At 44.8% G+C, this 72089-nt stretch overlaps 2 non-coding genes across 2 annotated transcripts; both read right to left on the reverse strand.

Moving 5' to 3' along the window:
- Window positions 1-6227: 6227 nt before the first annotated feature.
- On the reverse strand, window positions 6228-6299 carry TRNAQ-UUG (transfer RNA glutamine (anticodon UUG)). Its single transcript has one exon. It is a non-coding gene; the product is annotated as a tRNA-Gln (tRNA).
- A 15312-nt stretch (window positions 6300-21611) lies between these two features.
- On the reverse strand, window positions 21612-21683 carry TRNAQ-UUG (transfer RNA glutamine (anticodon UUG)). Its single transcript has one exon. It is a non-coding gene; the product is annotated as a tRNA-Gln (tRNA).
- Window positions 21684-72089: the final 50406 nt, after the last annotated feature.

Raw genomic sequence — 72089 nt, forward strand, 5'->3', positions numbered from 1 at the left:
TGAATGACTATACAACATAATCAGAGTACTTAGCTGGAAACTGCCCTCAGTTAAATCGAATTGGGCAACCACCCTCACCAGGATTGTCAAGTTCAACAGAATTCTCATCCACGGGAGGCTGCTCCTCCAGCTTAGATGCAAAGGAGTTATCATGGGCATGAATAAACCCTCACGTAGACCCTCTCGTCAACCGGGGTCCTAATGGAGCAATCTCTGCTTAGCGCATAGGGCCTTAATAGATTTCAGTTGAGATGTTTCCTGTTGGCTTCAGGGCCCTCGGATACTATGTCAAACTGTTTCCCTACTCAGTATGGGGTGGACCCCAAACAGAGCTCCAAGCTCCAAGTTTGGGTTTTTCACTAACACCTAGTCCCCCCAGAAGAAGGCCTAGAGTGGCTTCATTGGTCAAATCTCAGTGACGTTCAAGAGGAACATGACCACAGCTGAACAGTGGCTATTGTGCAGGGAGGCCGAACTGTACCTGTCCACATAGTGGTTATACTAACTAGTGTTTATAAATTGGTCAAATCCTATAAGATGAGAGACCTGAAAACGGTACATCCAGGTTGATCCATCTTCACAAACATTAATCTTTCCATGGTAGATTGTTCAATACATTTTACTGTGATAGACATTAGTACCACTTATGCCACGTACACACGATCAGACTATCCGGCGGACTTAGTCTGGCGGACAACCCGCCGGACTTTGCAGCGGAAGTCCGCCAGACTTTCTGAACGAGTGGACTTGCCCACACACACCCACACACGACCGGACTTTTCTGGCGACTCGAAATGAACGGACTTGCCCACACACGGATTAAAGTGCGTTTATTTTGAACGTGGTTCCACGTAGACGGAACTAGCGAAGGAAGTCAATGTTGCCGAGAAATCAGCGACATTTACACCTCGTTAGCCCCGTCACCTGGTATGGATTTAAAGGGGAACCCCTACGTCGGAAAACGGCGTGGGGGTCCCCCCAAAGTCCATAGCTGATCCTTATCCGAGCACGCAGCCTGGCCGGTCGGGAAAGGGGGTGGGGACGAGCGAGCGCCCCCCCTCCTGAGCCGTACCAGGCCACGTGCCATTAACATGGAGGGTGCTTTGAGGACATTGATGAGGACAAGGGCCTCTTCCCAACAACCCTGGTCATTGGTTGTCAAGGTCTGTGGGCAGGGGGCTTATCAGAATCCGGGAGCCCCCTTTAATAAGGGGGCCCCCAGATTCCAGTCCCCTACCCTATGTGAATGAGTATGGGGTACGATGTACCCCTACCCATTCACCTGGGGAAAAAAGTGTGCATAAAAAAACACAACACAGGTTTTTAAAGTACTTTATTAGACAGCTCCGGGGGTCTTCTTCCGTCTTCATGGGGTCTTCTTCCGTCTTCATGGGGTCTTCTGACAGGGCTCCTCCACTGTCTTCTGCTCTTTTGCTAGCTCTTTTACTAGCGGAGGAGGCCGACTTTCTCCTTCGTTGCCGCCGCCATCTGGGGGTCTTCTTCTGACTTCAGGGGTCTTGTCCCGCTCTTTGGTTCTTCTTGCCGGTCCTCCTCTTTCTTCTTACAGCTCTTTAACTAGCATTGGCCCGGTCTTGACACTGTCACCGCCGCCTTCTTCTTCTTTTCTTCTTCTTCTTCTTCTTCTTCCTTCCGATGTTGACACGACGCTCTCTCCAGCCATAATGGCAAGGACACGTTGTGCGGCGACTTATATAGGGATAAGGGGCGGGGTCACCGGGGATGTCACATGGTGACCCTGCTCCTTATGTCACAGTCCCGGAGGATGCTGGAACTGTGGCATCATAAGGGGGCGGAGACACCATGTGGCATCACCCGGTGACCCTGCCCCTTATCCCTATATAAGTCGCCGCACAACACGTCCCTGCCATTAAGGCTGGAGAGAGCATTGTGTCAACATCGGAAAGAAGAAGAACAGAAGAAGAAGAAAAGAAGAAGAAGGCGGCTGCGACAGCGACAAGACAGGGCCAACGCTAGTTAAAGAGCTGGAAGAAGAAAGCGGAGGTCCGGCAAGGAGAACCGAAAAGGGGACAAGCCCCCTGAAGTCAGAAGAAGATCCCGGCGGCGGCGACGTACCCCATACTCATTCACATAGGGTAGGGGGCTGGAATCTGAGGGCCCCCTTATTAAAGGGGGCTCCCGAATTCTGAAAAGCCCCCTGCCCGCAGACCCCGACACCCAACGGCCAGGGTTGTCGGGAAGAGGCCCTTGTCCTCATCAACATGGGGAAAAGGTGCTTTGGGGTGGGAGACAGCAGGGCCCCCTTCCCCAAAGCACCCACCCATGTTGAGGGTACGGCTCAGGAGGGGGGGCTTGCTCATCCCCACCCCCTTTCCTGACCGGCCAGGCTGCGTGCTCGGATAAGGGTCTGCTATGGACTTTGGGGGGACCCCATGCCTTTTTTTTGGCGTAGGGGTTCCCCTTTAAATCCATACCAGGTGAAGGGACTAGCAAGGTGTCAATCTTGCCAATGGAGGCGGCGACATTGACTTCCTTCGCTAGTTCTGTCTACCTGGAGCCACATTCAAAATGAACGGACTTTACTCCGTGTGTGGGCAAGTCCATTCATTTCAAAAGTCCGGCAGACTAGCACACAGACGGGCAGATTGTCCGCCAGACTGCCGAGTTCGGTGGACAATTTTGAGTCAAGACTTCTTTCAAAGTCCGCCAGACTTGTGGGAAGAAAAAGTCCCCCGGAGCCTACACACAAGCGAATTGTCTGCCGGACTCCAGTCCACCAGACCAAGTCCACCGGATAGTCCGATCGTGTGTACGTGGCATTAGGCATCATTAAGATGTGCGGTTGGGGGGGAGCAAAAATGCAAGGTTGAGTGACGTTTCTGCTGCTTGCTAACCTCCACCCCTTAAGATGCAGAAGGCAATGGACAGGGTTTTTACAAAGTTTACCCAACATGTAGTGATCAGCAGGCAGCAAGCCCACAAAACACTACACAATGCAGTAAATGGGGAAGGACCACAAATGAATGTGGTTTTGGCTTGTCTTCCAGCAAAAAAGATGTTAAAACAGCCTGTCAGTAGCCTCTGAAGCCCAATCTGAAAGCAGATTGGGCTTCAGAGGAAAGGGAGATTTAGACACACATCTAAATCTACCCTTATAGTGTTAGTTGGTACACCCTTGCTTATTCTATTCACCTTCTATATGTTAGGAATTTTCATACATTTTCTCTTACTACTTAACTATAATGAGCTATTAAGAGCTGGTAGCACCAGTTTTGCATTACACTAGACGCAGTATAATTAGGAACTAGTGGTGAGTAAGATGAAGAAAAACATGTTCTCAGAGGAAGACTGCTAAGAAGATAAAGAAGAAGACTGCCTGGTAAACACTATTCGTTTTTTTGTTCAACCCAGTGGACTGAACGAAAAAAAAAGGCAGATCACTGCACTAACACAGCCAATTTTAGTACAGTGATCTCCCCCGCTGTACAAATGTGTTCTGACAGGGGGTTCAACCCCCCACCAGGACACACTGATCAGTGCTCACAGCTAATTTTGCGAGCACTGATTGGATGCCAGTCGGCTACTGGTTTTCCAGCATGCCATTTCAACAGAAGCTGGCCATTCTGCTTACTTTAATTAAAGTGGAACTTCACCCAAAAGGCAAAGTTCTGCTTGTTTGCATCCCCCTCCTCTTTAACAAATGGCACTTTTTTTGGAAGGGGGGGGGGGTAGCTGATTTTGACAGGTATATTAAACATAAATCCTGCGTTTATTCACCTTAATAAATCATGGCTAAAAAATGAATACGTGACCACTAAATCAAAATAATCAAAAAATAATAATGAAATAATATGTGATAATAAAAAAGTGAATATATAACCCAAAATACGAGGGCCGCTACCCAGTAAGTCTGAATATAGGACATAAATGGTTAACTAGAAAGTGGCTAGTTGTGCTTCTCATTCAATCATCAATTCCTTAATAATCACAAATGATAAAACAAAACATTGAAACTTATAGAAAAGCAATTTTCAAGTGAGTCCATCAAAGTGATACATATTTTCAGGATCCAGTAACGACAGTCCGTTTAGATGATAGATATTCCAGTGATTGTTGAATGTGCAAAAAAAAAAACAATAAACAAAAAGTGACAGGGTGCTCGTACAAGACCATCCCCACATCAACTCATGCCTCTTACCAGAGTCTTTGGATCTCAAATTATAGAGATCTAAATAGCTTTTGATCTCCACACATCCCTGTGATTATCAGTAGGGATAAGGTATCATCCGCATATAGGTTCGGCCTTGTTATCATCCAAGAATTATATCCAATGTGGCTCCACCCTCCATGTGGAGCCACATCTGTGACGTCTGCACGCACTAGCCAACTGGAAATGTCTGCGGCATTGTTTGTTTGCTTTGTATTCCGCTGTTTTTGATCATCTTGTGCAATATATACATTTAATAAAACGGGACGGTTTTAAATACTGTACTATGAAGTGCTTCCTTCTTCCTTTACTGTATATGCATGAAAATTACTGAGGATCATTTTATATATGATGGGCTGAGCATTGTATATAATCCGTGGATGGTAACAAGGCTGAACCTATAGTGCCTTGAAAAAGTATTCATACAACCATATTTTTCTGAAATTTTTGCCCATTCTTCCTTGCAAAATAGCTCAAGCTCTGTCAGATTGGATGGAGAGCATCTGTGAACAGCAATTTTCAAATCTTGCCACAGATTCTCAATTGGATTTAGGTCAGGACTTTGACTGGGCCATTCTAACACATGAATATGCTTTGATCTAAACCATTCCATTGCAGTTCTGGCTGTATGTATAGGGTTGTTGTCCTGCTGGAAGGTGAACCTCAGCCTCAGTCAAGTATTTTGCATACTCTAACAGGTTTTCTTCTGAAATTGCTCTGTATTTGGTTCCATCCATCTTCCCATCAACACTGACAATATTCCCTATCCCTGTTGAAGAAAAGCATCCCCACAACATCACAACATGATGCTTTAATGGTGGGGATGGTGTGTTCAGGGTGATGTGCAGTGTTAGTTTTTTCGCCACACATAGAATTTTGATTTTAGCCCAAAAAGTTAAATTTTGGTCTCTTCTGAGTAGAGCACCTTCTTTCACATGTTTCCTGTGTCCCCCATATTGCAAACCATACTTTATATGGCTTTCATTTAACAATGGCTTTCTTGTGGCCTTCCATAAAGGCCAGATTTGTGGAGTGCACGACTAATAGCTATCCTGTGGACAGATTCACCCACCTGAGCTGTGGATCTCTGCAGCTTCTCCAGAGTTACTATGGACCTCTGATTAATGCTCTCCTTGCCCAGTCTGTCAGTTTAGGTGGACGGCTATGTCTTTGTTGGTTTGCAGTTGTGCCATACTCTTTCCATTTTTGGATGATGCATTGAACAGTACTCTATGAGATGTTCAAAGCATTGGGAAAGCTAAGCCTAACTGTCTCTGCCTAAAAACCTGATCCATATGTAGCAACGGCCATGTTTTATTCAGCCACTTAACAAGTGAAAAGTGATAGAAAAGAATTGTGACTTTAAGCTCTGTCAAATAATTAGCAAATACCTGTAAATTACTCTATTGAAAAAATTGTTAAAAGTGACATCAGACAATGACATGTGCTACAATACACAGGTGATGTATTGAGGATGATGGCTGAAAATAAAGAAGTGCAGTATGACTAGTAGTAGTGTAGAAGGCACCAGGCACCAGGGAGCATTAAGATGGCAGACACTGACTCTCATATACATTTTTGGTAATTGTGTCTGAAACAGAATAGAAACTGCAAGAGCTGCAAAGCACACATGGTGAAGCCTTCCAGACAACGATTCCAACATATAACTTGCAAAAAACCTTTTGCTGTAAGCTGCCATGTGTTGGAGAAATCTTGCCTTCAACAAATTGGCACAATGCAGGCCATCTCTTGGCAAAATGTCAGCTATCTTTGGTCTTGGAGGTCCTCATTAGACTGGACAAAGCCAAAGACCTTGCTACATTTGTCGCCCAATGTAGGGCTAAGGCATTGTCCTTGCAGCAGTCGTCCATAGCAACCGCACATATGCACAAATGCGCACAAATACATACAAACAAATGCCTGAAATGATATCTGAAAAAGTAGACTAGAGTTTTATATCCTGCTGAAAATCACTTTTGTGTTAAACTCCTGCTTCTGAATAATTGCATACAAAGATTTCAGTAAATATAATGAAAATGCCAGGTCCCACCGAGATTTGAACTCAGATCGCTGGATTCAAAGTCCAGAGTGCTAACCATTACACCATGGAACCTCACTGACAGGTTTTTGTCGCTGTTGTTTCATAATAACAAAAACACATAATTAATGCTAGGCATGCCATGAGTCATTGTCAGTTCAAAGTAATTACTCTTGAGAGCTTCTATAGTTTACCAGGGATATGCAATTAATGGACCTCCAGCTGTTGCAAAACTACAAGTCCCATCATGCCCCTGCCTCTGGGTGTCATGCTTGTGGCTGTCAGAGTCTTGTTATGCCTCATGGGACTTGTAGTTCTGCAACAGCTGGAGGTCCGCTAATTGCATATCCTGGTTTATACACTATTAACGATATGATAAAGAAAATTTGTCTTTTCCTTTATTATGAGATTTTGATAAACTTTTACAGGATAAGTTCACCTTTTAAAAAAAATAATAATAATAAATGCAGATTTTTTTGCAGGTAAAAAAAAATAGCATTTACTATTTTTTTTTGTAGGAACCTGATAAGAATCGCACACCCCTGATTAGCAGGGCTGCAGACATTCAATGTAAGCTGTCTGATCGTACCTCATATGGGCAGGCTGTTACACAATGACAGGAAGAATCAGTGAAGTACCTCAACTGCATCCTGGTAGTTCATTGAGAACTACAAGCCGTCAGCTGCAAAGGCTGGCAGTACTTGCAGTTCATTCACTTACAGAACTGTGTGAATGAATGACGTAGCTGTGTGGGTGAAGCCCCGCACGGCTACACTCTTTTCAAATAGTGACCGCGGGTGCAGGAAGAAGATCCCCAGCTCGCTGTCATGAGGGGGGGGGGTCGGGCAGCGGCTGCAGTAGCGGGAATGTGTTACCCGTTCCACCCTAAAAACGGGTGGAACAGGTAACATGTTCCCAAAGGTGAACTTATCCTTTAAGGGCTATGACTTGTTGCTTGACTTTCCAAAATAGGCCTGCCCCAAACTTTGGAAATTCAGACTTAGCTTAATGAAAACAATTATTAGAGGTTACATTCAGTAAATACTACATGTCAAAACAATCAGCAGACCAAGAGATTTGACAGCTAAGGTAAGCAATCTTCATTGGCTGAGGTTGGCATGGTGACCTTTTGCCTCCTGTGCCTCATTATTGGTCAGTGAAGTTGCCCATGGCAATAAATGTTCCATAGAGATGGCCATGATATGATGACAAATCTATATGTCTGCAAGTGCATCCAAAAATATGTACTTTAAGTATTACAATATGTGTGGCATTGATTAGTCTTTTGCCTACAAACTTTTACACCAAAACATTTGCTTTTGCCGTTACCTCAAAAAACTGACAACTATAGCATACCCCAGCTCCTATTTTTGGCTACTCTTATTTAAATATTAATATGAAAAGGAGATCTATGATCACTGCATACTCTTTTATATTAAAACATCAGCATTGTAATAAAAATACACACAATATGTATTTAATTTTTGATAATTTGACAATCCAATATAAGCTTACTTGTAAAATATTTTATTTTGTGAGTTGTGCCCATCTGCTGGCGATCTCTTCCACAATTTCCTTGTTTCCCTGCATGCTTTGCAGTGTCCTTTGCTGTTTACTATATATCCCATGGTAACTTGCTGCCTGCAAGCAGTGATTCCTGTACTAACTACACCTCCTGACTAGTGATGGATGAACTTCCGACGGGACGTTTCACGAACGCGGACCGCGAACGCGGCCGATAGTTTGCGAACCGTAACGTTTGCGGCGGGCCCCATTGACTTCAATGGGAAGCGAACTTTGCAAACCTACAGGTCAAATTTGCAGCCACAAAATAATTACTAGCTGTGCAAACATAGTCCCACCACATGACCAATGACATAACACATGTATGAGGTGAATCTGGGATCGACAACTACAAGCATTCTTTTTTTATATGGGAAATTGTTGTGACAATTCAGGACTGTGGAGCGCATGAAGGCAATGGAGGAGAGGGAAGGTCAGGGTAGGCAAAGAAGAGGGTGCATGAGATGATCACCAGCAGCGTGACATACAGCAATGACACCTGCACCGTGATAGAGTCATCTGACACCAGCACCGTGATAGAAAGCACTGACATCAGCAGCGTGACATACAGCAATGACACCTGCACCGTGATAGAGTGATCTGACACCAGCACCGTGATAGAGAGCACTGACATCAGCAGCGTGACATACAGCAATGACACCTGCACCGTGATAGAGTGATCTGACAACAGCACCGTGATAGAGAGCACTGACATCAGCAGCGTGACATAAAGCACTAACACCAGCACCGTGATATACAGCACTGATAGCAGCACCGTGATAGAGAGTACTGACATCAGTACCGTGATATACAGTACTGACACCTGCACCGTAAGCAGCCCCAGGAGGAAGTCAGCATAGCACAGGGATGGTGGGAGCCCCTCATAATGAGCATAGCACAGGGATGGTGGGAGCCCCACATAATGAGCATAGCACAGGGATGGTGGGAGCCCCTCATAATATGCACAGCAGAGGTACAGCCCCAGGAGGAAGTCAGCACAGCACAGGGATGGTGGGAGTCCCTCATAATAAGCAGCCCCAGGAGGATGTCAGCATAGCACAGGGATGGTGGGAGCCCCTCATAATAAGCAGCCCCAGGAGGAAGTCAGCACAGCACAGGGATGGTGGGAGCCCCTCATAATAAGCATAGCACAAGGATGGTGGGAGCCCCTCATAATATGCACAGCAGAGGTACAGCCCCAGGAGGAAGTCAGCACAGCACAGGGATGGTGGGAGCCCCTCATAATAAGCAGCCCCAGGAGGAAGTCAGCACAGCACAGGGATGATGGGAGCCCCTCATAATAAGCAGCCCCAGTAGAAATATGACACCGCTCAACCTCTTCAAAGAGAAGGGTACGGGCATATAGTATGGTGTATCAAACAGATGGTACAGCGCTCTAACTAAAATAAAATGATTACTAACATATTAAAATTAATAAAAAGTCCAAAGATAGCTTTTGAGTCAAAAAGTCCACGTGAGGAATCTTCAGTGGTATACAGTCAGTTCATGCATAAAGTGACTTAGTGCCAAGGGGGGGACCACCACCAATGGTAAAATTGGCTGCTCACCTCATCATATGGACCCTTTAAATTACAGAGGGTCGTATGCACGTAAATATCAACTCGTCCAATCGCTGTACTCCTCTCCGACAATATCCGACCGATTCACAAATGAAAACACAGCTTTCTCCCATTCAGAGTCAAATGAACTGACACGTTCGTGGAAAACCCACACTGGATCAGTATATAGCAGTATTCACAATTCCTCAGACCATGTGGATAGAAAGACAGGCCATAGTGCTCTCCATAGAAAAACGTTTTAATGATGAATATACATAAAAAACACACTTACAATAACGAAGCTTCATACGTTCGTTAAAATGATCAATGACCGCGGGTGATGTCACGTGATCTCCGTCCGTACGTTACGTCCCTATGGGCGGGACTTCATCAGCGGACACAGTCAAAAGACAAGTTCCATGGCATCATGCAAAACAATGGTTCGAGAAGAACAGTGTCACAATGCAGAAACAATCACATGCAGGATGTATAAGCAAAATACCAATACCAAGGATGTAGTCCAAATCCTATATTCATGGATTGTGTCATTGTAAAATTAGACACTATTTAGTCACTTTGCCTATAGAGAATGCAGTGTATTGTAAAATATGAAAAAATACCTGGAACTGTCTAAATATTTTTTTTTCTTTTTAAAGCATAAATCTAGAAAAACAGAGAGGGAAAGAAGATTGAAAATTGAAAGAGGTAAAAGAAAAAGCGAGGAAGATGAAAGGGTTGGGGAAAGGGAAGGAAGGAACGGGGGAATAAGGAAAAGGATCAGGAGGGGGTTTAATCTGTGGTATCGTACTCAAGGAGTGCTTGTCCCTCTGCAGAGAGGACAAACATGTTCCACAATGTCCATGGTTTGGAATAGCGTTCATTTTGTTGATTGGATGAAAGGACAAGGTCTTCCATCTTATTTATTTCCTCAACCTTTTTAAGTCAAAGACCGATTGTCGGTGGCTGTGGACTTTTCCATTGTAGGGGGATTCACATTTTAATGGTGTCAAGGAGATAGCGAATAACAGATTTCTTATAATATTTTGCTGGAATGTTGGAGGCATGAAGCAGAAAAAAGGCTGGGTCCTCCGGAATCAGACGTTCTGGGACCTTTTGAGTAATTTTCCGAACCTCCTTCCAAAACTGCTCGAGCTTGGGGCATGACCAAAAAATATATAAGAGCATCCCCCTTAGCATCTCCAGCATAAGTCAGTAGTCATAAGGAAGAATCTATGTAACCGAGAGGGTGTATGATACCATTGTGTCATAATTTTAAAATTAGTTTCTTGTATCTTCGTACATATGGATGACCTATATACGAAATGAAGCGTACTGTTTTGTTGACTTACAGAGAAATACGGTTATGATCTTGCTCCTATTGAACTAGAAATTTAGGCAAATTACCGCAAACGATTTTAATTATGTTGCAACGCCCATGAGTGAAGCCCAGAACGCCATGTGTCTAGTAGAGCGCATATTTTCTTTAAAAGTGACGGGTAACTGAGGTAAAAAAAAATCGAGAATTTGGGGGGAATGAGTGTACCTAAATATTTCAATGCTGAGTCAGTCCGATTTAATTTAAAATTATAAATAGATAACCTACCATATGTCTTGAATTTGCAGAGAGGATTCAGGAGCGAAACTAGGGGGTTGGTAAGAGAAAACATCATGTCATCGGCATACGCAGAAACCTTCCATTGGGTACCACTGACATCAATACCTTTAATGTCGGGGTTAGAACATACCTTGCATAGGAAGGGTTCCAGCGATAAAGCAAAGAGGAGCGGTGACATTGGGCAACCCTGTCTCATTCCGTTGGTGATTGAAAAGCTCTCCGACAAGATCCCATTAGCTTTAACTTGTGCAGCAGGGTTAGAATATATCTTGGAAATCCATTTTAGCATAGTAGTGGCGTAATATCCTCCCACCCATTGGCTGAATATAAGTGTCATCAATCCCAGAAGTCAACAGGCATCCTCCGGGTTGAAATGTGATTGACAGATTGCCATAACACTGGGGGCAGGTACTTCCACCGCTGCCGCCATGGCTATGGCAACCTGTTCTGAACAAATTGAGCTGCTCAGTGTCGTTACTGCACAGGCGCAAAATCGGAAGGTGAATGTTGGGTGGCCAGCTGCACCGAATCCCAAAAATAGACATAAAAGCTAGCTTCAGATGCCCACATTCTAGATGGCCCCCTGCCTACTTCCAAGATCAGGTAAAGATTTAAAGATTTAAAAGTAACCTGCATAAATACAGTTGTAAAAGTAGTCTAATATAAATATAAAAAAATAACGATCACAGGGGATTAAATATGAAGTACTTCTGCGCTGCTATGGACCTCACAACCAACCAAAATGAATGTACACAATAAATACCAAAGAATAATAAATCACCCTAAAAATAGACATGAAAAAGCTGCAACCATTATCAAGTGACCTCAACACTCTAACACAAATAATAATAATAAAAATGAGAAGCTATACAGCAAAAATAGACAAATATGCATGAATTGCTCACAGGGGAGATTTTAGAAAAGATCTGTTATGGGGACTGCAACTCCGCTTTAAGCTAGAGGCCAGGATTTTGAAGCATTATAAACAAGAAACTATGGCTAATCCCATAATGCTGTCTCTTTTGCTCCAGTCCTGTTCCTGTTCCTTAGTAAAACTAAAAGCTAGGCTTAACTGACTGCCTAAAAACCTGATCCATATGTTGCAATGACCATGTCTCACTCAACCACTTAACAAGTGAAGAAGTGTGATAAAATGGAATTGTGACTGTTAGCAAAGCCAAATAAATAGCAAATACCTGTAAATAACTATTGAAAAAAGTGTGACATCAGACAGTGACATGTGCTACAATACACAGGTGATGTATTGAGGATGATGGCCTGAAAATGAAGAAGTGTGGTATGAATAGTAGTAGTGTAGACTTTGAACACCACTGTTATGCCGTGTAAACGCAAGCGTTATTTTCGTCTGAATAAACTCTGAAGGTTTCTCCGACAGAATTCCACTCAAGCTGTCTTGTATACACACGGTCACACCAAAGTCTGACCCTCAAGAACGCAGTGGCATCCAACACGTACGACGGGACTAGAAAAAGGAAGTTCAATACCGAGTAGCCAATAGCTTCCATCTCTTATTTGCTTCAGAGCATGTGTCGTTTTCGGTACGTCAGTCAGAACAGCATGCAGATGAGCGGTTTTCCCGATAGGAATTGGTTCCGTCTGAAAAATTTTGAAATTTCCCCTTTTTTTAGGTCCGTCAGAATTTTTGATGTAAAAAGTCAGATGGGGCATACACACGATCGGAATATACGATGAAAAGCTCCCGTCTGACTTTTCCTGTCGGAAATTCCGCTCGTGTGTACACATCAATAGTATACTGAGGTCCAAGGATGATGAAGAAAATGAAGACATGTTGCTACCACTGAAGGCACCAGGAAGCACTAAGATGGCAGACACACATATAAATTTTTGGTAGTTGTGTCTGATTTTGTAACCTTTGAATGGCTTGAACAAGGGGTGACAAAACAGAATAGAAACTGCAGGAGCTGCAAAGCACACACGATGAAGCCTTCCAGACAACAATTCCAACATAAAACTGGCACAGAACCTTTGCTGTAAGCTGCCAAATGTTGGAGAAATCTTGCTTTGAATAAATTGCAGGCCATCTCTTCAACATGGCAAAATAATTCAATTCAACAGGACAAGTTGATCTTTAGTGTTTTTTAATTATGTTTAGTAATTTCTAAGGGCGTCAGCAACTCCCTATACTGGTACTATTATGCCCTGTACACACAATAGGATTTTCCGACAACAAAATCCATGGGATTTTTTCAGACGGATGTTGGCTCAAACTTGTCTTGCATACACATGGTCACACAAAGTTGGTTGGAAATTCTGAACATCAAGAACGCGGTGATGTACAACATGTGCAATGAGCTGAGAAAAATGAAGTTCAATACCAAGTGCTGCTCTTCTGCTTGATTCCAAGCATGCGTGGCACTTTGGGAAACGTATTTTGTTGCCGGAAAATTTGAGAACTAGATCTCAAATTTTGTATGACGGAAATTCCTATGGAACGTGTGTGATGGAGCCTACACAAGGTCGGAATTTCCGACAACAAGGTCCTATCACGCATTTTCCATCGGAAAATCCTATCGTGTGTACAGGGCATTACAGTTTTGTTTTTCTCTGCCAGCCTAAGGGTTTATGTACTCTAGAGCTTGTCCAGAATGATGCCTCTAGACATCTACTAATAAGGCCTCTTACACACTGTAGCCTTTTTACTGAGCTAAAATACAGCACACTATTTTTAATATGCCTATATATACATTTAATAAAAACATTTTTGAAAAATCTACATTTTTGGTCAGTAATTTATGCCTCATTCACGCAAATGTGCATTAATGTGCACAAATACGTGAAAATTTGCATATTATACAGAATGTGATGCCACATACACACGACCGTACTTTCTGGCAGAATAGGTCAGACGGAATCATTCCGTCGGATAGTCCGATCGTGTGTGGGATAGTCCGTTCATTTTTCTTTAAAAATTTTTAGATGAACCTAGAAATAGAACATGTTTGAAATCTGTCCGACGGACTCAATTCCTATTGGGAAAATTGTTCATCTGTATGCTGGCCCGACGGACCAAATATGACACAAGGGCAGCTATTGACTACTGGCTATTGAACTTCCTTTTCTAGTCCAATCGTACGTCATCACTCTCAAAATGCACGGACTTTCGAACTGAATTTAGTCCGTTCGTGTGTGGGCAAGTCCGTTCGTTCAGAAGTCCATCGTAACTCAGTCGAAAGTCCCTCTGGAAGACCGTCGAACCTTTTCTGCCAGAAAGTCCGGTCGTGTGTACGCGGCATGAGAATAAGTTTGTGTGAAAAAGCACGAGTGCGTGCAAAAAATGCACGACTGCACATATGCACAAATGCGCATAAATACATACCAAAAAAATGCCTGAAATTATATCAGAAAAAGTAGAGTAGAGTAGAGTAGAGTTTTTTTTTTTTCAATTAACTTTTTTTTTTATTATTTCCAACAATGCATTACACATCATGCTGAAGTACATCACATCAGTTCCACAAGAAAGAAAATAAGCTAACATTGGGGATCTTCTGCCCATTGAATCAGGTAGAGCCCTCTGGGACAGGTATAGACCAGGTCAGAAAGACTCCTCCTCAATCAACCGGGCCAGTACTGGAAGTAAATATACAGCGCCAACCGTCACGTTGTCCAGCAAAGGAGCCCAATAGCTAGTTACTGATTTCCATTAGGTCTTCTAACTACTCACACCTGTCGCTGGTATCAAAGCATCTTTCTAAAGGAACCATAGGGCACTTGAAAACGAGATCAAAAGAGATTGGAGAATCAAGAAGAAAGAGAGAAGGAGAGAGGAGGTAAGCGAAAAAGAAAAGAGGGGAGAGCAAAAGCGAGAGTATAGGAGATAGAAGGAATGAGAGAAGAGAGAACTGTTAGGAAATAGAAGAGGGACGAGGGATAAGGGGGGGGGGGGCGGGGGAAGGAAAGGGGGGGTAAGCACCGTGTGTGGTCTCCACATCAAATCACAGCCGGTCCTCTCGAAGATTCCATGGGGTCCAAACCAAATCGTGGGCCTCCATCCGATCCTGTATCCTGGCGGTCATCTTCTCCATTAGTTCCACGTCATTGATTCTAGTATGGAGCGCACCAAGGGTGGGGGGCTGTACTTTTTTCCAATTTAGGGCAATTAAACACCTCGCCGATGTCAAGATATGTCTGGACAGTTTCTTTTGGGACTTCGTCAATTTAGGGAAGGGGATGCCCAACAGGAAATTTTTGGGGTCCAGTGCCACCTGCTGGTCCAGGACAGTAGTCAAGAGGCGCTGGACCTCTTCCCAAAAGGGGGTTACGAGGGGGCATTGCCAAAAGATGTGGAACAATGTACCCCTGTGGGTTAAGCATCTCCAGCATCTGTTGGAGGAGGTGGGGTAGATGGCGTGTAGAACGTCCGGGGTCATGTACCAAAAAAATTAAATTTTATACGCATTCTCCCGGTAGAGCGTGCACATAGAGCTTTTGGAGGCCTGGGACCATATCAGCTGCCACTGCTCCTCTGTAATCTCCCCGCCCAACGCTTCCTCCCACTTGAGCATGTAGGTATGCTTGCCTTTCATAGCTTTAGGGGGAGCGTTGATTATTTTATAAATGGCAGATATCAATCCTCTCTGGGCAATGCCCGCCAGGATTACAGTCTCAAAAGCGGAGGGCGGGGAAAAACGCAGGTCAGAGGATATGGTCTGGGCATAGTGGCGTATCTGTAAATAACTGTAAAAACTCTGTCGTGGGAGGTCAAATTTAGATTGAAGGTCAGCGTAGGAGTGCAGTCTCCGTGACCTAGGGTCCACCAGGGTTCCCAGATGGAAAAGATTCCGGGATGACCACGGATGCGACATCAGGTATGTCAGGCTATCTGGCACCTTAGGATGAAATAGAAAGGAGGTCAGGAGCGACTTATCCGAGGATAACTCTTGGATCTTGGAGAGCCTACGCCATAGGCCCTGCAGGTGTGCCATAGTTCCCAGAAGTTGGGCCCGAGGGATCAAAGCTGCTGCGCTCCAGAGCATACTATTAGGGTGAGCCGGGGCCAACCAAAGTTTCTCGATTTCCGTCCATCTATTGTATGACCTCTGGGTAAACCAGGAGGTCACTGCTCGGAGCTGGGCTGCCTGATAATACTTAATAAGGTCCGGAAACGCCAGACCCCCGTCTGAGCGGGAGGCCGTCATAACAGAGCGAGGAATTCTATGGCGTTTGTAATTCCACGCGAAATTGAGCAGATCTGCTTGCATTTTTTTCAGATGATGGTAAGGTATGGGGATAGGAAGGGTCTGGAACAGGTAAAGGAGTTTCGGAAGGATCGTCATTTTTACTGACGCTATCCTACCAAAGAGGGAAATTTGGTGCTTCCGCCACCGGGAAAGTAGCTGCCTGATGGTGCCATACAAGGGCGGGAAGTTTGCCTGATACAGGGAAGCAAATGTCGGGGTAATATGTATCCCCAGATATTTCAAGGAGGAGGTTTTCCAGTGATATGGGAAAGTGGATCGAAGATGATCCACCTCCAGGGGGGGAATGTTTACTGGGAGGGCTTCTGATTTTGAGGCGTTGATTTTATAACCTGAAAGGGCGCTGTATCGTTCGAGCTCCTTGTGTAAATTGGGCAGGGAGATCCTAGGCTGGGTCAGGGTAAGGATCACATCGTCCGCAAACAGCGAGATCTTGAACTCCCTCTCCCTGACCGGGATGCCCCTGATATCCCGGTTCCGCCTAATAGAGGCCGCCAGGGGTTCCACGCAAAGGGCAAACAACAAGGGCGATAGGGGGCATCCCTGGCGTGTGCCATTAGAAACAGAGAAGGCCAAAGAAGTAGCAAAGGGGGTCTTAACTTGTGAGGACGGATTGGAGTAGAGGTGCCGTATAGCCTGCAGGAACGGTCCCCTCATCCCCATGTAAGTCAACGTGGCGAACAGGAAGGGCCACCCCAGCCTATCAAAAGCCTTCTCCACATCCAGACTCAGGAGCAGAGATGGTATGCCCCCCCTATTCGCCACGTCGACCAAATCTATAACCTTACTGGTGTTATCACCAGCCTGGCGGAGGGGGACAAATCCCACCTGATCTTTATGTACGAGGGAAGGGGGGACCATGTTAAGCCGCAGGGATAGGAGTTTGGTAAAAAATTTCAGGTCCGCGTTTAGGAGTGCAATAGGCCTGTAGTTGGCACAGAGGATGGGATCCTTATCTGGTTTGGGTATCAGAGTGAGAAAGGAGCGTTGCATATCAGGGGGGACCGGGGTAGTCAGCAAGAATGCATTAAACAGTCTGCACATGTGTGGGAGCAGTAGGGGTAGGAACGATTTATAATATTCATAGGGCAGGCCATCCGGGCCCGGAGATTTATGAGCCGGTAATGACTTGATGGTTAATTCTATCTCCTCCTCCGTAATGGGCTTATTCAAGGAGGCTAGGTCCTGGGCTCGAATGGAGGGGATCCCGCTATCTGTCAGGTATTGTTGCATACGTTGGGAGAGCTCCGCCGGCAAGGGAGCACTAGGGATGTCGCGACTGTTGTACAGCTCCTCATAGAAGCTCGCAAACGTGTCCACGACCTCCTTAGGGTGGGAGACCACAGTATTGATCTTAGTTTTAATCTGGTGCGGAGTGGATAGGAGGTTTTTATCTCTAAACTTCCTCGCTAAAAGAGAGTGCGCTTTGTTGCCCCTATCGTAAAACGTCTGCCTAATCCGCAAGAGGGTCTTTTCCACCCGACGTAGCGCCAAATCCCTAAGTGCCATGCGGAGCTTCGTTATCTTTCGGAAGGTGCGCAAGGAGGGGGAGGCTTGCATGTCCCGTTCCATTTGCCCGAGCTCCCCTTCCGTTCGCAGTTTAGTGGCCTCGACGTCTTTCTTCAACGCTGAAGAAAGGGCCATGCACTTACCGCGGATGACCGCTTTATGGGCCTCCCACAACGTGGGGAGGGTGACATCCGGGGTTGCATTTTCGGCAAAGTAGTATTTCAAGGCCGAGACCAATTCTGCCTGGGAGGGGAGATGTTGCAAGAGGAAAGTGTTCAGCTTCCAATTATAGGGCCTAACCACCGGGGCACCGAGATCCAGCGTTAGAAGTATCGGAGCGTGATCCGACCATGAAATCGGTAGGACATGGGCACTCCGGACCGACCACAAAGTAACATTGTTGGTGAAAAAGTAATATATAGAGTGCAACTGATGGGGGGGCCGAGTAATAAGTATACTGCCTATCTACCGGGTGAAGAGCTCGCCAGGCGTCGAAGAGAGCATGTCGCCGGGTTAGTTGGCGGAAAAGTTTGGAGTCTCTAAGTGCTTTGGCCGAGGGCGGCCGGGGCAGCGCCGCCTGGCGATCCGCAGTAGCCGAATGGGCCAGATTGAAGTCACCCCCCACCACTAGGTAGCCGTGGGCCGATTTAAACAGTTGCAGCAGGAGTTTAGAGAGAAAACTGTGTTGACGAGTGTTCGGGGCGTATAAGGTACACAGGGTGATCGGGTGGGACCTCCATGTGCCTTTAAGTATCAGGAATCCACCCTTGGGATCACTGTAATGATCAAGGTAGGTAAATGGGGAACCATGACGAATCAGGATGGCCACGCCCGCTCTCTTATGGGACCCTGAGGATAGATAGGCGAGAGGGAAATATCTGGAGGCAAAAGCAAAAGAACCCCCTTTATCGAAATGTGTCTCCTGAACTAGGACAATGTCTGCACCTGACTGCCTGAATTCCCGCAGTGCCAGATGCCGTTTCTTGTTGGAATTTAAGCCGTGAACATTTAAGGATAAAATTTTAGCCATCGGTCATGTCAAGGGGGGGGGGGGGGAGTGGACGAATTCTTACCCGGTCACCGCCGCTCCGGACGACCGCCAGGAGCCAGGAGCTTGCTTGTTCCGGTGGAGAGAGCCGACGGGATAGGTCTCGACGTCTGCGGATCCCAGTGGTGGGGAGGTAGGGAAGGGAAGGGGGGGAGAGAAATAGAGAAAGAGAAAAGAGAAAAGAAGAGAAGGTTAGAACAGCAAACAAAAGAACACATATGAAACAGGCAGTCATTATGCAACAAAACATACAACCACATGAGACCATGAACAGGCAACTCGCTCAGGTCTAGTCGGATTCCCAGGGGGCCACCAGAACCCGAACCCGAGGGCCGGGCCTGGCGGCCACATGGGAGTCCTGCTCCCCCCGTTGAACTCTGCAAATGGAGTGGGCGGCTAGAAACGGGAGAGAGCAGAGGAGATGCAAACGCGATACCAATCGCCAGACATCTCCTAGGGTCCTGGACGCATAGCCAATGTGCCCGGGAGGGGAGGGGGTGACACAAAAACATAAGGAAACCCACTTTCTTGGGTCTCCCACGTGAACCAGCCTATATGTAGCATGGCAATAAGAGGGCACCTAGAGGGACAGGAAGGGGACTCGGGGGGCTGAACCTGCGGGCAGGTTTGTACTGTCCAGACAGCGGTCTGTAGGCCAACCAACAAACAAAACGGGCCTTGTTCCCTTTCGCCACTTGGGCAAACGGAATCAAAAAAGAGAAAAAGGTATGAAAAAAATAGTTACTGCGCTAAGCTTCAGCCATGTCCTTGACGGGCGGATTTTTTTGGCGCTTCCCGGTTTCGAGGGCGTTGTCGGGAGGGGACCTTCTGCCACAGTGACGGAGGAGTAGGCTGGGTAGCCACTAGATCCCAATCCGGCAGCTGGGGAGGACGAACACCCAATTCTTCACAGAAGGCGTGGAGGTCATCAGGAAACCGCAAGGACGCCGTCTTGCCTTGGTGCTTAGCTGTGAGGGCGAATGGAAATCCCCAACGATAAGGGATGGCAGCATCCTGCAAAGTGCGAAGAAGCGGCTGGAGAAGTCTACGTTTCTGTAGCGTAAGCCAGGAGAGATCCGGAAAGAGTTGGACTGGTGTATTCCGAAAGGTCACCACCCGAGCTAGGCGGGCCTGTCTCATTATGTCCTCTTTAATGTGGAACGAAGTAAGTCTGCATATGACATCCCGGGGGCTCGAGGTAGCGTTTTTGGGGCGCAAGGCCCAGTGCGCTCTGTCCATCTCAATGAACTTGGTGGGGGGTTCCCCAAGGAGATCATTAAATATTTCCTGCAGGATAAATTGTAGATCCTCTGGGCCGTCCGCCTCTGGTATCCCCCTCACCCTTATGTTATGCCTGCGCCCCCGGTTATCCAAGTCCTCCACATGGCGTTGCATGTCCCTCAGGAGCATACGATGGTCGGCCCCCTGCGTTTGGGTCTTGTGGATCGCTATTTTGGTCTCTTGGATCTCCTCTTCAGCCATCTCCACCCGGTCCGCCAAGTGCTTAAGGCCAGAGTGTAGCATTTGTATTTCCGCTCTGCAGGTAGATTTGACGTCTTCTATCAATTGCTTAAAGTCCTCTTTAGTAGGAAATGCTTGCAGGTAGGTTTGCCATTGCGGATGCATGGGCGGCAGGGATGGGCCTCCCGGGTCGCCCCTGGCTGGTTGCAAATGAGGTGGCGGGACTGGCCCGAGATTCTTGGACCTACTCGCCCGCATAGGTGGGGCAGGTTCGGCGTGAAGATCCCGCACCCCCTCACAGGCAGGTACAGGGGCAGGGGGGGCTGGACGGCTCCGTTCTTCCTCCCTTCGCCTCGCGGCATAGTCAGTGGGGATCGGGGAGCCACTGCGGTGACGATGTGGGCTGAGAGCCCATGGCGAGGCCAGCCTCTGGGCTTTGGGTGGAGGCGACCGGGTCCCCGGGCTTAATCGGGGCCCCCCCACTCCCCCATACCCCCGGCACGACTGGGACAGCGGTTCCCCCGGAGGGGGGAGGGCAGGGAAGTCAGAGTCATCCAGGGAAGGGGGGGACCCCACAGAACTGGCGGAGAGGAGGGGGTCTGACGCCGCTCTAAGCAGCCTGGGAAGGGTCATTGAGCACTGTGTTTCCGTCGGGGGGGAGGGGAGCCGCACTCCAGGTGCTCCTGGTGCCGTCCGGACTCCATGCAGCCCCCTGCCTCCCCCCATCCACCCCCTCTGCCAAGGTCCCAGTCCGCTGCGGAGCTTGGGGGGGGCTCCTGACCCCAGTGGTGTAGTCCCTGGCCCCTGGTGTCTGCTCTCAGCTCCGTTGCCTGCGGGGGATCGGGCACGTGGAAGCTAGGCCCGGGTGACGTCACGGCAGGCTTCAGGCCTAGTCCGGCGGCTCGAGGCGGGGCCGGGAACGGGCATTCACTCACCCCTCCAGAAGTCTGATCATCAGCGCCGGAACCGGGTCGCATCCCGGCCTCCCCGGGGTCCACGGAGCGGCCGTTCTGCTGGCTGGATGTCGGGGATGAGGCCCGGGACGTCCCTGCGGCTGGCGCCATCTTGGGAGGCCCGCCGGCCGGGGGATCCGTCGCGGAAAAAAAGGCCCGGAGGCCCGTCACAGGTCCCGGAGGGGCCGCGGAGGGTCCCCTGGAGGAGGCAGAGCGGGTAGCTCTCGATCTGCCCATCGGATGGCGGTGGATCGTCTCTCTAGGTGCCGATGGAGCTGAGCTGGTGGGAGAGCGAATGGCTTAAGCATCCATTTGCCTCGGCTTCCGGTCACGCCCCCCCCGTAGAGTAGAGTTTTATATCCTGCTTAAAATCAGTTTTGTGGTAAACTCCTGCTTCTGAATAATTGCATACAAAGATTTCAGTAAATATAATGAAAATGCCAGGTTCCACCGAGATTTGAACTCGGATCGCTGGATTCAAAGTCCAGAGTGCTAACCATTACACCATGGAACCTCACTGACAGGTTATGGTTGCTGTTGTTTTATAATAACAAAAACACATAATTAATGCTAGGCATGCCATGAGTCATTGTCAGTTCAAAGTAATTACACTTGAGAGCTTCTATATTTACACTATTAAAGATATGATAAAGAAAATTTGTCTTGTCCTTTATTATGAGATCTCAATAAAGTTTTACAGGATAAGATCACCTTTTTAAAAAATAAATAATAAATGCATATTTTTTTTGCAGGTAAAAATAATTTGTATTTATAATTTTTTTTTTTTTTTTTGTAGGAGCCTGTTGAGCATTGGACCCCTAATCTGCAGGGCTTCTGCAGACTTTAAATCAAAGTTGTCTGCTTGTACCGCATATGGGCAGGCAGTTACACAATGACAAGAAGAATCAGTGACGTACCTCAACTGCATCCTGGTAGTTCATTGAAAACTACAAGCCGTCAGCTGCAAAGGCTGTCGGTACTTGTATTTCATTCACTCACAGAACTGTGTGAATGAATGATGTGGCTGTGTGCCCCCACACGGATGCACTCTTTTCAAATAATGACCATGGGTCCGGGGAGAAGATCCCCAGCTCGCTGTCATGGGATGGGGGGTCGGGCAGCGGCTGCAGTAGTGGGAATGTGTTACCTGTTCCACCCTAAAAACAGATGTAACATGTTCTCAAAGGTGAACTTATCCTTCTACCTGCTTAAGGACCGCCTCCTGCACATATACGTCAGCAGAATGACACGGCTGGGCACAATCACGTACCTGTACGTGGCTCCTTAAGTGCCCAGCCGTGGGTCACAAGCGCGAGGTCCTGAGCTTCATGGCCGCGGGACCCGCGCACCCGAATGCCGCTGGTGTCCCGTGATCGGGTCACAGAGCTGAAGAACGAGGAGAGGTCTGCGTAAACAAACCTCTCCCGTGCTTCCTACTGTGGCTGTCACCAATCGTCTGTTCGCTGTTATAGGGAAAGACGATCAGTGACGTCACATGCCAGGCCACACCCGCCTACAATAAAAAAAAACACACAACGTCACACATAACTCCTCCTTGCCCCCTAGTGGTTAACTCCTTCACTGCCAGTGTCATTTACACAGGAATCAGTGCATTTAAATAGCACTGATTGCTGTATAAATGACAATGGTCCCAAAAATGTGTCAAAAATGTCCTATGTGTCTGCCATAATGTCGCAGTCACAATAAAAATCACTGCTCGCCGCCATTACTAGTAAAAAAAAAATATTAATAAAAATGCTATAAAACTATCCCCTATTTTGTAAACGCTATAACTTTTGCGCAAACCAATCAATAATTGCTAATTCTGATTTTTTTTTAACAAAAATATGTAGAAGAATACGTATTAGCCTAAACTGAGGAAAAAAAAATTTTTATATATTTTTTGGGGATATTTATTATATCAAAAAGTAAAAAATACTAAATTTTTTTCAAAATTGTCGCTCTATTTTTGTTTATAGTGCAAAAAATAAAAACTACAGAGGTGATCAAATACCACCAAAAGAAAGCTCTATTTGTGGGAAAAAAAAGTTGCCAATTTTGTTTGGGAGCCACGTCGCACAACCTCGCAATTGTCAGTTAAAGCGACACAGTGCCGAATCGTAAAAAGGGGCCTGGTCCTTTGGCTGCAAATTGGTCCGGGGCTTAAGTGATTAAGGGCTATGATTTGTCACTTGACTTTCTAAAATAAGCCTGTCCCAAACCTGGAAAATTCAGATTTAGCTTAATAAAAAACAATTATCAGAGGTTACATTCAGTAAATACTACATGTCAAAACAATCAGCAGACCAAGAGATATGTCAGCTAAGGTAAGCAATCTTGCATTGCTGAGGTTGGCATGATGTCCCTTTGCCTCCTGTACCTAATTATTAGTGAAGTTGCCCATGGCATTAAATGTCCCATAGAGATGCCCATGATATGATGAGAAATCTATTTTATTATTATTATTATTCAGGATTTATATAGCGCCAACAGTTTGCGCAGCGCTTTACAATATGAGGGCAGACAGTACACTATACAAATCAATACAGGAGGGATCAGAGGGCCCTGTTCGTTAGAGCTTACAATCTAGAAGGGAGGGTCAAGTTGAAACAAAAGGTAATAACTATATGTCTGCAAGTGCATCTAAAATATGTAAGTATTAAAATGTAGCATTGATAAGTCTTTTGCCTACAAACTTTCACATCAAAACATTTGCTTTTGCCTTTACCTCAAAAAACTGACAACTATAGGATACCTCAGCTCATATTTTTGGCTACTCTTATTTAAATATTAACATGAAAATGAGATCTATGATCACCGCACATACTCTTTCATACTATAACATCAGCATTGTAATAAAAATACACACAATATGTATTTTTGACAATCCAATATAAGCTTACTTGTAAAATATTTTATTTTGTGAGTTCTGCCCATCTGCTGACCATCTCTTTCCACAACTTCCTTGTTTCCCTGCAAGCTTTGCAGTGTCCTTCGCTGTTAACTCTCAATTTCTAAGGACTACATATCCCATGATACCTCGCTGCCTGCAAGCAGCGATTCCTGTACTGACTCCACCTCCTGAAACTCATTTCATCAACTAAGTAGTTCTAAAGGCAGGCATTGTGAAATGTGTGACACGGCAGTACCTATCAAGAGGACATAGTGAATATATATCACAGAAATCAAGGGAGTATATGTGTGGGGATCTTCACAAATTTTAACATGGTTCAGAATATTATGAGTGGGGTAGAAATAATTGCAATGCAATGTAGAAATTAAAATAAGATGTTATATTTTGACCATAGATACAATGTGTGCATTCTAAATAGTTTTTAACATAATAAAATTTGGTGAACTTTAAATTTTTTTTTTCAAATATTTTATTTATTCAAAAGACAAGTTCCATAGCATCATACAAAACAATGGTACAAGAAGAACAGTGTCACATTGCAGAAACAATCATATGCAGGATGTATAAGCAAAATACCAAGACCAAGGATGTAGTCCAAACCCTACATTCATGGATTGTGTCATTGTAAAATTAGACAATAATTGGCCACTTTGCCTATAGGCAATGCAGCGTCCTGTAAAATATGAAAAAATACCCGGAACTGTCTAAATCCAGTTTTCTTTTTAAAGCATAAATCTAGAAAAAGAGAGAGAAAAAGAAGATTGAAAATGGAAGGAGGTAAAAGAAAAAGAGAGGAAGATGAAAGAAGTGGGGATAGGGGAGGGAGGGCAGGGGGAATAAGGAAAAGGGGAGGGGGTTTAATCTGTGGTATCGTACTCAAGTGCTTGTCCCTCTGCAGAGAGGACAAACATGTTCCACAAGGTCCATGTTTTGGAATAGTGTTCATTTTGTTGCTTGGACAAAGGGACAAGGTCTTCCATCTTATCTATTTCTTACATTTTTTGAAGGTAAATACTGATGGTTGATGACTGTGGACCTTTACAATGGAGGGGGATACACGTGTAGCACTTACCCCCGAAGGAGCTGCTGGTTATTTTTGGGCTTGCCGTTACCTTCCGTTTTCCTTGTTGCACGTCTAGGGGATGTCCCGTGGCAAAAGGCCCAGTAACTTGAGACTGACAATAGATCCACTTGAATGTATTTTATTTGCAAAACTCAGATAATTGAACAGTCTTTCAACTTGGGATCAGATGGTTGGAAAGAAAAGTTCAGGTACTCTTGGTGTCAAAGTCAAATAAAACTTTAAAGAACTTGCTTACTTTGACTGCATCCTGAGAATAGCCATTCGCAACTGGATGATCACTCAGGTTGGACAGTCCCTCTCTCACAAGGCCTAGCATTACTCAGGAACAAGTCTCTGCCACAGACGTTGTTGTTAAAACGTACAAGATAATGTCTCTGCCACAGAAGTTGTTGTAGGACCATAAGAAACTAAGCTTGAGAACACTTGTGGGATACCTGGATCTCTTAGCCTGCTTGGCGATATCCACAAGACCGGATTCTCTCGGTTACTTCAGCCCTTCCAGGCTCTTGCTAAGAAAACCAACCCGTACATGGTGTTCTTCTGAAGAGTCCTCCCCTGGAATGCTTGAAGTACACTGGGTCTCTCTCGAACCGGAGACGGCACCCAACCACCTCAAAATCCTTCCTTTAGTTTCCTTGCCTCGGGCTAGCCAACCCCGAGACATTAAAGTCAGGTGGATCCGCACCCCAGACCATAGCCTTCCTGAAGGCTGGTCAGGAGGACCGGGACCATGAAGTCAGCACATCATTCTGGACCGGAACCCCAAACCACGTGACGTCCGCATCTTAAATACCCTCTCCCAGAAAGCACAGTGAGAGCACCACTCCCACTGGGCGGGCTCCGAGAGAGAGTAACTTAAGCACCTGGCTAGACCATAGTTCCATGCCTGCCTGTCAGCAAAGAGGTACTCACCAAGGCCAAGATGCAGAGAGCGGTGGCTGTTGCGACTCAGAGCACACCACCCCTGTAGATGATACAGGGAGTGGGTTGCACCAAGAGGCACAAGCCTCCAGCAGGATACCCGACTTGTGTGAAGGTCTGGAAGAGGGCTCATGCAGGATGCACCGGACCAGAAGGTAAGTAGCAAACAAGTCTGTAAAACAGGTAAGGAAAGTCCAGAAACAGGCCGAGGGTCAAACACAGGTAATCAGTCCAGGAGCCAGCAAGGCTAAGTGCAGCAGACAGAGGATAATCCAGAGGCAGGCCAAGGGTCAAACACAGGTATCAGTCCGGGAGCCAGCAAGGCTAAGAGCAGGAAGTCCGTTAACCAAGCCAGAGGTCAGGTCAGGATAGAATCAGCGTAGTCTTCAGGCAATCCGGGTCACAACAGGAAGTGGTATACAGGAACAGGAAGCAGAGGAACACAGGTGAGCTGAGACAAACCAGCAACTTGTCTGTCTGCTAAGGCTCCTTTTATAGGCTGGTCAGGGAATTTGTGCTATGCGTGTGCTTTTGCACGCGCGGGTGCGCCGCTCAGTAGTCCCGCGAATGTGCGTGCGCCGGAGCGCCGTTCCATGGCGAATTTGTGTGCGCAAAGGCGCCGTTCTGCTGCGCCTGTGTGCAGAGAGATGGTGAGCTTGATCTAAATTACTTCCCTGATAGTGCCCCCTCCCGAGGGGTGGCCTCTGGACGCCGAATCTGACCATCAACTCCGGATGTCCCAGATGAAAAGCTTTAATCAGTCTTGGAGCATGAAGTTTACCGGAAGGTTCCCAGGAGTTGTCTTCCGATGGGTACCCTTTCCATTTTACTAGGCACTGAAGTTGTCTGCCCATCTTCCTGCAGCTAAGTATGGCTTCCACTTCAAATTCGTCCTCCCCATCTATTACAACTGGAGGCTGGGGAGGCTCCTCTCTTCTGGGAAATGAACTAGGGAATACTGGTTTTAAGAGAGATACGTGAAAGACCGGATGTATTCTGTATGATCTGGGTAAGTCTAACTCGAAGGCCACAGGATTCACCATTCTCTTGATTGTGAATGGGCCTATGGACCTAGGACCTAACTTACGTGAAGGGCAGGGTAGTATGAGGTGAGTAGAGGCTAGCCAGACCTTCTCACCAATTCCAAAAGCTGGATTCTCCTTTCTCCCTTTGTCATAGTATTTCCTGTAGTCATCTTGAGCTCTTTGCATGGTTTCTTGAATCTTTTGAAAATTTGATTTGATAGAGACTATCCGATCCTGAACAGCAGGGACTGACGTTTCAGGGATGGAGTTGGGGAGGAAGGAGAGATGGAATCCAAAATTCGACCAAAACGGTGTTTGGTTAGTAGCCGTGTGTACAGAATTGTTGTATGCAAATTCTGCATAAGACAGGAGGGAAGACCAGTCATCCTAGGAGCCAGAACAGAAACAGCAGAGATATTGTTCTAGAGATTGATTTGTCCTTTCTGTCTGACCATTGCTGAGGGTGGTATGTGGATGAGAGACAGACCTTGATTTCCAGGGCCTTACAGAGTTGTTTCCAGAATTTAGAGGTAAACTGAGCGCCCCTATCTGAGACGATACTGTTAGGTACTCCATGGAGTCTGACTATTTCCTTAATATTGGCAGTGTCCAAGGCAGAGGGAGTACCAATCATGGGCAAGAAGTGGGCCATTTTTGAAAGACGGTCAACCACGACTAGGATGGTGGTGAACACTTCTGAGGGTGGCAGGTCCACAATAAAGTCCATAGAGACGTCTGCCCATGGCCGTTCAGGTATAGGTAGGGGTCTCAGTAATCCCCAAGGTTTGGCTTTAAATCCTTTGTTGCGTTGGCGCAGAATATATGAAGAGACAAATTTCTGACAGTCCCGCCTCCAACCAGGCCACCAGAAGGAACGGGAAATTAATTCTGACGTCTTCCGTATTCCGAAGTGGCTGGCCAACTTGTGGTCATTAAAAGTCTTTAAGATTGCTGGCCTTACTTCCTGAGGGACAAATATCTTATCCTGTGCCCAAAGTAGATCATTGTGTTTCTCCAAGGAAGACACTACAGGATTGGTACAGGGGCTTGAGGCTGTTTTAATGGCGGTTGCCAGGTCGATTTGTGTAAGAAGGAGCACATTGTGCGGTGACAGAATGGTGCTGGGCTCGGTTAACTGGGGGGATTCAGGGAACATCCGGGAGAGTGCATCCACTTTGAGATTTCTGGACCCGGGACGGTAGGAAATGTGGAAGTTGAACCTAGAAAAAAAAAAGTGCCCAACGGGCTTATCGTAGTCTTAAGCCCTTTGCTGACATATTCTAGGTTCTTGTGGTCCATGAAAATTGTAATAGGATGAGTTGCGCCCTCTAAGAGATACCTCCATTCTTCTAAGGGAAACTTAATGACCAATAGCTCTCGGTCACCGACTTTATAATTCTTTTCTGGAGGATTTAGCTTTGGGGAGGCAAAAGCTACTGGCTGCAAAAGGGCCTTGGGGCCCCGTCTTTGGGAAAGAATGGCTCCAGTGGCAGTTTCAGAAGCGTCAACTTCCAACACGAATGGCAAAAGCGGGTCTGGATGCTGTAGAATGGGTGCTGAAGTAAACAAAGATTTTAGTTTAATGAAGGCTTCCTGAGCTTCTTGGGACCACTGGAAGCGCCCATGTGTAATCGGAGCTGTGTAATCGGAGAAACAATGGATGAGAAGCCAGCAATGAATATTTGATAGAAGTTAGCAAAGCCTATGAATCTTTGCACAGCTTTTTTGTCCCCTGGAGCAGGCCAATCAAGAATCGCCTTGACCTTTTGGGGGTCCATGGCGATCCCCTCAGTGGAAATGATGAATCCGAGAAATTGGACCTCGGTCTTCTCGAATTTGCATTTTTCTGCCTTAAGGTATAGTTTATGTTTCCTAAGAATGGCAAGGACCTTTCTTACATGGTCTCGGTGTAGTTCAATGGTGGCAGAAAAAAATAAGAATGTTGTCTAAATATAAGACTACAAAGTCGTCAAGGTAGTCTCTGAAAATATCATTCACCAGGTGTTGAAAGGTGGCCGGGGCATTGCACAGACCGAAGGGCATCACTAAATACTCAAAGTGCCCAAACCTGGACCTGAAGGCAGTTTTCCAGTCATTATTGGTACAAATCCGGACAAGGTTATAAGCACCTCGTAGGTCAAGTTTGGAGAAGATCTTGGCAGTCCAGGAAGCGCTGAAATAGTTCTGGGATGAGCGGGAGCGGGTATCGGTTTTTGTTTTTATTTTATTGAGTTCTCTATAATCGATGTAGGGTCTGAGGGAACCATATTTTTTCTCAACAAAGAAAATACCCGGAGATGAAGAGGGATGAATTAAGCCTTTTTTCAGGCTCTCATCGATGTAGGCTTTGAGAGCATGTAGTTCAGTCTCGGATAGAGGGAATATGCGCCTGAAATGAATTTCGGATCCTGGTAACAATGCGATAGTCGTAAGACCGGTGAGGTGGTAAACAATCAGTCTTCTTCTTATCAAAAACATCCTTAAACTCAAGATATACTGGAGGGACATGCTGAAGACTGTCGGATGCAGGAACGACTGCCATACAAGGAGCTGGAACTAGAGGGGAATAGTGTTGAGGGTCATGGGCCTGCAACCAAGGGAGTCCTAAATTAATAGGGAACATGGGAGAAGAAATCAAATCAAAGCGTAGGAACTACTGGTAGCCCGAGTCTGTGATGGTGAGAATCGGCTGGGTCTCTTGTGTAACTAGTCTGGACCGAGGTAAAGACCCATCAGCCAAGTGGACAAGAAGATTTAGTTTTTTTTAATGGAGAGGGATGTGAAGTCTTTGAGCCACAGAGATGTCCAGGAAACAACTGCAGGCTCTGGAGTCAATTACGGATGGTAGTTGAATCCTCTCTTCTGCCAGCTGCAGAGAAACAGAAAGAGTAACATAAGACTGGGTGAGATTTGTGGCTTGATAGTTCATAACAAATTGCAGAGGTGGCTTACAGGGTCTCACTGGGCAGTTGCTAAGGTAATGGCCAACCCCTCCGCAGTACAAACATAGGTTGGCCTATCATCTTCGTTGCCTTTCATCAGGGGTGAGACGAGGGCGAACAAGTCCTAGCTGCATGGGTTCCCCTTCCGAGGCCAAGGGGTCGGCAGGGACCAGAATTGGAGGGTAATGAGTGGTCAACTTGAGGAGCATCCAGCTGGGCCGAGGGGTCTGAAGCCGCTCAGAGCGCCGCTCTCGCATGCGCCTGTACAGCTTGGTGGATTATTGAATCAGGTCCTCCAAAGAGGCGGTGGTCTCCACCCTAGCTAATTCATCCTTCAAAGTTTCGGGAAAGGCCTTGTCGGTATTGGTACCTGAGGGCAGACTCATTCGAGCCGGTGTCAGATGACCACTTGCGGAACTCGACGTTATAGTCCTCCACTGGTCTCTTTAATTGTGTTAAGGCGTGCAGAGTGCTTATTCCAAAAGTCTTGCAGACCAGGGTTGGCCTCGTCATAATCGGGCAATTTTTTTAAAAATTGGCTTATCAACTAAAAGCCTTTAAAAGAAAGTTCAAAACGTCAGTCTCGGTTCAAAGTGCCAGTCATCTCCTTCATCAGAGCTGGCGAATAACAGATTTCTCATAACATTTTGCTGGAATGTTTGATGGCATGAAGCAGAAAAAAGGCTGGGTCCTCCGGAATCAGTCTTTCTGTGAACTTTTGAGTAATTTTCCGAACCTCCTTCAAAAACTGCTCGAGCTTGGGGCATGACCAAAAAACATGTAAGAGCATCCCCTGTCCCTCCTGGCATCTCCAGCAGCGGTCAGTAGTCATAGGGAAGAATCTATGTAACCAAGAGGGTGTATGATACCATTGTGTCATCATTTTAAAATTTGTTTCTTGTATCTTTGTACATATGGATGACCTATATACAAAACAAAGGATATTGTTTCGTTGACTTACAGAGAAAGTACGATTAAGATCTGTTCCCATTTAACTAGGCATGGTAGTCGGAAGTCATCTGGGGGCCTGATTAGTAATTGATAGGAAAGTGAAAGCACGTGTGGTAGTACGCCGTCCCCAGTACAATATTCCTTGAGAGTAGTCTATGGTTGGGGGAAGGCAGCCAGGGGTGGTAGGGAATGTAAGAAATGATGGAGCTGGAGAGCTCTTTAAAAGTCCAACCTAAAAATGCCTGAGGGATTCATAAGTATAGTTACTGAAGGCCACCCTTTGGGTATTAAGAAATGAGAGGGTTGGTAAAGGTCAGACTCAGATAAATCCTGGAAAATTCTATCTTGATAGCCTGGTGTGAAGTGGGGATTCCCCATTATTGGAAACAGCAGGGATTGTGAAGAGGAAAGTGAGGCTTGCGTAGCAGTATGTTGCCACTAGTTACTAATAGGCTTGTGCAATTCGTTTCATAACGAATCGAAATTTGGGCGAATTTTGCATCTTAAAAATAAATAAATAAGTAAATTTAAAAAAATAACAAATTACAACGAATACGAAAGAAATTATAGCGGATATAACAAATGAATTTGTCATGATTCGGTAATTCTTTAAAAATCGAATGAAATAAAAGGTCAGCACAAAGTAAATCTTATAGTCCAATCAGTTGATTAATTTTGTACCGGAGGTTGGATTACTGGCAAAGTGCATTCCTGAGAACTGAGTTAGAAGGGTGTTGTATTGTATTTAAGCCGAGGAGAAGAGACGTTGTCATTGTGTGTGTTAAAAGATTCAATAAACAAACAACTTTCCAAACTACGAATCATTATCACGAATGTATATACATACATAAATATCGAATTTCAATGAATACAAACAAAATTATAGCGCATATAACTAATGAATTCGACATGATTCCAGATTCAGTGTAACGAATATCGACACTCTATGAATAATAACAAATTATCCGAAAATGTATTAACGTAACATAACGAATATATCAGAACGAAATTATGTATTTTACGAATGACAACGAACCGAAACTAAACCAAATTTTTTGTTGTGCACAAGTCTAGTTACTAACATCCACCATATCACCCTGCTGCTAGACCTCCATATATCACCTTTGAGACAATGAACAGTCTTTTGCTTTGATTTGTTTTTGTTTAATGGGGGGATAACTTGGTTGGGGAAAGGGGTATATGGGATGCCCATAGAACAAATTACTTTGCCATCATATTTGTAAATTAGGACGTTGGTTAAGCCTCGAAGAAATGATGCACATGTATAACATCTACAGTCTCTTCCCTGCATCACCATGCAGATTATTTCTCCTCCTCTGCGTAACTCCTGCAGGCTATTGCTCCCAGGAATCCTTCCCTCCTACACAAACTTATTCTGTAGCTCATTATGTTTCCTGTCACATCCTCTTCTATATACAAAAGATCCCACTCTGAATAGTCTCTAATGCTGACTCTGATTGATTGCTGCTACTAGGCCAGAGGCCTGCAGTACCTCTCCCCAGAGGCCTAGTAGTTTAATAGCATGTGCTGAATGGTGGATTACTGTTTCCAGCTAGCCCAGCTTGCAAATCCTGCTCCCTTGGGCCGCATTGATTTGACACTATTCCCCGCAGTTTCTCTTCTGCTCCAGAATGCCTCATCAATGACCATGTAATGATGAGGACTTGATCCATGACCGTGTAAGGATGAAGTTCTCTCACAGACATCCTGGCATGTCTCCACATCCAGCCCTCCATTGTGGTACACTCACCAACCTTTCTCTGCCCCGAGTCCATGGTGAGGAACTTAACCGGACCGTATGTTCCGACAGCTTCTCCTGCCCCTCTGCTCCAGGAATTCCTCATCAGTGACTGTGTAATAAGGACGTTTTTACCCATGACCGTGCAAGGATGAAGTTCCCTCACAGCTCTCCCGGGCCTTCGCCCGCGATCGGCGCACCCCCCTCCCAGATGGGGGTGCCCTCCTGCTGCTGTCTAGTACTCCATTCTTCACTTCTCCTGGCCGACAACTCCTCCCAGTGGCCTGTTTACTAAGCTTATATGGGAGGTCTGTCCACTGCCAATTCCAGTTGGGGATTGGTCAGGGCTCCTCATACGAGCTGCCTGCCACTCAGCCTCAGAACTAAAGTACAGGTGGTCACACCCACTGCTACACTAACCACTCCCTGCCCCCAGATCAAAACAAACAGGCCTAGCCTAAAGCATAGGCCTGCTTAAATGTACCTGTGTTGACAGTTTCCCTAACGAAAAACCCTATGCTAGCACCTACCTATGGTAGAGGGTGCTACACTTGTATAAAAAGTCTTGAGCATATTCATGTCATGGGGCCAATGAGGGGGTGATGTTTCAAGAGGCTTGGTAGGGAGTCGTAGCACCAAGGTGCCCTGCGGAGGGGTATTACACTTTGAGTTTGCTCCAATTGAGGCCATAGCTTGGCGTCACTATGTCGACACCAGTCAACTAGCCTACCTAAATGTGTTGTTTGGTAGTATCTACGTATGTCGGGGGCAGACAGACCCCAATGCTGCTTGGGCAATAAGAGTAGTCTACCGCGTATTCAAGGGTGTTTACAAGCCCAGATAAAATCAATGAGTAGGGCTTGTGTCTGTTTGAAGTAATGGAGCTGTATGGCTATCGGCAGGGCTTGAAACAGATACAGAAATTTTGGCAAAATACTCATTTTGATTATGTTGCAATGCCAAAACCATGAGTGAAGCCCAACATGCCATGTGTCTAGTAGTGCACGGATTTTCTGTAAAAGTGGAGGGAAATTTATATAAAAAAAATTGAGAGAATTTGGGGGGAATGAGTGTACCTAAATATTTCAATGCATTTTAGTTTAAAATTCGATTTCAATTGGCAAAGGAGAGATTGCGAGACACCCACTCCCATCGCCTCAGATTTGTCTTCAAGTTAGATAACCTACCATACGTCTCAAATTCGCCGAGAAGATTCGGGAGCGAAACCAGGGGGTTGGTAAGAGAAAACATCATGTCATTGACATATGAAGAAACCTTCCGTTGGGTCCCACCAACGTCAATACCTGTAATTTAGGGGTTAGAAAGTATCTTGCATAGGAAGGGTTCCAGCGACAAGGCAAAGAGGAGAGGGGACAGTGGGCAACTCTCTTTCATTCCGTTGGTGATTGAAAAGCTCTCTGACAAGATCCCATCAGCTTTAACTTTTCTGGTAGGGTTAGAATATATCTTGGAAATCCAGTTTAGCATAGTAGTGCCAAACCCCACATGGCACAGGGCGGAGAACATGAACTGCTAGCTCACTCTATCAAAGGCCTTTTCGGCGTTGGTTCCTATAAATATGCATGGGGTACAGCTTGTGTTAGCTACGTGTAACAAATTAAGATCTTTGACAGTATTGTCTCGAGCTTCACGAGATGGTACAAAGCCTACTTGGTCTAAGTGCATCAAGTCTGCAAGGTGTTGCTGAATCCTAGATGTTAATATTTTAGTGAATAATTTGAGATCAATATTCAAAAGGGATATCGATCTGTAACTGCCACAAGAGGGTACCCTCCTTAGGAATTACCGATATGTGTGCCTGTAAGGTTTCTTTTGGAAAGGACGCCCCAGACCCCAGTGCATTAAACATGCTGACCATATACTGTTCAATGGAGGGCAGCATTGTTTTATAGTATTGTATAGTAAGACCATCAAGTCTTGGAGTCCTTTCGGGTTTTGCTGCCCCCACCACTCTTTGAAGTTCTTCTATCGTGATGGGGTCCTCCAATGCCTCTACTATGGAAGTGGGTAATTGGGACATCTCAGGAAGTCACATACTCTTCAATATGCTCTAGGGGTGGAGTTGTGTATTGTAAGTAAGTTATATAGGGACGAATACAATGACTTAAATTCCTGTGCAATTGTTTTGGGCTTTGTGACCTTTTGTCTGGTAGTGGATATAATGTGGGGAATGAAAGTCGCTAGTTTTTGCTCCCTAAGGGATTTGGTCAGCATTTTACCGCATTTTTTGCTGTATTCATAGGAAATTTTCCTACAAACTTGTAGAACTGCTTTCGTTTTGAAGTGTAATAAATCGTTAATCTGTTTGCCCGCTATCATAAGTTCACTTTCCAAACGACGATGGAGCATGTTCGTTTAGAGACCCCAGGACCTGTAAGTCCCTCAAAATGGAAGTCAGCTGTAACGAGCATTGTTTTTTCATTCTTGCACAGTGTTTGATAAGCATCCTGTGGATTTCTGCCTTTTGAGCCTCCCAGACAATGCCGGGATCATTTTCAGGAGTAACATTAGTTTGTAAATAGAAATCAATTTCCTTAATGACTTCCGTCAAAACTTCCACGTCCTGGTTCTGGATGAGAAAGCATTAGTAAGCGTGTAAGACAAGATCACAAGGGAGTGATCCGACCAGGTTATGGACCCTATAGAGGAGTCCAAGACTGCATGTAGTTATCATGAAATTATCTATGCATGAGTACATTCTGTGGGACGAAGAATAAAACATATAGTCTTTTTCGTCAGTGTAGTAGGCTACAAACGTCCACTAGTTGGGCTTTATGAAAAGCTTGTCCGATACATTTGGGGGAGCCGGGGGGATGGAGGAGGCCCAAGAGAAGTGTCCTCGGAAGGCATCGAGGGGATATTAAAATCTCCACCGAGGATTAGTTTACCATCAGCGAACTCAAGAAGTTTTTCTAGGGTACGGGTAATGAAAACATCTTGTTGACTAATAGGAACATAGAAAGTAGCCAAGGTCACCTTGACTCTGCCAATTATGCCTTTGAGAAACAGGAATCGTCCGTGAGGATCAATGAGAGTATGCGAGCACGTCCATGGAACTTTCCCCGAAATGATAATGGATACCCCTTTTGATTTGGCAACCGGGTTGGTAGAGTGGTATGTCACAGGGAAGAACCCATTTTTAAGTATGGGGAGCTTGTCACCCCAAAAGTGGGTTTCTTGAAGAAATGCAATATCTGCATTCGAACATTTCAAATCATGTAATAGCATCCGTCGCTTTTCGGGGATGTTAAGTCCCTTAGCATTAAAGAATAGCACTCTGATAGTATCCCTCTGTGGGTATGGGGGAGTGGGGAGGGGGATTAGGATTAGGTAGAGCAATGAAGGGGGTCCAAGTTAGTGAGGGAGAAAAAGCTCAGACTCAGGGAGATAAAGTGAACAGAGCAAGTAAAGTAAAGGGAGAAGAGAGAAAAGGTGTAAAGCAGATAAAAGAAACAGACAAAAAAACTTAACAAATAACCATTAGGCCTATAATATTAACATTCAAGCTCAAGGGCTCAGCCCTTTAATGGTAATACATATCAACATTTGGAGGAATAAGCATGGCAAGAACAGTCCTAAGTAAGAATTATGGGTTAGACTGAGGGACAAGAACAAAAGCTAAAAAGGAGAAGAAGGGTGCCACATGACTGAGAAGGAAACTATGACTTGGATAGTACGAGGAAGGACATGAATCCCTGCCCATCACAACACCCCTAGGGATGAGTAATGCAGTCTCCCATCTCACTGGCATGTCCCATTTCCCCAATGGAAGGATTGGGCACAGCTGTGTCTGAATCTCCCCCTTAACTTATAAGAGGGCTACGAGAGGATCACCCATGTTTATCACCCAGCTATGGGGTCATTAGGCAAATGTGACAAATTAAGGTAGACCATGGGCATAGTAAAAGAAAGCTCCTCTAAAAGTCAGAAAATCTGTGACCTTGAGAGGGAAACTGAGGGACTTCAAAATGAGGGGGCCATGTTCAGTCAGAGGGGTATGCCCGCAGTGGGGTTAAGAAGGGCACACGATGCAGGGCACATAATGTGGGAGAAAAAAGGGTTAGACCTCCATCATGATTCTTGTGACTCCTCTGCAGATGGGGCTTGCGATCTTCTCCTGGTTCTCTGTGGGTGTGCTTGGAAGGTGCCCCGATTAGGGAACATGCCTGAACTGCCTTGTGAACGTGGAAGAATTGGGAGCCAGTTGGGAACTTGTACAGGACTTCCATTGAGCAAATAAAAAGAGAAAAAAGCCTTCCGGAACGTGATCGCTAATGGGTATCCCCAGCGATAGGTCCCATAGAATCCCAATAGCGGTGCCATCAAAATCCACCTCGCCATGTTTCCAAGCCCTGCAGATGATATCCTCTTTTTGTGTATATCGGTGGATATAACAGATAACATCTTGTGGCCTGACAGGATCAGATGGTTTGGGACCTAGGGCCCTATGGAACCTGTCCAGCTCCAGAGAAGACTGGGGGAATCCAATATCTTGTAGAAGATGGCGGTAACTGTGTCCGCTAGATTCTCCGTGCCAGTGGCCTCTGGAAGGCCCCTGAGCCGTAGGTTGTTCCTCCTGCTATGATGTTCGAGATACTCCAAGTGTAGTTGAAGGGCCACGGCCATCTGGGTTTCCTGGGAGCCTTCCAGAGCCCCCACACGATGCTCCAGTACTCAGCCTGTCAGTAAGGGCCTGTACATTGTTCTGACCACCTGAATGCCTTTGCGGTGAGCATCCTCCAGCCAGAGAATGAGGGCCTTGATCTCCGTTTTGGTAGGGAGGGCTTGTAAGAGCACTCCGATGTCAGTGTTCAGGCTTTTGACTCCCGACGGGCATGTAGGGTCAGGGATGTCCGAGAGAAAGTCCACCAACATCTCTGGCATATCGTCAGAGGCTATGGATGAGCCTGGAGAGCCAGGCCATGCTTGTGAGCTCTGGGCCTTTCGAGACACACTTCCTGTCACCGCCATCTTGCCGCCCGAGAGTTTCCTCTGTAAAGGGTGAGAAAAATCGCTGTATTTCCCCTTTAGAGTTTGTGGAACGGATCACCCAGGATGAGGAGTGTGTCTTATTTTGTTTAGCTGATAGCTCACCTATAGAAACGGGCTGTTTTAACCGGGTTAGGCAGGGGGAAATCCGGAGCTCAAGCAGTGCTTGTCTTCACACGGCCATGTCCAGACCGAGACCCCTGAACTTTTAATTTTAATCATAAACCAGACAGAAAGTCTATTAACTGCAATAGTCGGTTATGTGTAGTTTCCAATAGAAGGAAATGTGTTTACATAAATGCTACAGAGAAAAGCTGATTTATTGTGCAATGGAAAAAGTAAACCTATAAGAGGTTATGTAACCCAGTACAGATTGTTTGTATGGAAACATTAACATGATATGTAATTTGTGAACCTTCTCTGTTATGCATGTAACACTGCTTGACGCATTAGTGATTGAATTACATAATAAAGGTGCTTTTGATGGGCAAAAAGGGGGTTACATTAAAGATTTGATGGGCAGCAAAGAGATAGAACACAGAGATGTCTCTCATCCTATGTCTGGATAAAACACATTTCTATTCAATCCTACTGTGGAGGAAAGTACTATAAGGACTCTGCAAAGACAGGGTCCCTTGTCTCAAAGTAATAGCAGTGGTATGGGACCTGTTTTTGTTACCCCACAGCTTCACCATAATGAATTTGACCTGGTAAAAGCCTTTTGCAGTTCTTGTTTGAAGTGTGAGAAAAAGAAGCATGTGCTAACAAAGAGTATGCTGATATGAGGAGAAAGTGGAATCAAAGAGGGATGAGCTCATCTGTCCAGTGACAGACTGAGATTGGTACAGGTCTAACTGGGCTCAGTGGAAGTAGGTTGAATATGGTTGGCCATAATACAGAGGCTATCTTGTGGTATCCAACAAAGGCTATCTTGTGGTATCCAACAAATCAACAATTTTTTAAACCCTTATAATGTGAAAAGCAGCTGTGATTAAATAAATATATTATATCAATATACCCATCCTGTGCTAAAGTTCAAATATGTGCTACAAATAAAAAAATACTGTGTTGCTAAATCAGCAATCTCTCTGTGTAACTGTGTTTTAGTCATCACACAAAAAAATGTCCATGGAAAAGCATCTACCACCTTTATTTAGCCAAGTAAATTATCCACAACCCTGATCTAAACTTAACATCGAATGAGCTTAAACTGTGTTAGCCACCTTCATAAAGACTCATCGGATGGGATGGAACTGAACCCAGATAGAAAGCAATTAATCTGCAAGTTTGAAAATAGCTTGCTAAGCTATTGCTAGACTTGCCAGGCTTCACACATTTGCTGCGCAATTGCATCACTCCCGATCGACTTTCTTTACAAACATTGTGCAAGTCTGCTGCAAATTCTGGTTCAGTTGTGTTGTGCAATAGTCATTTCACCACAGGGGTCACTGTGGCTGAATTTTCATGCTGTAAACATGCAGAGCTCTTGTTGTAGACTCACCACTGTAACTTTGTCCTTGCTATGCAAATTTGCTACAAATTGGAAAAGTGTCAACTGGAACTTGTGTTTCAAGTGCTCTGCAAAGGTTTAACTTGCCAGGGAAAATGTGCAGCAAGTTAACAAGACTTACGATTTAAAACTGACACAAATTTGTGGCAAGTTTTCCTTGCTATCTGGAAAGTTATAGGTCAGGTGCACATTTTCACCATTATCCTCAGATCTCTCATAGGATAAAATAATAATAATAATATCCAATTATTTCATAAATTATCTCTTTTCCATTATTCCATTATTCATTTGATGAAACGCATGCAGTAAGATTAAGCAGGTGAAGTCATTGTTCTGGTTTCTACTATAAACAGCTTCTGTAAATCTCAGGAGTGATATGAACTCTTTTAGAAAACTCCTTTCAATGAAATGACAAAATTCCAACTTAAAGAGGGGTTCCCATTTTTTTTTTTACAAGTAACGTGGTGTTTTATTGAAAATAGTTCATATTGTAGAGAGTATACATTATCATGACAATAACATATTACACATGTCTGGTAGAGCCCTAGGCATACAACATTTTTGTTTACATACATATTTACATTCTACAGCACAATATGTCACACAATAATTAGGCTCAGCAAAGATTCCCCTCCACTTCCCAGATCAATCTACTAGTTGGGGGGGGGGGGGGGGATACAGCCTCAACTCTGGCCTTATTCAGGGAGCTCATTACATGTGGCAGCATTGCCTAGCCAGGTGTTCCAAATTTTGCCATATTTGGCCTGGCATCCCCTGTGAACGTATATTTCTTTTTTTTATATAGGAGCACTTTGTTGATTGTGGTTATAACTTCCTGGAGTGAGGGGGGTGGGGCCTGTAGCCACTTCCTTGCTATGAGTAATCTGGCCTTATAGAGAGATTCATGGAGAAATATTTTATGGAACTTCTCAGAGTCTGGATCTGGGAAAATTCCCAACAGACACTGTTTGGGGCACAGCGTCAAGGGCGATCCCATTTGGTCATGAATGAATTGTACAATGTGGTTCCAGTAATGCTGGATCTCTGGACATGACCATAAAATATGGAAGAGGGCACTGTTTTGGTTATTGCATCTAGGACAGAGGAGATTATAGTTTGGTTTGTATTTAGTTATTCGCCTTGGTGTCAGGTATGTTCTATGTAGGATGTATAATTGTGGGAGGCGGTCAGATAGCTTAGTTGAGACCTTCTTACAGGCATCAAGTGCCTCCTCCCATTCGTTATCCTCCAGCTCCACCACATCCCCGGCCAACCGCTCCTTCAGCTTATATGCCTGTATCACCGCCGGGGGCCTAAGGAGAGAACTGTAGAATATTGAAGTTAACTTGTGTGGATCCTGCCCCGTAATAGTATCTAGGCTCTCCACGCTAGGGGGGCCTCTTGAAATTGTGCCTGTAGGGCATGGCGGAGCTGGAGGTAGTGAAAGTGCATGGCATTCGGGGAGGTCAAATTAGTCTTTAAGTTGCTGGAATGATTTCAATGTAGTCCCCTGATAAACATCACAGATATCTCACTCCGTGGTTAAGCCATAGTATGTGATCTGGTAACCTCTGTAGTTCCTGCAAACCAGGGTTATCCCATAAGGGTGTGTGAGAGTGTATCGATGGAAGTTTCAATTTGTGCCTTACTACCTCCCAGACCTTGCAATGGTGGTAGAGCAATCCCCTCCGATTTTCCATTGACCCCGTCGCAGCATGATCTCTGAAGATAACCTGAAAGCGGTGGGTAAGTACGTGGCCATAGGGGGAACATATAAGCGCTAGGTACCGATCCTTGTCATGCTTGTCTAAGTGGTGAAAGTGGGAGATCTGCGCCGCTAAATAATACAGATTAAAATCAGGTAGTGCCCCTCCTCCCAACTTGACTGGGTTTTTCAACATTTGCCATGATAGTTTGTGGTGACTGGTACCCCAACGAAGGAGTTGAGTAGAGCTTTGATGGATTTAAACACTCCAAGCCCTTGCACACACGGTCGAACATTCCGACGGAAAATGTCCTATCGGACCGCGTTGTTGGATAATCCGACCGTGTGTGGGCTCCATCGGACTGTTTCCGTTCGTTATATCCGACCGACAACGTTTTAGAGGTGGGCTATAAAATTTTCCGACAACATGATCCGATCGGACTTTGTCCGATCGTTTGTAGAGAATTCCGATCGGACAAAGTGCCACGCATGCTCAGATCAAATTCCTAGACCAAAGCTATTGGCTACTAGCCTGAACGTAGTTCCGTCGTAACGAAATAACGTCATTACGAACGGTCGGATTTTCCGACAACTTTGTCCGACCGTGTGTATGCAACACCAGTTTCGGATAAAATCCAACGGATTTTGTTGTCGGAGTGTCTGACCGTGTGTACAAGGGCTAAGGAGCAGGTAAACGGGACATGCCAAAGAACGTATAAAAACCAGGGGAGAAGAATAATTTTATCAGGTTTATCCAGCCCATTATCCCCCAGTGGGAGTTTGGCCCATGTCTGGATCCTGGCTTTCATGTTTGTTATTAGGGGTTCTATATTTAATTTAATGTAATCTTCCGGGGATCAGGTAATTGTGACGCCTAGGTATTTCATGGAGCTGACCATAAGGAGCGGGGTGGAGGACTGGAGCTCCGATGGAGCACCCACGTCTATGGGGACTATCTGGGATTTATCCCAGTTAATTTTAAGCCCAGAGTAATTACTGAAGGTCTGGATTGTTTCAAGAGCTGTTTGCAGAGATCGACCTGTGTCTGCTAAGTACAGCAGCATATCCTCTGCATAAAGGTTAATTCTCTCCTCCAGATGTCCACGTCTCAGACCTCTAATACCTGGGTGAGTTCTAAGGGCCGAGGCAAGGGGTTCTACGGCAATGGCATACAGTAACGGTGACAGAGGGCACCCCTGATGCATACCCCTAGAAAGAGGGAAAGGGTCAGATATTCTCCCATTAACCAAGATCCTGGCACAAGGGCCGCAATAGAGGAGGCAGATTCACTTAATAAAGCAGGGTACAAAACCAAAACACGCCAGGCATTCCCAAAGATACCCCCACTCCACTGAATAGAACGCTTTAGCTGCGTTGAGAGACACCACCACTCTGGAGCCCATTTTATCGTGGGGTGCCTGTATATTCATGTGGAGCCTTCTTAAATTATATGCCATGTTTTTAGCAGGCATAAACAACGTCTGGTCAGGGTGAATATAACAGCATTAAAGGATACCAATCATCACTCCCACCCCCCAGCTCCCAGTAATATGCAAGTATAAAGCATGTCATTGTACTGCATAACGCTTTTATCCACCATTGATCATCTGTACATTTTCGCAATAAACACCAATGTTTCAAATCTATAACCCAAACATTAACTAAAAACAATACTAGAAATAACATACTGGACCGGCCGGCCCGTCCCCACTTCAAAGCAGCTACCAATGCGCTGTGCCAGAGGCGGGCGGCGCAGGGAAACCATCCTTGTGCCACAAAACTTGTACCATAGGTCCTAACAGACCTAACCAGGTCTCTATTGGTCCTTGCAACTAGTGGGACAATTAATCGCTGCAAAACGGACAGCGATACAAGGGGCACGACCCCCGGGCATATCCACTCAGAGTATGTTGTATAGTGGGTAAAGCAGGATACTGATGGTGTAGCACATGTCCCGGGTGTCATGACGGGCCAGAGCCTGCTGCAACATTTAGAAATGTGGGGCTTTTGTACCGACATTTACCAACTGGAGGCATACCATAGGAGTACCATTAGCAGAGGACGGGAAACGGGTCAGGATGCAGGAGAAGGGGGTCAACTAGGATATAGGGCTGGGGATACCGAGGGGACTATGAAATTAAAGGGAAGAAGGGGATCAAGTGCATTGCAGGAGACATAGTCCCTTTTAGGTCACAAATATTACCCAGGGCAGTTTTCTTGGGGAGCATAAAGTACAGTACCTGGAATGGGGTCAACTCAACCCCAAAAAAGGGGGAGTTCAGATGTGGCGTCTCCCCAGCATGGTCTCTTCACTGCAAAGCAATTATAGTTCCATTTCTGTTCACCGGGGCCCCAGGCTGCTTTGCGCGCGGGAGACGCTCCATTCTCCAGCCATGCAAAAACAGCCTCCGGAGTATCGAAGAAGTGCGCCCTGTCTTCTCCCGCCACCCGGAGCCTGGCCGTTAAAAGCATGGCGTATGAGTAATGGCGTATTCTCAATTGACGTTTGGCTTCATTGAAGAGTGCTCTCTTCTTCTGGACTTCTGCCAAAAAGTCAGTGAAGACCCTGATTTCCACGTTCTTGTATGGGATATTTCCCTTTAGTATTGTAAGGCGAAGGACTGCGTCTCGGTCACGGAAGTTCAACACCTTGGCACCTCGCAGTGCGCCTTGTGGAGAGTCTATGAGCCCTCTCCACTACGAAGGATGTGGAAAACTCTGCTCGGCCGAACGTAGTGACCAGCAATTGCTCCAAAAATGTAGAGGGGTCAGATCCCTCCTCTCCTTCAGGTAGGCCAACAAACAAAACATTGCACCTTCCAATGCCGTGTACACACGATCCGGACAGAAAAAGACAAATGAGAGCTTTTCATCGAAAAATGCAACCGTGTGTATGATCCATCGGAATTTAGCTGTCCGAATTCCCACCAGCCAAAAATTAATAGCATGTTCTCAATTTTCTCGAAGGAAAAACTTTCTATCGGTATTTCCGATCGTGTGTATGCAATTCCGACATGCCAAAAAAAATCACGCATGCTCAGAATCCAGTATGAGACGGAACCGCTCGGTCTGGTAAAACTAGCGTTTGTAATGGAGATAGCAGATTCTTCACACTGCAAATTTTTAAATTGTTCAATGCCGCGGATTCTCTTCTTTATATAATGCTGGAAGAATTAAGTTGTTTTGCTGCTCATATTCACACAGCGTTATCACAAACTTATTTTTTTATTATTTCTAGGTATCTCCTGAATAATCTTTATTTTAATTTAAGCCAGATCTACATAATATATATGTTTTTTTTGTAAGGTCCTTTTTTTTCATTAATATATTTTTTTGGATTATTGTATTATTTTCTCGTGCTCTCCTTTTTATTTTTTTATGTCACGTTTCCACAACACCATTATTATGTTGTATTTGTAAACATGTTTGGTGTTGGTGTCCCTTGTTAATTTTGACATTGTATTTTTCAAATGTACCTGCCTACTCACCCAAAAATTTTTATATTTGCTATTTGAAGAAAAACACATAATAAAGATGAACGCTGGAGAAAGTGCTTGAATTTGCGAAGCCTTTGGCCCCCAAGGCACACATGAACTTTGTGGCTCAAAAACTTGGTAGCTTGAGAAGTCCATATAGAAAGGAGGTCAATTTGGTCCAGGAATCCCAGAGAACAGGAACAGCAGCAGATGACATATGTACCCAGGCTGTGGTACTACAACAGGCTGTGTGTTCTGTCAGACCAGACTGAAGGCAGGCAATCACTTTCTTGTCTTCTGTACAGCCTTCCCTGCAGCCTTCCCTGGAGGTGGACTTGTGGCAAGAGGAGGAGGAGGAGGATGGGGGAGCGCACACAGGTGGTCATCGTCAGTAGTTCACCACTCAACCACTTGTGCATGGTTGTAAAAATTTTTTTTTCACATTTGCGCCGTTGGCCCTCCTCCATTTGCTGTAAATTGGAGGCTATGTATATGTATATGCCATAGGCCTCTACAGCATCAAGGGGGGATTTCAGAGCATTATTAGCCTCCTTGATGAGGGCCAGTGCTGCCTCCTCTGTTTTAGTCCCCTTCCTGGGCCTTTTGTATGGAAGGCAGAGGGGAGGAACCTGAGACTGGGTGTTACTGGGCCCTGCCACCTCCTGGCTGACACCTTCCCCCGCCTCCTCCTGTGTGCCATTTGCCAGAGCCTCGTCCTGGCTGAGGTCTTCCTGTGTATGAAAAAGGGACAAAGTTTTAGTTTTTTGTTCATCAAATACACACAATTTTCAGCTCATGACTGTTGCAAATTTAGACCCTTCAGGTCTGGTATGGATATTAAGGGGAAACCCGCGTCAAATTGAAAAAAAATTGACGTGGGGGTCCCCCTAAAAATCCATACCAGACCCTTTATCCGAGCACGTAACCTGGAAGGCCGCAGGAAAAGAGGGGGGGACGAGAGAGCGCCCCCCTCCTGAACTGTACCAGGCCACATGCCCTCAACATTGGGAGGATGCTTTGGGGTCCCCCCAAAGCACCATGTCCCCATGTTGATGGGGATAAAGGCCTCATCCCCACAACCCTGGCCGGTGGTTGTGGGGGTCTGCGGGCGGGGGGCTTATCAGAATCTGGAAGCCCCCTTTAACAAAGGGACCCCCGCTCCCGGCCCCCCCTATTTGAAATGGTACGGGGGTACTAAAGTACCCCTACCATTTCACAAAGAAAGTGTAAAAAAAATTGTTAAATAAGACAAACACACTTTTGAAAAAGTACTTTATTAAAAAAAAAAAAAAAAAAAAAAAGATTCCAGCGGTGGTAATCCACTCTTGCTATCCAGCGACGGATGATCATCTCTCCGGGGTCCAGCGATGGCTGATCTGATCCAGCGCAGCAAATCCATCCATCTTCTGTCTCCACAGAGGAGACACTGTGGGATCCCAGCGGCCTGACATTTCTTATATGAGGACCACCCGTCACCTGCCCCTGCCCCCTTTGACGCAAATGGGGAAGCTGGGCTTCCCCAATGACGTATGGGTGACCCCACCCCCTCTGATCTAACGCAGGTTTCTGCTGTGCTTCCCCATTTGCGTCAAAGGGGGTGGGGTCAGGTGGTGGGGGCCCCGCCCTCTGCATATAAGAAACGTCAGGCCGCCGGAGGGACGATGTGGACGTGCTTCCCATCAATTACCCCTCCGCAGTTATGAAAATCCCACCGCTGGGCAAACTGTGAGGCCACAGTCTGCCATTCCTGTAGGGTTGAAGGAAACTGTGGAGTCAAACAAAAAAATCAAATTAGTAATTTTGTACAGAAACATTACAAGCAGATTATACACAAACATTGTTGGCCAACATCAGTATAACATTTCTTGTAAAGACTATTTAAAGACTAAAATATAAGGTCCACTTATCAGATTCATCACCCCCTCTGATGGCCCCTTGAAAATATTTTAGGGGGAGGTATGTTTTGGACAGGAAACCACCCTCTTCACTATTAATGGAGTAATAACAAAATAATGTGTGTTACTTTGGCCAGCCCCTCTGTAGTTACACTATTGACAGCCCACCAGACAGGTAATAAGAAGTGGCATCAAAACAAATTAATAAATGGAAGCACATTTGTAGATTCTGCAATTACCTATCAAGATAATAATATGAGAAGAAAAATGTAAACAGTAGCATTTGAAAGTACTGAGGCAGGCCCTTGCACTACATGCTTTGAGAAATTCATCCACAAATCTGACCACAAAAGAGGTAGGTATAGTGTGTATTGGGTTTGGCAAATTCAGCAGATAGAGGATTGCTATCAGCTGACTTAGGGGTTGGGGGAGGGGCGTTCCAAATGATTTTGGGCCCCCCAAAAAAGCCTATGGCACTCTGCATGAGTTTAAGGACAACAATAACATTTGTACACATTTTAGGGAGTCTTTAAGGTAAAGCATTAAAATGGAGTGGACAAAATACATTGTTAAGTGACTAGACTAGGAGTATATGGGCCCCGGATAGCATGCTGGAGGGGTTAGTGAATGCAAATATGCATGAAGGACAAAAAAGAGCATACAAAAATCCAACATGCATGAGGACAAAGAGGAAATTCCCAGCTTATTACAATTATGTTAATTATAGAATGATGAAAGAAATACAATACATTAGCAAACATTAAATACATAGAATGTGATGTTAAAGGAGAAAACTTACCCTCATATATTCCTTCTGCAGGACCTGAATGATGGCAGAACAGGTCTCTGGAATAAGGATCCCCAGAGTCTGGGGGGAGATGCCTGTGGAGAACTTGAGGTCCTGAAGGCTTCTCCCCGTTGCCAAGTACTGCAACGTGGCGATGAGCCTCTGCTCCGGAGTGATGGCTTGCCGCATGCAGGTATCCTGCCTGATGATATAAGGGGTCAGCAAAGCCAACAGATGGTGAAAAACGGGGTCCGTCATCCGGAGATAATTCCTGAAATCATCAGGATTATTCTCACGGATCTCACGCAGCAAAGGCATATGAGAGAATTGGTCACGCTGGAGCAACCGATTCTTGGTCCATGAACTCCTCCCCACCCTGTTCATGGACCGGGCTTGTGTCAAAGTAAGAACCCCAAAACCAAATCCCCGCTAAGCACGAACTCTACGATGAGTACGTACACGCAACATGGCTTCAAAATGGTTGGCTGGTCAGAACAGACAACAGAAAGCACTGATAAACAGCAAGGCCTGAAAGAACGAAATGCAAATCAGCAACGAGCGGACAATAAACACTGAAAATCAAACCGTACTATACCAAGATATAGGCCGCAATGACAAACAAATGCGAACTGACTACACGCACTGATAGGCAGATATGCACCGACAAGTACAAACTGTAGAACAGGAATGATCTGAAGCACAAGTCTGAAAAGCGCGAATCGTCTCTAACCAAACTTCTACTAACACGCGATAAACACGAGATCAGCAGAAGGAGCCCAAAGGGTGCCGTACGTGGTGCTGAACTTCCCTTTTCTAGTCCCGTCGTACGTGGTGGACGTCACCGCGTTCTTGGCGGTCGGAATTTGGTGTGACCGTGTGTAGGCATGACAGCTTCAGCGGGAAAACCATCAGAGCTTCTTCCGACGAGAATTCCAATCGTGTGTACGCGGCATAAGACGGTTTTCCATATCGTCTTGCTTTGCCATGACCACAGCAAGCTGGTGTTGCAGACACTCCGTTGTGACTTGCAGTGGCGGTATCTCGTCCTCCCCGTGGCTAATGCGGGCCTCTGTTTCTGTGACCTACTCTCTAAACTTCTGCATGTCCTGACGGAGCAGGGAGACATCCACTTTAACCTCTTCAATCTTGCCCATCAGGGCACTTTTGCAGTTGGATATAGCTTCCAGCACTCTAGCATCCGGATCAGCCCTGGAGGTAGAAGCGGAGCCGGTGCCATCTTCCTCCGCAGTCTCCCTCTCCGTGTGGCAGTATTTAGCCAGTTTAGCGGAAGTGTCCGGCCGAAGACATGGCTTCCGCAGGTGCAGGATGTAGTATAGCCTGGATTAGAGCAGTTGGATGGCAGTGATAGCCCCAGGATATTCAGTATTGGATGTATGGCAAGCAGAGCTCCCGTTCTGTGCTCCTCACGCCATGCCGGTCCAGACCACTTTCCCCAAGGGGTTCCCATTTAAAAAAATAAAAAAATAAAAGTCAGCAGCTACAAGTACTGCAGCTGTTGACTTTTAAAAATTGGACACATACCTGTCCCGGGGTCCAGCGTTGTGGGGGATTGAAGACCCGCTCGTCTCCCCCTCTGTTCGGCTGCACTGGCATTGTAATTGTGGGCGTCTGGCTGTGGCTTTACAGCCGGGCACCCACTGAGCATGCGCGAGCGGAGCCGCATGCCATGATTGGCCGTGCATCATCTGGGACTTGTCACGAGTCCCAGATGATTGACAAGAGGGAGGGGCCAGAGCTGAGCCCTTCCCGCGCCGAGGGGAATTGACGTCAAGAGCCCAGGCACTGAAGGAGGCAGACTACGAGGGACCCCCTAGCAACAGCTATTTAAAGGTGAGTAAAAAAAAGTGTCCAAATGTTTGTTTTTATTTATTTTTTTGGCACAATATTGTTTTTCTTTTTTAGGGTGGAACACCACTTTAATTTGTCTTCACTTTTAATTGCAAAGCATTTTCCTGTATGGCAAAATTTTGGCAAAATATCCAGATTTTCTGACGTGAATGTTCAATTTCACTCATCCCTATTTATAAATAAATTTATACTACAAAATGTATACACAAAATTGCTTATAAAGAAATGATTTTATGCAAAATCGACTTATTACTAATTATAAATAAAGAGAGCATATACAAAAATATATTCCCTTAAAGTATTATTGACTAAAATTTTAGTACGCAAACCAAAACTGCAATCATCTAAGGGTGTTGTGCATCTTGCGTGTATGTATTTAACATGTATAAAGCAATATACTTGATATTATTAATATACATATACAATATACGTAGACTCATTTCTCTGTGTTTTGGGTATAAAACTCTCTGCAGCTTTTTTTTTTGCATGCAGAACAAGGACATTTGATATCTAACATACCCTAATCTTCTGGACTAATCGCCCTGTGACCCAGTTATTGCCTGTGTTGGTTTTTACAAGCTGATCATAAACACATGGCATTCACCGAGCTTGCACTGTCAGTCAGCACAGATACTGATGATGTCTCACCAGGACAGGAAGAATAATCAGCCTTTGCTCCAGCTTTCATCTTTGCTCCTGCTACACAACCTCCTTTCCTTCGAACATTCTAACAAGGCTGGTTTATAGATATAACTATACAGCATGTATATCATTTGTTTCTTAGCAGTCCTGTGGGGCAAATATAAAAGAGCTGGATGAAGTTGACTTTTTTTTACATTAAAGAATATCAAGTCTGGCCAGCATAAAGGAATGGCAGATACGTGACCAGATGAAGCTATACGTTGTATACAAACCTGTTAATGTATCATTCAGAGTCACCAATTTCCCCTTATTTCCATATGTGATCCCAGATTTTTTTGTCAAATTTGTATATGTGGAATGTGTTTTTTATTGTCAGCCAAATTCGAATTGAAGCGTTGATTTTTAAGAGGCCAACAAAAAAGAGCAGCAAAACTGAGTGTTAAAACCAGGATGAAAGCAGACATGCCCTTTAAACATATATAATGTAAAGGTAATGGCTACTCCTCAATTGGATTTCCAGTTTGTAGTATTTTTTGGAATGTGTTGGTATTTTTCACAACTAGAAGTGATGACAGCAAAAGCAGTGGCTCAGTCCCAATGCATTTTGCACGTAGTGCATCCTCAGGAAGCCTGGAGGCCTTGGAGCCTTCCTGAAGACCCACTACGTGAAAAATGCATTGTGGCTCCGCTGCTGCTTTTTGCTGCCATCACTTCTGGGTCTGAAAAACAAAAAATACTCCAGACTGGTGGAACCTTCTCTTATGTCCTACAGATGGGGGGCAGCTGCACTCAAGTCTCGAGGGGGGCTGGGGCATCACACTGGGGGACCAGAACATTTTTGGATTGTTCTTAAGTATATTTTGTGCTATACAGGTTCTGTAGTACATAAGAGAAGGATCTACCGGTTTGGAGTATTTTTTGGAATGTGTGGGTGTTTTTCATCTACCGAATCAGTGTTACTTGATTTATTAGGGACTCCATATAACCACTTAGATCTCAGTGTATCTTTTTCTATATGAGGCAACTTGGGTTACCCCCCCCTCCCCCATTTAGATACAGCGCTACAGTGCCTTGCAAAAGTATGCACCCCCTTGGCTTTTTACCTATTTTGTTACATTACAGCCTTTAGTTCAATGTTTTTTTAATCGGAATTATATGTGATGGATCAGAACACAACAGTCTAAGTTGGTGAAGTAAAATTAGAAAAATATATACATAAAACTATTTTTAGAAATAAAAAACTGATGTTTGGCATGTGCGTATGTTATGAAGTCCATAAAAAGCTCTGGTACAACCATAAGTCACATAATTAGTGAAATGATGTCCACCTGTGTGGAATCTAAGTGAATACTTTTGCAAGGCACTGTACATAAATAAAGTCATGGTCATGTTTTTGGCCTCCGGATGAAGCCAATAAATGATGAAATGCATTGAGACCTGCTGAAGTAATTGGTACAATAAATATTATTCAAGGGTGGTTACGGACTCCCTCTATTTATTGCATATATGTATTAACTTGTCTATTGCCATAGTTAGCTAGTCTATTAAAACTCTGATAATGATATAAGGTTAGCTATGAGAACAAATACACTGCTTAATAAAAAATGGCTCATTTATTTGCCAAGAAAATATGAATATGCTAGCATGGAAATACTATAGTGAATTATATAGAGTATGTGATAAGAGAACATCAAAGATACTTATCACAATGCTTTCCTCAATATATTGTTTCGTCGGCTGGGCTCAGGATGACAAAAGAGGGAGCCAAGTGGCTCAGAGAGCCACTGAGCTTGAACCAAGAGTGAAAAGGGTAGAGAGAGGAAGTTCTGACTCATTCAGTCCTTCTATACTTCAATCATACACCATCCAGGCCCAACCCCATTGCCATCCCATCTAGACTTTTGACAAATCACAGTACTTATGGGGCAGTCCTCCTCAATATATTATATTACTGTCCGCCCTGCTGTATTGGTCTCTAGGGGCAGCATTGTCCATGTATCATGTCTATGTATCGTCAATGCCTTTTAGTCCTTTGATCTTATGTAGCAGGACATTCATTAATCATCTTGTCAGCTATGGTCCCTTTCAAGATTGCTTGCAGTGTTATAACAACAGACGGTCTGGAGCCAAGCGTTGTTCAGCCTTGATGGAGGCCTGATCTCTTCTTTCACATATGCTACAAAGACATTCCAGATCGCGCACAAGAAAGCAAAGGCTTGGTTGTATCAACCAGAAAAGAAACTCCAGAAATATGATATTAAATCATGTTGCCTTCCAACACCTGCAATTACCTTCCTGCAGTTTGGTCTAACATATTTACTGTATTTCTATAACAACATAACATGTATATGTATGAATAAAGCTCTTAGGAGTTATGACCTAGCAGGATTAGTACTGTTTCAGGGAGTTTCATACAGTTAACCTGACACTGTATTGGACAGGTTGTTGTTGTTGCTTTTATTGATGTATATACTTGTATTAAATTATGTTGTGAGTAAAATTCATTTTTGAGTTTTAATGAGTTGAGTATTATTTTTTTCTGAAGTTTTTTGGCACCTCAAAGTCCTTTTCTTTTCTTTTTTGCTTCTCAAAGCTAAATCAATTGTATAGCTATGAAAGTAAAAATGTAATTAGTTAAAAAAAAATAAAAAAATAAGCGCCTTTGTCAATGAGCTTTGTGCTTTTATCAATGACATCAATTTGAGATCCTTCTGAAATCATTCATTATATTTTGACAGGTGCATCTGACCTGCAGTCAACCTTCTTCTGACTGCATTTAATCTGCTTCATGCAGGCTTTGCATTCCTATATGCTTGTATGGGAATGTAAAGCTTGTCTAATGTGAACAAAAGCCACTTACCAGTACACGAGTCTCAATTATGACTAGTGATATGTGAATCGTTTTAACCACTAGTCGACTAGCTCGCACAGATATAGGTTGGCTCTCCTGCTTGAACCGACGTACCTGTACGTCGGTCCATGCAAGGAGGATAGCGGGCACGCTGGGGGAGCATGCCCGTGGGTCTCTGGCGGCCCACAATCACAGTGAGGAGAGGCAGGTCGGGGAACTGTCCGTGTAAACAAGGCAATTCCCCATTCTGTCAGATAACATAACAGAGATCTATCGTTCCTAGTGATCAAGAACAGTGATCTCTGTTATGTTTTAGTAAGCCCATCTTTAGGGAACACACTTAACCCCTTGATCGCCCCCCTAGTGTTAGCCCCTTCCCTGCCAGGTACATTTTTACATTGACCAGTGCATTTTTTATAGCACTGATAAATGTAATAATGTCACTGGTCCCCAAAAAGTGTCATTTGGGGTTAGATTTGTCCACTGCAATGTCGCAGTCCAGCTAAAAATCACAGATCACCGCCAATACCAGTAAAAAGAATTACAAAAAATAAAAGTCCCTAAATCTATCTCATAGTTTGTAGACAAGATAACTTTTGCGCAACCCAATCAATATACGCCTATTGTGTTTTTGTTTTTTTTACCAAAAATATGTAGAAGAATATATATAGGTCAAAACTGATAAATAAATTATTTTTTTAATATTTTTTTTTTGGATATGTATTATAGCAGAAAGTAAAAAAATATATATATATATTTTTTTTTACATTGTTGGTCTTTTTTTTGTTTATAGCGCAAAAAATAAAAACCGCAGAGTTGATCAAATACCATCAAAAGAAATCTCTATTTGTGGGTAAAAAAGGACGTCAATATTGTTTGGGTACCAGTTCGCCAGACTGCGCAATTATCAGTTAAATTGACGCTGTGCCGTATCTCAAAAAATGGCCTGGTCATTAAGGGGGCTGAAGTGGTTAAAAAACAGGCAAATCAGGGAATCTGAAATATTTTTGAATGTCCTGAGTAAAAAATGCTGTTCATACAGTTCATAAATAGTGACTGCTTGGATTTCTTATTTACAACAGCTAATTGAAAGCTTCAATTCCCATTGTAGTTTCTATAACACAGTAAAAAGTGCAAAGAGCAACCTTGTCTTAGAAGGAAAGTTCAGAAGTTCAGCCTTATCAAGTTAATGTTCTCCTTATGCAGGTAGACAGGAAGATAAAGTAAGATTTTTTTTATTGTAAATGGCATGGGCTGCTAGAACATTCAGAGTGATTGACTGCAATCATTTGAGTAATTTTACCAAACATTAATTCAAATGACCCGAAAAACTCTTAGGCCTCATACACACGTTTTGATTTCTGTATCACCAAGCGTCTGATTTTTGTCAAAAGCGCGTGTGCAGGATTTTGGCTAGCATACTATCTGCAAATTGTCATTTGATAAACACGAATGTAGTGATGTATTATGAGAGTATAAAGAGGAAGTTAATTTCTCAAGCGCCACCCTTTGGCCCCCTTCTGCTAATTTCATGTTAGTAGAAGTTTGGTGAGCGTTGATTTGCAATTTTCAGATCGTACATAACAAATGCCTTTTAACCACTTAAGGACCGCCACGTGTAAATATACGTCGGCAGAATAGCACGGACGGGCACAATCACGTACCCATACGTGCCTGCCTTCCAGCAGGTGGGGGGTCCGTCCGGACCCCCCTCCCGCTGGCTGCGGCGGTCCGTTTCGCTTCAGGAGCGATCCAGGATGAGGGGGTGGCCGTTAGTTTCTGGCCATCCCCTCTCGATCGCTCCTGGCGAATGAGAAGCTTCCCCTGCCTGTGTAGTGTAAACACAGGCAGGGAGGAAGTGATGTCACTCTCCTCGGGGCGGTATTTTTGACCGGGCTGCGAGGAGAGAAGGCATAGTAAGTGTGCACCAACACTACACTGACATGTAGGTACATATAGGCACACTGTCACCCCCCAATCACCCTCCCGCCCCCCCCCCCTCCCTCCCAGTCACAGTGTCACTGATTGCAGTGATCATTTATTTACTGATCACTGCATTTAGTGTCAGTTGTAACAGTAAAAAGTGTCAGGGCAGTTAGTGTTAGGTCCAGGGTAGCCCCCTACCCCCCCAATAAAGGTTTAACCCCCTGATTGCCCCTAGAGATAACCCTTTCACCCCCTTTTGCCAGTGTCACTAAGCAATCGTTTTTCTGATCGCTGCATTAGTGTCACTGGTGCCGCTAGGTAGCTAGTTATTTTTTAGGTTCACCGCCCGGGTTTTTATAGCATTAGGTACCCCCATATACTACCCAATAAAGGTTTTAACCCCCTGATTGCCCCTAGAGTTAACCCTTTCACCAGTGATCACCGTATAAGTGTCACTGGTGACCCTGGATAGCCAGTTAGTTATTTAGTTTTTTAGGTTCCCCGTCAGGTTTTTATATACTGTCAGTGACCCCCATATACTACCTAATAAAGGTTTTAACCCCCTGATTGCCCCTAGTTAACCCTTTCACCAGTGATCACCGTATAAGTGATACGGGTGACTCTGGTTAGTTAGTTTGCTTTTTATAGCATCAGGGCACTCACCATTTATTACCCAATAAAGGTTTAACCCCCTGATCACCGGGCGGGTGATATCAATTAGGTTTTAAGGTCAGATAGGGTCTGCATCACCCCAGGTAGCGCTAGGTTAGTGCCAGTACCGCTAACACCCACGCGCAAAGCATACACCTCCCGTAGTGCTATAGTATCTGAACAGATCAATATCTGATCTGATCTGATCTATACTAGTGTCCCCAGCAGATTAGGGTTCCAAAAAAACGCATTGTTAGCGGGATCAGCCCAGATACCTGCTAGCACCTACGTTTTGCCCCTCCGCCCAGTCCACCCAAGTGCAGTATCGATCGATCACTGTCACTTACAAAACACTAAACACATAACTGCAGCGTTTGCAGAGTCAGGCCTGATCCCTGCGATCGCTTACAGTTTTTTTGGTAGCGTTTTATATTTAGATCGTGGAGGTGGTGCTTGGTTTTTGGGGTCCCGTACGCGGCTAGGCTCCCAAAAAGTCCCCCACATGTGGTATTCCCGTACTCAGGAGAAGCAGCAGAATTTATTTTGGGGTGTAATTTCACTTATGCCCATAGCATGTGAGAGCAATATATCATTTAGTGTCAACTTTGTGCAAAAAAAAAAAAGTTTGTAATATTCCCACAACTTGTGGCAAAATATAAAATATTTCATGGACTCAACATGCCTCTCAGTAAATAGCTTGGGTGTCTACTTTCCAAAATGGGGTCATGGGGGGGGGGGGGGGTTGTGCTATTTTGGCATTTTATGGCCTTCGAATCTGTGATAGGTAGTGAGGAGTGAAATCAAAAACCCTTAGAAATTCTGAAGGCAGTGATTGGTTTTTGGGGTGCCGTACGAGGCTAGACTCCCAAAAAGTCCCACACATGTCATATCCCCGTACTCAGGAGAAGCAGCAGAATATATTTTGGGGTGCAATTCCACATATAACTATGGCATGTGTGAGCAATATATAATTTAGTGACAACTTTTTGTAAACTTTTTTTTTGTCATTATTCAATCACTTGGGACAAAAAAAAATATTCAATGGGTTCAACATGCCCCTCAGCAATTTCCTTGGGGTGTCTACTTTCCAAAATGGGGTCATTTGGGGGGGTTTTGTACTGCCCTGCCATTTTAGCACCTCAAGAAATGAGATAGGCAGTCATAAATTAAAAGCTGTGTAAATTCCAGAAAATGTACTCTAGTTTGTAGATGCTATAACTTTTGCGCAAACCAATAAATATACGCTTATTGACATTTTTTTTTACTAAAGACATGTGGCTGAATACATTTTGGCCTAAATGTATGACTAAAATTGAGTTTATTGGATTTTTCTTATAACAAAAAGTAAAAAATATCTTATTTTTTTCAAAATTTTCAGTCTTTTTCCTTTTATATCGTAAAAAATAAAAATCACAGAGGCAATCAAATACCATCAAAAGAAAGCTCTACTTGTGGGAAGAAAAGGACGCAAATTTAGTTTGGGTACAACATTGCATGACCGCGCAATTACCAGTTAAAGCAGTGCAGTGCGAAATTGTAAAAAGATCTCTGGTCCTTAGGCTGACAATTGGTATGGGGCTCAAGTGGTTAAAATACATTTGACATAACTACATCTGTATCACCAGCGAAGCAGCTTCATAATTAACCCATTAGAGAAGATAAGAATGTGCGCTGCATTTTGACATTTCATCATTCGCCGCGTCACAAATGTTAATTATAGATCAAGACCAAACTCTTCCCAGTCGTTCCTTGATTCCGAGCATGCGTGTTTGTACTTTTGACTTTTGTGTGACGATTTCTGTACTGACCATCTGAAAATCAGGCGTTGAGTTCACATCCGACAAAAATTTTATAACCTGCACATCCAGCTTTTGTCTGACAAAAAGGTCAAATCTGCTGTCGAAAGCACCGTACTAACGATCCGAAAATCTAAAGACAGCATGTCTAATGAATTTTCCCTTCTGATTTTCTTATTGTGTGTACAAGGCCTTAGGCCTCGGGCCTCGTACATATGATACGAAAATCAGAAGGCAGTGCTTTCGACAGTCAATTTTACTTTTTCGTCAGACAAAAGCTGGATGTGCAGGCTATAACATTTTTGTCGGATGTGAACTCAACGTCTGATTTTCGGATGGTCAATACAGTCCCAAGAGTGACAGTTCCTCTAATCAAGGAGTGGTTGGGAACCATGTTCTCATCAGTGGCGGTTGGTGCTCTAAATTTTTGGGGGGACGCAAACGAACTGAAAAATTCTGAAAAATACCAAAACAAAAACATCAATTGCAGCCACTGTGCCATCAATTGCAGCCACCTTTCCCATCATATGCAGCCACTGTGCCCATCATATGCAGTTAACTGTGCCCAGCAAATGCAGCCACTCTGCCCATCATATGCAGCCACTGTGACAATTATAGGCAGCCTCTGTGCCCAGCAAATGCAGCCAATTGTGCCCCATCAATTGCAGCCCCTGTGCCCATAATATGCAGCTACTGTGCCCAGCAAATGCAGCTGACTGTGCCCCATTAATTGCAGCCTCTGTACCCATAATATGCAGCCACTGTGCCCAGCAAATGCAGTCAACTGTGCCCATCAATTGCAGCCTTGGTGCCCATAATATGCAGTCACTATGCCCAGCAAAAGCAGCTAACTGTTCCCCATCAATTGCAGCCTCTGTGCCCATATTATGCAGTCACTATGCCCAGCAAATGCAGCCAACTGTGACCCATCAATTGCAGCCTCAGTGCCCATAATATGCAGTCACTATGCCCAGTAAATGCAGCCAACTGTGCCCCATCAATTGCAGCCTCTGTACCAATAGATGCAGCCACTGTAAGAGGCCGGATGCATGAATAGGGGGTGGCTACTGCGTCCATGGATAGATTCATGCAATGCATGAATCTATCCATACTACAAAGAGGGGGTGGCTGGAGATGGGGGGGGTGCACCCTTAATAAACGCACCGCCACTGGTTCTCAGTATGCTTTTAGTGTTATGAACTGTACACATGTGACAACGCCACTGATCCATGTCAAGTAGGGCAGTGAGCATTGTCACTTTACAAAAGGAAAGTGACATTGACTGGCAAGATAACCTTCTTTTCCAGTGTATACCTATAAAACAAGACAAAAAGGAATTGTATACAGAGCCTGTTCTTATATTATAATTCTGGGATATACCTAACTAATCTTAAAAATGCTCCCTCCCCTTCCTAATGCCTATTCTGGGTAACCTGTGTAAGAAAGATTTGTATACTTACCTATTTTAAGGCCACTACAGTTCGATCATGTGATCTGGCTTTTCTGTGTCAGCCAGTAGTGGCTGCATGGGAGAGAAGGGAGTTCCAACAATGGATGGGCCATTTTAACTTATGGATAATGTCATCGCTCAGGCATTCCAGCCGTTGTCAAGGACTTTCTCCTCTCCCCGTAGCCAGTACATATTGACTGAAGGGAGATCACGTGACTAGAGTGGAGCGGCCTGAAAAAAGGTAAGTATACAAATCTTTCTTACACAGGTTACCCAGAATAGGTCTACCTGGGAATTATACTTCAACCAAAAACAAAAAAACAAGGAATAAGCGAATACTTACCTTTCCAACTGCCTGTGTCACAAGAACACTGTTCCATTTCTAAGAAATCCTCTGCTGAAGTCTAAGGGAAAAATACACTTTTGGGAGTATGGATTTCCCAGCTCCCATGCAACTAATAATAATTGCTACCACTAAGCTCCACCCATTACAGGACACAGCAATGATGCTGAGGTCGCTGAGGGGGGAACCATTGAGTTGTGTACAGGACAAAGAAGCCTGAACTAAGGAAATGATTCCAGGTGGCTGCACTTCCAAAAATCCTTTTATTGAAGCTTCATATGACAAGTGGTTGACAGATGGAGCAGGGGACAAAAAGGTAGATGCATTTCCAGAAATGTTAGCGCTTAGTCATTACCTATTGGAACTAGTCACCACAATCACCTATGGTATATGGCAGGGATCTGCAATTAGCGGACCTCCAGCTGTTGCAGAACTACAAGTCCCATCATGCCTCTGCCTCTGGGTGTCATGCTTGTGGCTGTCAGAGTCTTGCTATGCCTCATGGGACTTGTAGTTCTGCAACAGCTGGAGGTCCACTAATTGCATATCTGGTATATGGAAAATCCGGCTAGAATACTTGGTACTTACACTCAGGGCAGGACTTAAGGTGGTGGGGGCCCCTGGGCTTGAGTCACTTTCGGGCACCACCTTCTATACATCACTATAAATAGAACAAAATTATACATAAACGTAAAGTATTTTTCGCTCCATAAGACGCACCTGACCATAAGACGCACCTAGGTTTTAGAGGAGGAAAACAAGAAAAAAAATATTCTGACTCATACAGAAGCCTGGAAAATAAAATGTACATTAGCCAGTGGACAGTACGTTAGCCAGTGGTATATATTCCTATAATAAATAAAGATACACTAGTGTTTATGTGAGTATAATCTGATCGAGTAATTGGATCTTATAAGGCCATACAGTGTAGATCTCCAATGTGTCTCCCATGTTCCTATGGATATATAGCACAGTATGCACACACTACTGTCATAATAAAAGCAAAGATATTTAAATAGTAAGAAAAGGTGAGAAGTAGTATATTTAGCCGTGTCTCGTCCCATCTATCTAAGCACCTAGCATGATCTCCACATAAATACTCCCATAATAAACATACCGTATATTTCAGCATTATAAACACACACGCCACTTCTCCATCTCACTGCCCTTCCCACTCATTCTGCCAGTTGGCCCTGCCTCACTGTGCCCCCATTGGCTCGCAACAGCTCAAGAGGAAGATGTCCCCAGAAAAGTCATGGGGTAGATGGCCATGATTGGTAACACTAACAGCAGACTCTCGTGTCACCACGGCTAGCGGCGCTGCGATTGGGAGCGACGCGGCATTGCCTTGGGCGGGGCCAGCTTCTGGTTAGCTGGAATGAGCGAGGGCGGACCAAGTAGGTGGTGTGTCCCGTGTGTGTGTGCATGGAGTGAGCGGCGGCAACTCCTGCTCAATATTCACTCCATAAGACGCACAGGCACTTTCCCCCATTTTTGGAGGGGGGGGGGGGGAGTGCGTCTTATGGAGAGAAAATACGGTATTTAACCACCTCGATACCAGGCACTTAAACACCTTCCTGCCCAGACCAATTTTGAGCTTTCAGCGCTGTCGCACTTTGAATGACAATTGCGCAGTCATGTTACACTGTACCCAAATGAAATTTTCATCATTTTTTTCGCACAAATAGAGCTTTCTTTTGGTGGTATTTGATCACCTCTTTATTTTTTGCTAAACAAATAAAAAAAGACCGAAAATTTTGAAAAAAAATATGTTTTTTTTGTTTCAGTTTCAAAACTTTGTAAATAAGTACGTTTTCTCCTTCCCTGATGGGCACTGATGGGGCTGCACTGACGGGCACTGATAAGGCGGCACTGTTGGGCACTGATGAGCTGGCACCAATGAAGTGGCACTGATGAGGTGGCATTGATGGGCACTGATATGTGGCACTGATAGGCGGCACTGATGGGCACTGATGATAGGTGGCACTGATGGGCGACATGGATGGACACTGATAGGTGGCACAAATTGGCACTGATAGCTGGCACGGATTGGCATGGATAGGTGGCACAGATGGGCATGGATAGGCGGCACAGATGGGCAGGGATGGGCACCGATAGGAGGCATGAATGGGCACTGATAGGTGGCATGGATGGGCACTGACAGGCGGCATGGATGGGCACTGATAGGTGGCACGGGTGGACACTGATAGGCAGCATTGTATTGTATTGTTTTGTACTGATGGATGCAAATCAGTGCCAAACAATAATGCATGAAAATCAGTGCTACCCATTGTGGGCACTGATTGGCATCCATTGTGGGCACTGATTGGCTTCCATTGTGGGCACTGACTGGCATCCCTGGTGGTCTAGGGTGGCATACCTGGTGCTGGGCATCCCTGGTGGTCTGGTGGCACCCCTGGTGGTCCAGTGTGGGCATCCTGGGGGGGGGGAGCTGTGCTGATAATCGATCAGCACAGACCCCCCTGTCAGAGGAGCAGCCGATTGGCTCTCCTCTACTCGCGTCTGACAGACGCGAGTGAGGAAAAGCCGATCGACGGCTCTTCCCATTTACACTGTGATCAGCCGTGATTGGACACGGCTGATCACATGGTAAAGAGTCTCCGTTTGTAGGTCGTTTGTAGGTCGTTCGTAGGTCGTAGTTGCGGGGTGTCAGTCTGACACCCCGCAACAATGATCGCCGCGATGCATGGGCGCGCTGCGGTTCAAAATCCTGAGGACGTCATATGACGCCCAGTCAGGATTTTAAAACCACTTTGCAGCCATCATTTGCCTATAGGGCGGGCGGCAAGTGGTTAAAACGTAAACAAGCGGGGCCTGCGGAGCCCCCTATTGGGCGGTGCCCATGGGCTTGAGCCTAGTCAAGCCCAATGGTAAGTCCGGCCCTGCTTACACTCAAATCTGATGTAAAGAGATCGGACCAAATCCACTGACAGTGACAATCTGATACACCAATTGAATTCAGAGCAAACTTGACATACGTCAAAATCATTGTATAGTTACAACAACATAATCAAAATAATAGAAAACGTATATATGTATACACACAATGAAGTTGATGTTAAGTACAAATGATTTTAAAAGCAAAGTGTTAGAACATCATGAGGACTGATACTGGCATATTCCCAAAGTATGTGCATAGTCTCGAATGAACGTCAATGGCAAAGAATTTTTTTTTTTATGTAGGAGAGAAATAGGTGGTAATAGACTGCAGGAAACTAGCTTAAGGAGGGGGAAAAAATAATAATAAATATGTAGGAGAGAAATAGGTGCTAATAGACTGCCGGAAACTAGCTAAGAGAGAAAAAAAAAAAAGCCTGGCACTAGTAATGTGGATATTTTTGGATAGTTACTAGACATGTGCAGAGTAAAATATTTTGTTTCGGAATTTCGTTTTCGTCTGAAAACTTAATTTATTTAGTTACTCCCGAAATTCGTTTTTATTTATTTCGTTTTTCGTTCAAAAATTGCATTCGTCCGAAAATCCACATGAATTACGGTCGAATCTGTCTTGGAAGGCTTATGGTGTCTGTCGAATGTATAAAGAAGATTCGAGGGAGCTAACTATATAGCATACTTTAGAACCCTATTAAAGTCTATGGGACTCCAACGTTCAAAATCTAAAGTGCTAATTTTAAAGGCTAATTTGCAAGTTACTGTCCTAAAAAGTGTTTGGGGACCCGGGTCCTGCCCCAGGGGACATGTATCAATGCAAAAAAAAGTTTTAAAAACGGCCGTTTTTTCGGGAGCAGTGATTTTAATAATGATTAAAGTGAAACAATAAAAGTGTAATATTCCTTTAAATTTCGTAGGGGGGGGTTGTCTATAGTATGCCTGTGAAGGGGCGCATGTTTCCCGTGCTTAGAATTGTCCCTGCACAAAGTGTCATTTATGCAGGAAAAAAAGTCCTTTAAAATCACTCGCAGCTATAATGAATTGTCGGCTCCCGTAATACAGAGAACACTCATTGAAAGTCATTGATAAAAAAATAAATAAATAAATAAATAAAAAAAAAAGCGTGGGGGTCCCCCAAATTCAATTACCAGGCCCTTCAGGTCTGGTATGGATATTAAGGAGAACCCTGCCTCAAATTTAAGAAAAAATTTGACGTGGGGTTCCCCCTAAATATCCATAACCAGACCCTTCAGGTCTGGTATGGATATTAAGGGGAACCCCGCGTCAAATAAAAAAAAAATTGACGTGGGGTTCCCCCTAAAAATCCATACCAGACCCTTTATCCGAGCACGCAACCTGGCAGGCCGCAGGAAAAGAGGGGGGGATGAGAGAGCGGCCCCCCCTCCCTCCTGAACCGTACCAGGCCACATGCCCTCAACATTGGGAGGATGCTTTGGGGGTCCGTGACCCCTCAAAGCACCTTGTCCCCATGTTGATGAGGACAAGGGCCTCATCCCCACAACCCTGGCCGGTGGTTGTGGAGGTCTGCGGGCGGGGGGCTTATCAGAATCTGGAAGCCGCCTTTAACAAGGGGACCCCCAGATCCCGCCCCCCCCCTGTTTGAAATGGTAAGGGGGTACAAAAGTACCCCTACCATTTCACAAAGAAAGTGTAAAAAATGTTTAAATAAAACAAACACACTTTTTAAAAATTCCTTTATTAAAAATAAAAAAAAGATTCCAGCGGCGGTAATCCACTCTTGCTATCCAGCGACGGACGGTCAGCTCTCCATCGATGTCTAATGTCATCCAGCGCAGCGCAGCATACTTCTTCTGTCTCCTCCACTGAGACACTGGAGGCATTCCGGCGCTGACGTTTCTTATATACGGAGGGCGGGGCCACCCGTCACCTGACCCCGCCCCCCTCTGACGCAAGGGGAAACCCGGGGTTCCCCGTGACGTATGGGTGACCCCGCCCCCCTCTGATGTAACGGAAACCTGCCTGTGTTACATCAGAGGGGTGCGGGTCACCCCTACGTCACAGGGAACCCCGGGTTTCCCCTTGCGTCAGAGGGGGGCGGGGTCAGGTGACGGGTGGCCCCGCCCACCCTATATAAGAAACGTCAAGCCGCCGGAATGTCTGTAGTGTCTCCTCCACGGAGACAGAAGAAGGATGCTGCGCTGCGCTGGATGACATTAGACATCGATGGAGAGCTGACCGTCCGTCGCTGGATAGCAAGAGTGGATTACCGCCGCTGGAATCTTTTTTTTATTTTTAATAAAGGAATTTTTCAAAAGTGTGTTTGTTTTATTTAACCATTTTTTACACTTTCTTTGTGAAATGGTAGGGGTACTTTTGTACCCCCTTACCATTTCAAACAGGGGGGGGGGCGGGATCTGGGGGTCCCCTTGTTAAAGGGGGCTTCCAGATTCTGATAAGCCCCCCGCCCGCAGACCTCCACAACCACCGGCCAGGGTTGTGGGGATGAGGCCCTTGTCCTCATCAACATGGGGACAAGGTGCTTTGAGGGGTCACGGACCCCCAAAGCATCCTCCCAATGTTGAGGGCATGTGGCCTGGTACGGTTCAGGAGGGAGGGGGGGCCGCTCTCTCGTCCCCCCCTCTTTTCCTGCGGCCTGCCAGGTTGCGTGCTCGGATAAAGGGTCTGGTATGGATTTTTAGGGGGAACCCCATGTCAATTTTTTTTTAAATTTGATGCGGGGTTCCCCTTAATATCCATACCAGACCTGAAGGGTCTGGTTATGGATATTTAGGGGGAACCCCACGTCAAATTTTTTCTTAAATTTGAGGCAGGGTTCCCCTTAATATCCATACCAGACCTGAAGGGCCTGGAAATTGAATTTGGGGGACCCCCACGCTTTTTTTTTTATTTATTTATTTATTTATTTTTTTATCAATGACTTTCAATGAGTGTTCTCTGTATTACGGGAGCCGACAATTCATAATAGCTGCGAGTGATTTTAAAGGACTTTTTTTCCTGCATAAATGACACTTTGTGCAGGGACAGTTCTAAGCACGGGAAACATGAGCCCCTTCACAGGCATACTATAGACAACCCCCCCTACGAAATTTAAAGGAATATTACACTTTTATTGTTTCACTTTAATCATTATTAAAATCACTGCTCCCGAAAAAACGGCCGTTTTTAAAACTTTTTTTTGCATTGATACCTGTCCCCTGGGGCAGGACCCGGGTCCCCAAACACTTTTTAGGACAGTAACTTGCAGAATCTTTTCTCTCTGTCAAATCTTTTTTCTCTGTCGAATATTTTCTCTATATAATCTTGGACTAATAGAGGTAAGGTTAGGCACATTCGACCACAGGTTCTATAGACAGATTGTTATTGTCAGAGTCATGTCGAATCTCCTATTCTATATCGAACTGTTGTAACAATGAAAACGAAAATAAAGCATTTATTTATGTCGGATCTTTCGTTTTTCGGATTTTGTGCTTTCGTTATCGTTTGTCAAAACGAAAACGAAAATAGCTGAAATTCGGACGAAAATGCATTCGGACGAAAACGAATGCACATGTCTAATAGTTACATTGGTCCAGCTTGAACCAATGTAAGTATGCATATTACATACCTGGCTGATCTCTTTGGAAGCAGAAAACCGCTGCCTCTCTGATCCTGTGCCTCGCTTGGCATTGAGGGAATGCTTTGCACTTACTCAAAGATTGCAAGGCATTTTCTGATTGGACAAGGTGGAAAGGCATGGCAGTAATAAAATTATCTCCACCTCATCCAATCAAAGAATGCCTTGTAATTATTGAGAAAAATACAAGGCATTCTCTAAATGGTGCCCTGCTGAGTGAGGATACCCATATGGTTACTGTGCAGAAGGGCAGCTGCTAGGCATGAGATCTGTAAGACATTGAGGATCACTGTATTAGTGGTGGCTACTACATTAATTCTCTGCTTACAAGGATCGGACAGGTTTGGAATATATATATATATATATATATATATATATATATATATATATATATATATATATACTTACGTTGGTCCAAGCTGTAATTATGAAGGAAAATAGCTGAAAATGTAGCTTGAAATCACATCATATATGTACTGTGTTGCCCTTATATCAACAGTGTTAAAAAAATTGTGGTATTTAGTGGGCGGAGGAGCCTGTGCTGTTTCCTAAAGCTCTGTGGTCAATTGCATATAAAACAAACATTATTCTATTAAAAATGTAATTCTGAACAGCTATAGAGGAAATAAACATGATTGCAGAGAAAATGTATGTTCAATAAACAAGATTTCCATGCAGAAAAACATGTGTCAAAAGCACAATACGTGACTATGCATGGTTATAATATGTTGGTGACCTATTTCCACACAATGCAGAAACATCATTTAAAATAAATCCAAATAATTGCAGATTGTGATGATATCAAATCCAACCTCTGATCATAGGTACTAGATTCTTCTGGAATCTTCTTTTTCCATAAGGCCTAGTGTCAGCCCACGTACACACGGTCGGAGATTTTGCCAACCAAATCCGTCGGATTTTGCCCGTCGGATTTAGTCCGACGGATTGTGTCCGAAACTGTTGCATACACACGGTCGGGCCAAGTTGGCGAAAAATCCGATCTTTCAGAACGTGATGACGTAATTACGTTACGATGGGACTATATTCAGGCTAGTAGCCAATAGCTTTGATGTAGAAATTTGATCTGAGCATGCGTGGCACTTGGTCCGATGAAAATGCTCTACACATGATCGGATTAGGTCTGGCCGGCCCAGTTGGTCGGGAAATATTTCCAACATGTTGAAAAATTGGGTCGGACGGAGATTCGGACGGAATCAGTCCGATGCATACCACACACAGTCGGATTATCTGACGACACGGTCCGATAAGACTCATTCCGACAGGTTCTCTGACCGTGTGTACAAGGGCTCAGAGGTATGTAATCATGCAGTTCGCTTGCATGTTAAATTACAGGTAAGTATAACATTTACATGTATTTATTTCCTATAAATATAACACATTCTCCTTACAAATGTCTTCATCTTCCTTTTTCTGCAGAAGTCAGCCACCATCTCTGTTTATCTATTCTCCAGCATCAGCATCTAATACCTGGCCTAAGATTTTGGCCTTTTATATTCTTATCTTAATTTGCACAAGCATTCTCACATACAGTGGTGTGAAAAAGTGTTTGCCCCCTTCCTCATTTCCCGTTCCTTTGCATGTTTGTCACACTTAAGTGTTTCGGAACATCAAACCAATTTAAACAATAGTCAAGGACAACACAAGTAAACACAAAATGCAATTTGTAAATGAAGGTGTTTATTATTAAAGGTGAAAAAAATACAAACCATCATGGCCCTGTGTGAAAAAGTGATTGCCCCCTAAACCTAATAACTGGTTGGGCCACCCTTAGCAGCAACAACTGCAACCAAGCGTTTGCGATAACGTGCAATGAGGCTTTTACAGCGTCCTGGAGGAATTTTGGCCCACTCATCTTTGCAGAATTGTCCTAATTCAGTTACATTAGAGGGTTTTCGAGCATGAACGGCCTTTTTAAGGTCATACCACAACATCTCAATAGGATTCAGGTCAGGACTTTGGCTAGGCCACTCCAAAGTCTTCATTTTGTTTTTCTTCAGCCATTCGGTGGTGGACTTGCTGGTGTGTTTAGGATCATTGTCCTGCTGCAGAACCCAAGTTCGTTTCAGCTTGAGTACACGAACAGATGGTCGGACATTCTCCTTCAGGATCTCTTGGTAGACAGCAGAATTCATAGTTCCTTTTATCACGGCAAGTCTTCCAGGTCCTGAAGCAGCAAAACAGCCCCAGACCATCACACTACCACCACCATATTTTACTGTTGGTATAATGTTCTTTTTATGAAATGCAGTGTTCCTTCTACGCCAGATATACTTGGACACACACCTTCCAAACAGTTCTACTTTTGTCTCATCGGTCCACAGAATGTTGTCCCAAAAGTCTTGGGGATCATCAAGATGTGTTGTGGAGAAATTGAGACGAGCTTTGATGTTCTTTTTGCTCAGCAGTGGTTTTCTCCTTGGAACTCTGCCATGCAGGCCATTTTTGCCCAGTCTTTTCCTGATGGTGGAGGCATAAACGCTGACCTTAACTGAGGCAAGTGAGGCCTGCAGTTCCTTGGACGTTGTTGTGGGGTCTTTTGTGACCTCTTGGATGAGTCGTCACTGCGCTCTTGGGGTAATTTTGGGCGGCCGGCCACTCCTGGGAAGGTTCACCACTGTTCCATGTCTTCGCCATTTGTGGATAATGGCTCTCACTGTGGTTCGCTGGATTCCCAAAGCTTTGGAAATGGCTTTATAACCCTTTCCAGACTGATAGATCTCAATTACTTTCTTTCTCAATTGTTCCTGAATTTCTTTGGGTCTCGGCATGATGTGTAGCTTTTAAGGATCTTCTGGTGGACCTTACTGTGTCAAGCAGCTCCTATTTAAGTGATGCCTTGATTGTGAACAGGTGTGGCAATAATCAGGCCTGGGTGTGGCTAGAGAAATTGAACTCAGGTGTGGACAACCACAGTTATAGTATGTTTTAACAAGGGGGGCAATCACTTTTTCACACAGGGCCACGATGGTTTGGATTTTTTTTCACCTTTAATAATAAACACCTTCATTTACAAATTGCATTTTTTGTTTACTTGTGTTGTCCTTGACTATTGTTTAAATTGGTTTGATGTTCCGAAACACTTAAGTGTGACAAACATGCAAAGGAACAGGAAATGAGGAAGGGGGCAAACACTTTTTCACACCACTGTACATATTAATCCTGTTTCTGCCTTTCACTTTGTGAGCTGACAGAAAGGGATCAGATTCCAACAGTCCCAGTGAGTGATCACTTGGGGAAGGTGGAGTGAAGGGAAATTCTACGTCTGCCTGCAGCGGTGATATCATTTTTTCAGGATGTTCCTATCATGGCTATTCTGTCCGGTGACTGAAGCTCAAGAACTATATTTTGTTATTAAATGATACAATTCGTTGCAAAAGTATAACGATGCTGTAGACCAGTGATATGCAATTAGCGGACCTCCAGCTGTTGCAAAACTACAAGTCCCATCATGCCTCTGCCAATTTGTGTCATGCTTGTGGCTGTCAGAGTCTTGCAATGCCTCATGGGACTTGTAGTTCAGAAACAGCTGGAGGTCCGCTAATTGCATATCCCTGTTGTAGACCATGATAAGCCAGAAATGTATTATAACAGGCTTTAATACCAAAAAATTACTGATAGGGCAGCTTTACGTTTCTTTTTTTCTCACCAAAAATATTTATAGGGACTCTGGGCGCACAGCCTATATTCTATGATATTTGAACAGATAACTGGTACATTGCTTGCTGTGACCATCTGCTATTACCCGTGTGCTCTATAAAACCAGATCACAATTTTTTTTGGCAAAAGCAATTTCATTGTACAGTACAGACATGTACCAATAATTTTATTTAACCCTTTCACTTGCTATGGTTGATTGCCTGTTTTATTGCTGTCTATTTAGACCTTCATGTCTCAATAAAGAGCATCTATCAATACATGAGGAGTGAGAAGCAATCACACCCCTGGGAGCAAAAAAATGACCAAATAGGCACACCGTGAACAACTCAGAAAGCCATACGTTTTTTCTGTTGAGGGATGTGTACTGTATGTTTTTCATTAAAGCTTAAGTTTTGTTAAAGTGGTTGTAAAGGTAAAGAAACAATTACAGCCAGCTTCTCTGTTCTACTAATCTCTCCTACACTGTGTATTTTTTTTTTTTTAAATAATGCCTGTAAATACCTTACCTTTCATCTCTTCTGGCCAGTCACAGCATGAGGGGCCGAGATCCCCCTCTGATGTCAGCCAGGGAGGTCACGTGAACGTTGTGCTGGCTGCCCAGCCCCTCCTGCTGTAGCCCTTAGATGGAGAGGAGAGCAGCCAGAGGTCATGTGACCAGCCAGAAGAGATCAAAGATAAGATATTTACTGACATAATTTAAAAAAACGTTTACACAGTGTAGGAGGGATTAATAGAACAGAGGAGCTGGTTTTAGTTGTTCTTTACTTTTACTGCCAGCTACTAATAGCAGCAGGCGGGAGGGGGCAGAGAGGGGGAGAGACACACAGGAGCTGACAGGCAGGGAGGGAGGGGGAGAGGAGAGCAGTGGGATGATGGGGGCACGTAAACTGACAATGGTAATCAGGGATCAGCAGCCATGAATACCATGGCCAGTATAGAGAGGGGGACATAGGCAGAATCAACCAGGTCTTTTACAGCTTAGAAAGGAGCATATTAGACAGCACAAGCACTGTGCTGTTTAACCTGCTATAAGGGAACCGGATCTCTTTTTTTTCAGAGTCACAACCACCTTAAAGCACCTGGGTGATCCTTACATTGAATGAAAATGTCCCTCGTTCTGGTGGCTGCTATATTTGTTCATTCCTCTGCCCCCCTGGTTAACCATACTTTCAGGCCGGAGGCCACTCCATAGCCCCACACATTAGAGAAGGACTTCCTTTCTTCTCCAGTCGGCTGCTAGGTCTGTTGCTTCCTGCCCCAATCATAGGCTCTGTAGCATTTTGATAAAGTAATACTGTCATAGAACTCACAGTGTTAATGCCTGTCCCCGTGCAGCTGTGGCTAATTCCCATTCCGCTAATGCTAATGGCCATGCGCAGTGTCCCTGACAGAGGCGAATGAGTTCTGGAATGAACGGGCGCACGCGCACATCAATACGAACGTGTGTGCGCACTCACGCACCAATCTGAACGTGTGTGTGCGCACTCGCGTACCAATCCGAATGTGTGTGCGCACTTGCGCACGCACATTCACGTACACCAATCCTGGTGCATGGCACCATGTATAAACAGAGTCCGTACCTGATACCAGTGCTGGATCGTCTTCAGCTTGTTCCTGAGTTCCTGATTGCTGTTTGACCTGTTACCTTGCTCCTGACAAACCCGGCTTCCTTGACCATTCTCCTAGATCACCCCTGCCTGCTACTTACCTTTAATAATTATACTGACCTCGGCTTGGATTCTGCTTCCTGATTCTGTACCTACGAACTTGCCTTCCGTTTATATACCTTGTTGCCAGCTAGTTGCCAACCTTTGCCTGTTCCTGATGTTGCAGTATTCCTGAATCCATACTTACCTGCCTGGCTTCCTCTGAACAGCTCTGGTGACCAGTCTGCACTCCTTCCAGTATATCCGAGCTCCAGCCTTCAGCCTGCAGGCACCTGCACCCTTTCACTGCCTCAGCATTCCCTGTCCTCACTACCAGGGGTGTTGCGACCGGAACCGTGCAAGAGGCCACCCTCAGCATTCGGACTCCGCTGTAAGGTACGTGACAAATACCAAGTGCATCCGTAACTTCACCAGCCCTTCACACATCTTCACTGAATACTTGTCTTGACATGTTCACCTTAGACAAACAGGGAAGCCTCCGTACTGCACAAGCCATTCCACAATGTGACCACGGGTTGGGCCCATAGGCAAGATTTGTACTGCAAGACCCAGCCACTAAACAGAAAACATGAAGTACTAAATAAAGAAAAAAAAGGAGAAAAAACTGCGCTAAGGTCAAAAAAAGGTATAAGATATATAAGCTCTTGTGTGATACTTTTAGGGATAAACGTTTAGCTGCGGCTTCACTGTGTCACATAAATACAGAACAAACAAAAATGAAAAATACTAAGCCGCGCTTGCGTTTGCGTCATGCCCCTGGATGACGCAATTTTGTTGCGAAATGCGTAGGGCTGAGTGGTACGCTATACATCACCTCGTGTTTGTGACGGTTTCCAGGAGAACGGGTCTGTCCGTGTGCGTCCGGCCGGCGCAACGGACTTAAGGCTTACTTTCTTCTACACATTTGTAAGTGCATTTTTACTTTTTTATCTTTAGTAATAAAGGGTTTTACACTATTTGGAGTTTTATTTTCCCTTTATGGTTCCGATGTCCCTGCTTTTGAGTCCCTTTTTGGACCTTTGAGGAAGATGTCCGGGAGTAAGTCTTCTTCCCAACCCCCACTGGAGTGGTGGAACCAGGAGGGCACCGAGGACCCCCCCTTGGCTGGAAGTTGTATCCATTCTTACAAGTCTCGTGTGACCCTCTGTAGTGGGGGGTCATGTCTTTCTGGTAAGCAGCAAATTTTATCGCATGTTGGTGGTGGATCGAACACTCTTTTTCCCATTGGACTTAGTGGCGGATTTTTTATGAATATTGTGGCTTATTTTCGGAGGACTTTATTCACAGCTTTGTGACAATTAGTTTTGTGGTTCATGTATACGGACTTATTGTTCAAACACTGGGTGTCTTTGTCCCATCCTTTTTTATGTTGATATAGGTTTATATAATGGAAATTTATATTGTAAGGGTTAAGCTCTATGCTTTGAGTTATTAATTTATGTGTGTTTTATATCACGCACGTTATAGGTATACACTAATCTATATATGATCGCTAAACTTTGTTTACTATTTATTTCAATTTTTTGCACAATTAGTTGT

The sequence above is a fragment of the Lithobates pipiens genome, unplaced genomic scaffold (genome assembly GCF_037356315.1).
Source record: "Lithobates pipiens isolate NorthernLeopardFrog02 unplaced genomic scaffold, aLitPip1_a1.2 Scaffold_3, whole genome shotgun sequence".
In the NCBI taxonomy this organism is placed as follows: domain Eukaryota; kingdom Metazoa; phylum Chordata; class Amphibia; order Anura; family Ranidae; genus Lithobates; species Lithobates pipiens.